Raw genomic sequence first — 72,089 nt, forward strand, 5'->3', positions numbered from 1 at the left:
ACACACGAGACTCTATTTTGTTTAATTTGTTATATACTAGTCACAAGATTAGAGGTCATACAGTATATGTATATATATATATATATATATATATATTTATATATATATATGTAACCCCCTGTCACTGTGTGTAGTGTGGGGAGCAAAGGGTACACAGTGCACCTCCTTCTCAAGCCCTGGCTAGCTGATGGGCATGGGTGTAAATGATCAGGGGGTCCCTGCACATGCAGGTGTTTCTTTGTAGTTAGTGGGACACAGGTAATGTCACTTTGGTGCAGTGTAATAAAAGTCACAATAATTTGGGCGCCAGACCATCTCTATAACAAACTCAACTCTTTATTTACACTCTTCCTCCAGCACGATAATCATAATGGTTGCAGCAATAAAGAAATATATGTACAGCTCCTTACTCTCTCCAGCACAGTTCTTAATGTTATCCAGATGTTATGTAACATAAATCATTGGTCTCTCTTACACTCCATACTCACTGCAGATACCCTTTCTGCAGGGGCACATGCATGGATGCTAATAGGCAGGCAGCCTCTCCTCCATGCAGCTCTGACACACTCTGTGTACCTCTCAACTGCAGCTCACCCCTCCTCTGCGGGGATGATGTCTCCTGTGCTCTGACACGTCACTCTGTGTACTCTCAGCCTCAGGATCTGACACTACAGCTACCAGGCCTCTTGTAGCAGCCCTCACTCCAGGGCCTCTTCCATGCAAAGCGTCCCCCTCTCTCTTGGGTTCTCTATAGTGGCATGGAGTTCTCCCCCTCATCCAGTGCACACATTCCTTGCCCTGGCTCAGTCACCATGCTCAGACTTCCAGGGAATGCTGGGGGAGCCTGGGAGCTTCCACCCCAGGTCCCCAGCTACAACTCTCCTCTTGTGTCTCCCTTCTCAGTTCCTATCCCCCCTTAATGACAGCCCCTCCTTCCTCTCACTTAGTCTCACAGGCTGGGCTGGGTTATCACCATGGTAACCAGTTTATGTAACTTTTCAGAAACTTCTATCTTACCCTCTAGGTGACCCCACCTCTATTCACTAAGGTAAAGGTTTAACTAAAACACCACTAGGGGGGTGTTACATATATATATATATATATATATATATATATAGTAGCCACCAGATGGGTGCTCCTGCCACATACTAGATACCAAATCTCAGGTATTACCATGTACTAGTCATGAGAATGGAGGTCCTACCATACACTAGTCACCAGAATGGAGATCCTACCATACATTAGCCACCAGAATGGAGGTCCTGCCATACACTAGTCACCAGAATGGAGGTCCTACTATACATTAGCCACCAGATGGGCGATCCTTCCATATACTAGATACCAAATCTCAGGTATTACCATGTACTAGTTACCAGAATGGAGGTCCTACCATACGCTAGTCACCAGAACGAAGGTCCTACCATACTCTAGTCACCAGAATGGAGGTCCTGCCATACACTAGTCACCAGAATGGAGGTCCTACCATACGCTAGACACTGGAATGGAGGTCCTGCTACATGCTAGCCACCAGAATGGAGGTCCTGCCATACCCTAGCCACCAGAATGGAGGTCCTACCATATGCTAGTCACCAGAATGGAGGTCCTACCATACCCTAGCCACCAGAATGGAGGTCCTACCATATGCCAGCCACCAGAATGGAGGTCCTACCATACGCTAGACACTGGAATGGAGGTCCTGCTACATGCTAGCCACCAGAATGGAGGTCCTGCCATACCCTAGCCACCAGAATGGAGGTCCTACCATATGCTAGTCACCAGAATGGAGGTCCTACCATACCCTAGCCACCAGAATGGAAGTCCTACCATATGCCAGCCACCAGAATGGAGGTCCTGCCATACCCTAGCCACCAGAATGGAGGTCCTACCATATGCTAGTCACCAGAATGGAGGTCCTACCATACCCTAGCCACCAGAATGGAAGTCCTACCATATGCCAGCCACCAGAATGGAGGTCCTGCCATACCCTAGCCACCAGAATGGAGGTCCTACCATAAGCTAGTCACCAGAATGGCGGTCCTACCATACACTAGCAACCAGAATGGAGGTCCTGCCATACTCAAGGCAACAGAACAGAGGTCCTGTCACACAATAGCCACCAAATTGTAAATATTGCCATACACTAGTTTGGGGATATGTTTTAAATACTAATGACCAGATGACAGTATTTGAAGCTGTGAGGTATAAACATGCTTTGAGCAGCTTCTGATTAATTTTTTGTGATTATTTGTACTAGACTTTATATATAATTGTACCGCCAGTTGGCAGGTATCTCCCAGCTAGAAGGTATGTCACTGCGCAAGATAAATGATAATTGCGGTCAGAATATGACCACTATTGGACTGTGTGTTGTCATCTTCTGACCCTCTTACATATCTCCCAATTTTTAGTTTTGTTAAATTAGGGACAAAGTGTGAACTCTGGTGCATGAGAAGTGAACGTGGTCAATTTGAGGTGTGTCCAGAGCCCCTGAAAGACAGGGCTGCCCTCAGCTCCATTCCCTAAAAAACACCCCTTTAATGCCGTGACATATCCAACATTTAGGGGTCGAATGGCAATGAGACACCTCGCACTGATTTTTTTTTAACAGAAATAACGCTAATTTTTGCTTGCGCCCCATAGAGGTGGGGCGCAAGCAAATGAAAATGAGCATTATTTTTTACCATAATGGTAAAAATGCGCGGCCGCAATGTTCTCAGGAACATCGTGGCCAATTGAATCTGCCCCTTAGACTTCCAAAATCAGGACACAATGTGCCCAGTCCTTATCCACCCGTACCGGCTCCGATTTGCCCACTTTCAACCAAAACTCCTTCCACTGTGATGTGCCAACACCGTGGTCCGTGAATCAGGGCAGTTAGGAGATATACCGCGGGCGCTTACTACTGGTACACGTAGCATTGATGGCGCTTATGTCAACGTCACACGTGTCCCAACTGTCCTGGCATCGGGACTAAGGTCTGACTCACAGGACAGTCCGTCACATCGGGACTGTCCCGCTTGGGAGGTATGGCTTTATGCCAGTAACAAGATGGCCGCAGATCTTGAGCGCCAAATGGCTGGGTCTCATCCACATCAGCCGCCATCTTGAGGCTCTGCCTGACAGTAGCTGTGTAACTGGTGCATGTGGCGGGCGGTAGGGAGGGATTCCTGGTCCCTCTGTGTTATTGGGGGCCAGTGAGATGGGAATATAGGGAAATGTTTGTACAATGATGCTCATCATGGAGGCTGCACTGGGACAACCTGTGGAACTACAATGCCCAGCATGCCCTGCCAGTCACAGGCTGGGAAGAGGCAGCAGGGCACGCTGGTATATGTAGTCCAGGGGTAAAAGAATGTGGGCGGAGCGGGTGACGTCACAGAGTACCCGCCCAAGGCCGGAAGAGGTGGGCGTGTCGCGTATGACGTCGGTGGCGTTGGGTGGTCACGTGGCCCGGCCCGCGGAGGCGGCGTCTGTGAGACCTGAGAGACGGTGAGTGAGACCCGGATGATCAACCCCCCGGACCGGGAGCCGGACGTCTGAGGTACCGGGTGTGAGAGGAGGAGGAGGGGAAGGGGGGCTGACATCTGAGTGAATGGGGAATCTGGAGATGGGGCTGACAACAGAATGAAGGGAGGGGCGCTGACAACTTGGTGAGGGAATTGTGGGCTGCTGACAACTGAGTGGGGACGGTGGGATGAGGCTGACATCTGAGTGGGGGATCTGGAGGTGGGGTTGACCGAGTGGGGGAGGGCTGACAACCGAGTGAGTGGGGGGAAGGGGCTGCTGACAACCGAGCGAGTGGGGGGAAGGGGCTGCTGACAACCAAGTGAGGGAGCTGGGGGGGGGGTGGCGGCTAACAATTGAGTGAGGGACAGCTGCTGTTGATGGGGGTCATGTTTTGAATGCTCTGCTATAGCTGCACTACCACCCAGGGAGGGAGCAGTGTTATCACCCTGTATCCTGAGCCGTTGCTCCCGGGGGCTCCTCACTTACTCTCGCAGTCTAAATTGGAAATCGGGGCCGTGTGATGTTTTGGGGGTTGAGAGCTGGGGGACTGGTTAGAAGCCACATTCACAGTGTAGAGGACAATTTGCATCTAAGGGGTAACATGAGTGAGAGAAGTGGTCTGATAATGGGGAAGTATGAAGCCCTGACAGACAGACAGCTGAGGAGAAGACAGACAGGTGGTGAGTTCCAGACATGAAACCATTGAGTGATGAAGACTAATTATTATTATTATTATCTTTGACTTATAAGGCGCCACGATGCAGCATCTCATAACTCTGGGTCTCTGGTACCACTGAAATGTTTAGAAAGAAAAAAATTGAACCAATCCGCTCCAAGGTCTGGACAAACCTCAATTAAATATGTTTAATTATAATACATGCTTTGAGGGGGTGCTCTCATAACTAGAGATATCTAGAGAGTATCAGATACAGGTGATAATAAATATCAACTGAACAAAGTAGTGTGTGAGGCACTCCTGTCCGAAAAGGAATTTTTTAATATAAAATCAACTTTATTGATGTATACTTAAGAATTTTTTGACATAGACAAATAACTAAATCCCACCTGGATCGGTGAATTAAAATATACAAGTGAATAGAATTGAAAAAATGTGTAAAGAGAATTAAAAAATGACCCGGAAAAAAGGGGGGATAGCCGATCAATATTTACAAATGACAAGCTAGTATTGCACTATAGTTGGTATTTATAGTTGAGGTCTGGTCCTATATTTATATGTTCCTATTTTGGCAATTCATAAGACCATCAAGACCTGATATAAAATGTCTCTCCAGAAAAAGCCTAGGCAATTATCACTATGGCTAACATGAGGTGGTATGAAATCCACATAAATTGAGATCCGAGCGTGTCTTTATGTATGAAACGCTTCCATTATTTTAGAGTCTCTCATAATGTATGGGTAAGAAGAAATACCAAGTGTGTTGTACTAATATTTTAATTCAATAGTAATGGTAGTGGGCGATTTCGTTGGATTGGTATATCATCAGAGGAACATAGCATACAATACGGTGCCTATATATAATTACTTCACATATAGTCCCACTCTAGATGTAAATAACCAAGCATTGAAATCTGTATCTCAAGTTGGTACACATGTCACAATGTATTTAAACCTTTATTATGTTAGTGGAATCGATCTAATTTATTGAACCATTGTTGCTAGATAGCTTAATAAGGCTGTGATCCACCAAGATAGTATCGGTATGTTTTCTCTCAAATGTATCTCTACGTGCATTGATAATGCACGTGACCAATATTACGAGTTCCAAGAGGTTCACATAAATTATATTGCAGGGATTCCTCTCGGATATATCCCTTCATGCAGCGGTATGGCTGTGTTATAATCCCCCATGGACTATCTAATATTGTGAGAGATTGTTATTTTATAAGCTAGCGACAACAGAACTGTGTGGTATAACAGGTTGTATTGTGCAGTGCACTAGCAGACACATATGCTTGTGCAGAGGTATATATGAGCTGTCTGTTGGAAATCACACTAATAGTATGTGACTCCCATAGAGAAAGCCTGCGCTACCATTAGGTAAAAATCGGCACTTTCCATAGGGACTAATGTTATCATTGATATCAGGCCTATGGTTGTGCCTGGATATATTGCCTACTATTTAGCTTTATAATATTCATCTGGATTAAGAGACACGATCGCGGAGAGTCCCGCTGATCGGCTCCCTATTTCCGGGTCTGTGACGTCATGCGTCACGTGCCCGACGTACGTTTCACCAATGAGGCTTAGTCATGGGAAATCTCCAATGACTAAGCCTCATTGGTGAAACGTACGGGCACGTGACGCATGACGTCACAGACCCGGAAATAGGGAGCCGATCAGCGGGACTCTCCGCGATCGTGTCTCTTAATCCAGATGAATATTATAAAGCTAAATAGTAGGCAATATATCCAGGCACAACCATAGGCCTGATATCAATGATAACATTAGTCCCTATGGAAAGTGCCGATTTTTACCTAATGGTAGCGCAGGCTTTCTCTATGGGAGTCACATACTATTAGTGTGATTTCCAACAGACAGCTCATATATACCTCTGCACAAGCATATGTGTCTGCTAGTGCACTGCACAATACAACCTGTTATACCACACAGTTCTGTTGTCGCTAGCTTATAAAATAACAATCTCTCACAATATTAGATAGTCCATGGGGGATTATAACACAGCCATACCGCTGCATGAAGGGATATATCCGAGAGGAATCCCTGCAATATAATTTATGTGAACCTCTTGGAACTCGTAATATTGGTCACGTGCATTATCAATGCACGTAGAGATACATTTGAGAGAAAACATACCGATACTATCTTGGTGGATCACAGCCTTATTAAGCTATCTAGCAACAATGGTTCAATAAATTAGATCGATTCCACTAACATAATAAAGGTTTAAATACGTTGTGACATGTGTACCAACTTGAGATACAGATTTCAATGCTTGGTTATTTACATCTAGAGTGGGACTATATGTGAAGTAATTATATATAGGCACCGTATTGTATGCTATGTTCCTCTGATGATATACCAATCCAACGAAATCGCCCACTACCATTACTATTGAATTAAAATATTAGTACAACACACTTGGTATTTCTTCTTACCCATACATTATGAGAGACTCTAAAATAATGGAAGCGTTTCATACATAAAGACACGCTCGGATCTCAATTTATGTGGATTTCATACCACCTCATGTTAGCCATAGTGATAATTGCCTAGGCTTTTTCTGGAGAGACATTTTATATCAGGTCTTGATGGTCTTATGAATTGCCAAAATGGGAACATATAAATATAGGACCAGACCTCAACTATAAATACCAACTATAGTGCAATACTAGCTTGTCATTTGTAAATATTGATCGGCTATCCCCCCTTTTTTCCGGGTCATTTTTTAATTCTCTTTACACATTTTTTCAATTCTATTCACTTGTATATTTTAATTCACCGATCCAGGTGGGATTTAGTTATTTGTCTATGTCAAAAAATTCTTAAGTATACATCAATAAAGTTGATTTTATATTAAAAAATTCCTTTTCGGACAGGAGTGCCTCACACACTACTTTGTTCAGTTGATATTTATTATCACCTGTATCTGATACTCACCACTGAAATGTTATCAGTGTATCAGTCCTGAGGACCAGGGCTTAGAAACACCGGACTGAATACATTTTGGGATGGGAGAGACTGAGGGATTTGTGGCAGTGTAAAAAAGAAAGAAAGGTGACCAGAGACTTTGCATTTTGGGAGATTGAGATACAGGACCTGATTTATCTTCAGACATAACCTATGTTTAAAACCCCCCAAAACAAACAAATGTAACTTGTCTGCATGTATTCAAATACAAGTGGATCTCAAGAAATGTTTTCATTTGAATCTTAGTATAACTACTCTCCGGCTAGACGTTACTTGCTGTATGTAGCACACAGACTGCAGGATACACACATGTGTGTGTACAATATAAAGCCCCATTCACCGGCATAAGTTCTGGCGCATGCGCAGAGCTATTTTGCACAAGATACTCCACACAAACTGGCTTATGTCCGAAGATGAATCGGGCCCACTGAGTGCAAGGTGAAGTGTGGGCTGTAACATTCACACCAGGGATATATTTTTAATGCCAATTCAGTAGCCATCTTCGGTCAGTAGCTGTGTATTTTCTGATCAGCTAACTTTAAACTTGATGGTATATTGTATTGTTAGATTTGCAGAATTACAGTCATGGTTTTGTCACCAACTGTGCTGAGCAGCATTGTCATCACAAGAATAGAGTGCTAGCTGTGTGCTCTGCAGTATTGCTGCATATGGCCCCAAAAACAATATTGATCCCATCAAACTCAGAAGGATCTATATCAGGTATACATGCGGTCAGAATATGAGGGTTATTGGACTGTGTATATGGGTGTTTTCTGACCACCTTGACAGGCCCCTCTTATGCCAGTAGTGGCCACTGATCTCACTAGTCCACCACCATCGTGAGGCTCCACTTGCAGGTGAAGTACCTGGCAAAGTGTTTTCCACCTTCAACCTCTGTAATAAATGTTTGGTCTTAGTCCCGTCTACTCTGCAATTTGACCCTCAAGGTTTATGTTTTGTCTGCAGTTCCAGCACACACGATGGGAATGCTGTGCACAGGGTCATCTCCGTGGCTTATTTATGTAATAGTGTTCCCTGTCCACCCACTTGTATGGGTCATCTGGACTGTGATCTGGTTACTGTGCATTAGAGCTTAGGCGAGGGAGAGTTCCAGAGGGATCCCCGGTTACGACTTCTCTCTGTGTAACGTATCTCCAGTTAGTAGACTGCATCTCTGCTTTTAAGGCAAATTGAAACATTGTGGTTTCCAATTTAGTAAACATTAAGATGAGTTGGTGACGCTGTTTCCCTGTCACACCAGGACAATCGTGCCGTCAAAGACTCTGGATAGACAGCAGATCGATGTGCCTCTGACCTGCTCCCGCTGTCGGTACATTTACTTCTGAGACAGGTCTGGTGCTGAGATTTAACTTTATGGGCGACAGCACACGCCCTGCACGTGGAGCCGACTCCATCTTGGGCACCAGTGTATTGTTCCAATACTGTGTGCGCCGCACTCGGTCAGTGTTGTATATATTCACTGGGGTGGTGTGGACTGCAGTAATGTCCAGGGACATCTCTATGGGTAGCGGATCTCCCCTGTCTGTAGCACATTCCGTCATTTGGCTGATTGGATTAAAATAATTATGGGAAAGGTACTTGTTTTTTTATTCTCTTTTAACCTGTGTAGTTGCGCTTATGATAATAATCCATAATACCGCCAATAGCAACCTCTGTCTGTCCCCAGGTACAAATAACTTGTCAGTTAAACAATCAGAAACTGAATTGTAGTCTGATCATGGACAGAGAACCAGGTCATTCCATTCACCCCATGTCTGACAGCGAGTGTATGTATACATTAATGCAGTGTCCCCCAGCTCCCCCCAAACCCTAACAATCTAGACTTTACAATATCCATGCTTGAGCACAGGTGGTTTATTTAGTCCAGCCACCTGTGCTCAAGCATAGATATCCTTGAAAGTTGGACTGTTAGGGGTGATTGAGGGCTGGAGTCGGGAAACCACTGCATTATAGATAGAATGGTTATACTGACTGACTTGGAATATGTCATTATTATATCCCACACTGATTATTAAACTCCGTTATTCTCCATCCCAACTCGTCATTAACTACCCCCACTTCATTCCATGTGGCTATTAAACTGACTGCTCTTACTAACTGTCTTACCTCTGACATGCGTTGCTCTGCTGCCTCATTCCTCTATGTATTAGAGTGGCTTGGGTAATGACAATGTCGCCGTTCAGAATGGTGACACCAGACTATCAACACAGTTAAAATGTCTTCATTGTGATTGTAGACAGGTTGTAATCTTGACACACATTGTTGACAGAAAGCATTACATTTAAAGCGGCAATGCCAGCACTACGTACGAAAAAAATAAGCAAGCTCATAAAGGGGTAATAATAAAAAGAAATAAATCTAATCATAATAATAACCCATTTTGACCCTGGTGCATTACAATTCCCAGCAAGCCCAGGCTGCCATTAACAGTGTGAGCATACTGGCACATGGGGAAGCACAAGGGGTTGCTTGCTTGTTTATTTTTTTTCCTATGTAGTGTAGGTATTGCCACTTTAAACTTAATGCTTTCTGTCAACATAACCCATAGACAGTCACAATGCTGACCTTTTAACTGCGTGGACTGTCTCGCTATTTCTACTACATCCCTTAAAGAGCAACTTCCATAGAGTATATTGCATATTGCTTACCTTGCATCTGGTGTCCCTCCCAATCTGGGGGTTCACCCGTTTTCTGCAGCGGGTGCTCTCCTGGTTCCTGCCGAGATGGCTCTGATCATACACCACCGTGCCTGCGGTAAGGAGAGCTTCGTTACACCGCAGCAGACATCACATGATCTACTGGTTTGGGCTTAATGCTGCACCCCGCGTAATCTGCATTGATGTTTAATTTACCAAACTTCACCCAAAATAGAAAATTCAGTTCGCCTTTAATGTCAAATTCTGCTTCTCACCTTAAAGCCTTAATCAGCGCTGTGTATCTGCAGGAGCCGTTCTTGTCTGTTGTGTGAGACAATCACTGAACTTTGCAGTTAGTGAACTTTGCAATTAACCCGTTAATATCTGGGGTACTTTGTAGCTTTCCAATCAGATACATTTTCCCTGTGTGCTGGTTAAATGACAATAACTTTATTTGTTAGGGTATCAGAGAATTTTATATTGTATTTCTTTGTTTTGCTTATTCAGCATTTTTTTAAATCTGTTTTGTTGGGGGGATGTTATAAAACTAGTGAAAATAAAATGCATATTTCTTTCATTATAGTCATAATTATTATTAAGCAGTTGGCGTACCCCTAGAAATTTGTCCTGAAACACATTCCCTCCTTTTATTTTGACACCTAATATATGTCTAGTTTAGTTTGTTTGATCTTTTACTCGGGAGAGTGAATGTTAAGGATCTGTAGCGTATGTACACTGACTGCACACGTGCTGGGTGACAGCTGCCTAGTATATCATAGTGCTATGATATAACAGACCGTAAAGGATATTCTGTTTGTTGTATGGAATGTTACAGCGATGGACCCTCTCTGTCTTATGATCTCTCCATGTTTGTACAGGTTTCCTACCACACTCCAGAGACGTACTGGTAGGTTATATAGATTGTAAGCTCCTCTGGGGCACTGTGAAAGATTATTCTCTGTAAAGCACTGTATGTAGTAGATAATGCTGCAGGATATTGCATGCAGCACACACATACTGGGCACCTTTACATTCACACTACGGGTATAATGGGCATGCCAGGTATAAATGCATTGAAACCAGTTGCTGTTTGTCAGCCTCAGCTTCAGAGGGTGGGGGGTAATCATTCTGGTAAGAGGGTACTTGCATCAGTCGCCAGGGCACATTTCTTAGTTACCTTTGGTGATTTTGTGACCAGGATTTGTCCAGCCCTGACCTGTACCTTTCATTATCGCCCCCGATTCCTGGTTGCCCACGTTTACAACGTTTTTACGTGCGCAATGTGCTACGCCAGTCTCACCATTTCTTTCAGCTATATTTTATCTAAAAGAATAATACACAATGATTAGAATTCCCTGTTAGGGGGAGGTTTCAGATCTACATGGTCGTTATACTAATGTAAATGCATTATATTTTCTTTGTTTCCATTGAAGTTCAATGATCTGAATCTGTTCAGTTTAGTATTATATCTTCGTCTCTGTGTGACTCATAAATCTCCACGTCGGTGGGAATGAGGAGGATTAGCCTCTCCCTGCGGCCTGCGATCCTTCAGGCTTTATACTACATCGCTCCTTTCTCTCAAGGTACAGAACAATGGCTGCGTGATTCCAGCTTACTATTTAGCAGGTCTTGTTCTGACCAAGTGGGCTGCAGAGTTGTTTGTTTTATTCCACCCACCTATGTGAGAAGATGTTCTCTGTAATGAAGCATATTACAGTCAACAGGTTGAAGGATGGAAACCTCTGCACAGGATTGGATTGTGCCTGCTCCAGACTGACACCCAACTTAAACGCTGGGGGGGATCTGTTCGCACAGAAGCAGCATAGAACGGTCACAGCTTGTAACACTCGTTTGTCTTATTAATATACCTGCTGAGGTGTTATTACAGATGGGTGTTTTTGTGTTTGATTAAATTATTTGTTTTAACTTCTTACTGAGTAGAAGGGTAGGGTGTGGCCCTTTTGAAGATTAAAGGGCCATACTTGTGGCCCCTGAAGTGTTGGCGGGTTTCCATAGCAACTCCAATGCATGCAGACCCTGTGCCCAAGGGCTGAATAAACACTGGAGGATGCCAGTAGTAGCTGTTTGTCTGGTGGGGACCAGGAAGTGTGTGCTGATGTTCAGGAAAGTAGACTTGTACCGTGATGAGCAAAGACCTAAGTACAATCTACTATTGGTTTGTTGGGAATAAGGCCTCTTACGATGTTTATTTTTATTGATAACATTTTTCTTATTGGCAGTTTGCTAATGAATGAGCAGTAACTATTTAGGAATTTCCTCTCGCATTCAAATACATTGAGCAAAGTTAATGTCCGATTGGCTGCTGGGTTACTCCAAGCTTGCAGGATTTCACTAAGGCATCTACTGATCCTACATTCTCATTTATACATTAAACTTAAGTAGAAGGGGCCTAAATGTTAAAATCCTATCTAATATCTTCAGCCCCTCGAGATAACTAAAATCTCAGAAATGAGGATTTTGCTCCAGTTGGTCATATCCTAATGTTTTGGCTGAACCTGGATTTCTCTGTGAAAGAAATAAATAGGAAGAAAAAAATCTTTGTCCTTTATTGCCTCATCTTATTCCTAGCACCTCGCTGGAGCCGTCTGCTCACTCACCATGTTGGAGCCACTGACATCATGCAGAAAGGTTTGATAAGAAACCTGAATAAATAGAGTAATTCAATTAATAATAAAAGCTTATCTGGTACAGGTGGGGGGTATCTGTTACATTGTGAAATGCTGATTCCTGGTGACAGGTGAACAGTGTAGGCTCCGTGTCCTGGAGCAGACTCATAGAAGACTGACCTGCTGACTACTGTAATGTGGAGACTGATATCAGCGCAGCTTTCGTTACATTCTAGAAAGTTTAGTATTTGTTTTTTTAAACCCGATACCGATAGTTATTTTGCTTATAATGTTTTATGTATCATAGAATTACAGAGACCTCTGGCAAAGTGCAGTCTATCAATAGGACCAGATGCGTGGCAGATAGGATGGTGTCAACCACCTTACCCAGTGACCCTCACAGGTAAAGATTCAGGAAGTGGACCACACTCCTGTACCATGTACCATGCATCTTACCGTCACTGTATTGTATGAGTATCGTTCGATATGATAGTAGGAGAACCTGACGCATTTTTTGCTTGTATAGTAATAGTTTTGGGAATTCTTTTATAACATTTCAGATAGTTTTATTTTTCCGCAGTAGAACCATTTCAGCATTAAAATGAAACCACATTGCATCTAGGTCTTAGGATGGCCATTTAACCCCCATTCCGCCCTGAGATCTTCACCATCTCTGAGCCGAGCAGGCACTGACACTGCTCACTGTACGTAGTACAACAATGAGCCTGTCTGAGAGACGGATGACATGACGGCCAGGTGCTTCATTATTATTTAAACACCTGGCAGTCGACTCGTTCAGCATGGTCGGTGAGAGACTGTGGTGCGTCCCTCCTGTCCGCTACGGACATGGATATTTTTTCTTTCCCTCCATCCTAAAGAGAGGGTCATGTTCAAGGACCCTCTCCGTGTGCCTGCCTGCCGGTCGCGCTCCCCTCTCCGTGTGCCTGCCTGCCGGTCGCGCTCCCCTCTCCGTGTGCCTGCCTGCCGGTCGCGCTCCCCTCTCCGTGTGCCTGCCTGCCGGTCGCGCTCCCCTCTCCGTGTGCCTGCCTGCCGGTCGCGCTCCCCTCTCCGTGTGCCTGCCTGCCGGTCGCGCTCCCCTCTCCGTGTGCCTGCCTGCCGGTCGCGCTCCCCTCTCCGTGTGCCTGCCTGCCGGTCGCGCTCCCCTCTCCGTGTGCCTGCCTGCCGGTCGCGCTCCCCTCTCCGTGTGCCTGCCTGCCGGTCGCGCTCCCCTCTCCGTGTGCCTGCCTGCCGGTCGCGCTCCCCTCTCCGTGTGCCTGCCTGCCGGTCGCGCTCCCCTCTCCGTGTGCCTGCCTGCCGGTCGCGCTCCCCTCTCCGTGTGCCTGCCTGCCGGTCGCGCTCCCCTCTCCGTGTGCCTGCCTGCCGGTCGCGCTCCCCTCTCCGTGTGCCTGCCTGCCGGTCGCGCTCCCCTCTCCGTGTGCCTGCCTGCCTGTCACAGTCCCTGATTGGATGTGGTGAGGGCTAAGTAGGTTTAATAGGGGTCTTTTTCGCCTAATCAAGTGCCCTGACTCCTGTGCGTGGTGCTTAACCCCGGTATTAGTCTGTGTCCCCAATTTGGCCTCTGAGAAAAAGATTTATGGGTACATAAAAAACACTGAAAGAAAATTCTGTTTTTACAGTGTAGCCACAAAAGTAGCTCAGATACAACTTACACCTATTCATATAAGCAGTCAGGGCTGGCCACACACCACCTTGACTTTCAGCCTGGAAAAGGTCCGCTAGCCCACGCAACACCGGCTCCTGTGGGTTTCTGAGAGATCACTGGTCAAACAGTTAGAATATACAGCGCTGCTCTTGGCTCAAACTCCATTGCTGAATTTTACTAGCTGTGTGTTGTTGCATCTTATAGCCTGTAGGGGGTGCTATCTCTCTTAATAACCAGCACCCCCTCCATAATTGTCAGCACTGAGATGATTTATATTGTGTGTTTAGGAGTAGAAAGTTTAATGGAGACAAAAGAGAAGAACATTTACAGAAAGATGTGAGCGCTGAAGACAAATCTCATCTCCAGCTACATAATGGTTGTACAGAGGTAAGTTCATATCTCATTTAGGAGCACTGTCACTTTAAATGTCCACAACATATTTCATATACCCTTTAAAGATCCATACCACCGTCATAGCTGCACATTAAACAGACTAGTAGCTATGAATGTTCACGAGTATTAATGAGCTGTAGAACAGCCCAAGTGCTGGTAGGAGCATGCTCAGTGTGATGTGCAGGACCTTAGTATTACAGAATCTTTAGTCCACAGGATAGCCCACAACAATCGCTAATATAATGACATTAAGCGTTGGCGAAGGCATTTTTACGGGAAGTTCACAACAGGCACAGATTTATATTTGTTAGCTTAGTTTGCTGGAATGATTTCTGACTTGCTCGTCTTCACTATTGGCCTTTCCAGCTGTACTTATGGCGTGGTCCTTGTGATCAGTAGATCTCTAGTTTACAGACTGTCCATGTGGGGACAGTTTGTACCCAAACTCATTAGTGTTGTCCATAAAACCTCCCAGTACTGTGGTCTGATCAGGTATGTTCATCCGCAGTGCAGAGGATGGTGACCTATTATATACCTGATGTCTTTTGTTAGTAGTTTTTGTTTTTTATTTAACTTTAATTTTTATTATTTTTTTTCATTTAAGATTAAAAGCTCCACAGAGAGGCTGCTACAAGAGGCTGTGGAGGCGACCTGGTATGTCCAATATTCCCTTTATTACTGAATTGTCCAGTGCTCTCTATAGTGCCCGGTCATGTGCACAGATACAATCCCTCGCCCCCACCTTGATGTCACTAATCATCCTACTGGTAACCGGTCATTGCACTGTGTGTGTGCCAAGCATCTTATGTGCTGCGTACCCCGTGTATCCTGCGTAATAAGCTGATAAATGTTATCGTGCTGCTGTTACCCGTGGCAGTGGGATGTGAGCTTCGGTAAGTCTAGTGGACTTTGGCCTTCTAGAAATGAATCTGATTGGTTGCTGTATGTTACAGCCCAACTAATATTTACGATGCCGAACGAGTGTCCTGATGGATGGACAGCAGTTACTATTCAGTTGAGCATTAGGACCATTCAGACAGGGGAAAGTAACAACCCATCTGAATAGCAGGCTGGGTTATCTCCATATCAGGGTGGGGCTGAATCTATTTAAACCCCACATGATTTACAGCCCCTATTTAACTCCTTTATGACCGTGGAGTCATTTGCAATTTGGCACCAGCTTTGTTGTTTGTCGGTTATTGTCTCTGTGATCACTGAGAAGCCCTCAGTCTGCGGCACAGCAGTGGTAACCGTTCCTGAGAGTATTGGTGACGGCTACAGAGCATGGCCAGTGTAATGCGCCAACAGCTGGGGGTAACGCCAGGCACTCGTCTACGTCCCTCTACAGATGGTGTTGGAAAGGGGTAGAAACAAAACATTGAGTAAATTTGGCTATTTTAGTGCCACACTAATTTGCACCCTTAAATGTCCTCATGTTGTATAATTTTGGTAAAAGTTCACTGTTGCAGCTTCTGAAGGGATATTATAATACTGGTATTTTTCTCTAAACCTTACATTCCTTCCTAGTGCTTCACAGGAGTTTGGAGAACCTATTCAAGACCCCAAAAATAGCATGGTGGTAAAAATCTCCAGTTGTAAAGACCCAGAAGACAGCACGTATGTACATGTGTGTTATGTGGTACATTGTGCTCTCCTAGCATATGTTGAGAACTTGAATATGATTATTATTTATTTATAAGACGCCACAGACTGTGTAGCGCTGGACAGTCGTACAAATACAGCTTAGACATCACTAATACAGTGAGCACAATCACACATCCATGAAACAGTTCAACCGAGGGAGCATAAATAAGTGTGAGTAAAGAACTGTAGAGACTCGCACAGAATGTAGCAAAAGTCACAGTAGACAGACGTGAGACAATAGGTAGAGAGCACCTTGCCTGCGAGACTTGGCTGATAATGAAAGTAGACTTCATAATGGATAAAGTTGTGTAAAACTTATAATAATTTGTCCTTTTGGTCTGTAAAATTAATAACTGCTAAATTGCCTTCTCATTCTGTTTCCCGATCTACAATGGAAGCGACAGTTCTTATTATACTAGATTTCTGTCTCCTCCAGTCCTTTAGTAAAAAGACCAAAAGGGAGGAGACTGATAAATAAAATATATAAGGGTAATAAGTATTATAGGGTCTTTGCATGTACTTCTGGATCACATAATTCTACACTGGAACGATCAGACTCCCAGAACCACGGACCTTTCATCTTCGAGGGAAAATCTGAGCGGTGAAACTCTGAAACCGTGTTTTATGTTGTGTTCAGGGATAGAAGTTTCCTGCACCAGAGTGGAATTAATGTGCAATAAATGAGAGGTTGTGGAGTCATTTTTTAAACCCTGCTATTCTAGGAGTTTTAAGAATATGTAGGACATAAAATCTTATACCCTAACAATACACAACTTGGCACAGCATGGTAATGCTTTGAGACAATTGATTTTAAAATACCTGGGACCAGAGATAGAGAACAGGGGAAGAGGACGACCCTAAGACTTAAGCTGCGCTAGCATTAGATGTAGACATGGAATGTCATGCTGTGTAATCGCCTCTGGGTGTCTACTGAGACCCTGTTTTCCAGGTGATAATTTGTTGATTTTATATCCAAAACCAGCACCTACTGCAAGTTGTCATAGCTCCATTCTGGAGCCACCATCACTCAGTGTGCAGTAGTATAGAGTAATATTTAGGCTATCGATCTGTTCCAGGCTACCAGCAGCCGCCTCCACGTTGGATGAGAACAGCAACGTGCTGTCAGATGAATCAGACGGCAGGAGGAAGAGTGTCAGCGAGGAGGACAGTGGTCGGTGTGTAAATTCTTTTCTGCTTGGTGATACTTAGTGATGTCCTGTGTATGTATGCTCTATAATACCTGAAATATATCACACACACTACCCAAAAGCCAATCAATGTATCCTTATAAATGTAAAGACTTACCTCTTGTAGGCCAGCAATGTACAGTGATCTCTTCTGCCACCACAAACTCACATTGAGGGATTAAAGTGATATCTCATTACTTCTAGATGTGTTGTAGGAAAGCCGTTGGTACCTCTCAGATTGTGGCTTAATGTCTGTTCAGATGTTACCTCTTTTCCAACCATGCTTGATTACTAATGCTTGTTCTTCAATGTCTAGGCCCGTGTCCTCATGTCCAATCAATAACACAACCAAGCCACCAGGGGTATGTAGAAATCAAATTGCTCTGTCTTTAGTTTCACGCTTAGACTAACCGTGTAGTCTGCATATCTAATATAATTTCTTTGTCTGCAGTAGAGGGCACACATGGTGGGTTATGTTTCTTCCCTGAGATGCTGAAATAAAAGAACTGACCACCTCTGTTCCTTCAGTGGTGGTGGACACATGGCCTTCTAATCCTTATATTGTTTTTTACTTTGTAGTCTGACTCGGCTGTTCTCTGAAGCCTCGCTGGGTAGGCCAACCTCTTGGAGCCCAGGACTCGCCGTGTGGGAGTTTTTCTTTTCGAGTGAACCAATCTGGTCCTTCACACGTTACACAAATAAACAAATGGCAGTATTGCTAGTCTCCCAACTTTGGTGGCCCACAGTTATGTCCTCAACAAATTACCTCCTGTGCAGTCAGGGACCACATTTCCTGTCTACCTATCCTAATGTGTGATGCAGTGGAGGGTCCAAGTATCTCTGGCACCCCTGTCCTGCAGCCTTCCTAATTCAGTCTGTCACAGACATTTCAAGGAAGGTTGAGGGGCCTGAAGGCTGCTCGCTCCCCGAAGCGCAAATATTTCCATTCCTTCATCATTTAGGTTCTTTGGAAATGTTTTGGATTAGCCAGTGGTTGGACTCTTTCTGAAGTGAAGAGTTGGGTGACACCAATGCACACGATGAGGGTGGAAGACAAGTCAATTTACAGCTCTCTCAATTTACAACTAATTTTGTCAACTGTCTCCTTAGAGAGCGGGGATTTTGGTCCTGAACATTTAGGACTTCAAGACCAAAGCCAACCACCACAGCCAATCCTTCGCCCAGTATTTTTTGACCAGAGTGTTAATGTTCGTGTTGGGGGAATTGGCATATCCTGATGGTGTTTTGATGGTGTTGTGGTTTTTAGGAGCGACACAATTCATTTCTCAGATGTGACGTCCTTCAAGGACTCTTCAGACAACATATTATATATTTTAACCTCTGGTGGTGCCTAGGCCAGCTTTTTTGTTGCAAAGGCAACTTCACTTGGGCTGAACAACTCCAGGGATTGCAACATGGCACAACCAGGGCAGAGCTGATGTCTCCAGTACCTTGGAAATATTGACAGAGTACTGGCCGGTACCTTCCACCAACTTAGTTGCCAGATCGTCTGCTAGTTTGGTAGTGATATGCAGAGTTCTTAGGGATGCATCCAGGTCAGTGGACAATTCTTCCAAAAGTTCCCTGTTTATGCTGCTCTTTTCTGGGAAAACCCTCTTTGGACTAGAAAAGATACTTTAGGACGCTTCCTTTCCTGAGTTAGCTTCTGCCACAAGTTCTCCTTTTGTGTACACGAGGCTTTGGGAAGCCTTTATGGACCTCGGAAAGTTTGGACACACAAACCTCTGACAGAGGGAAGTCCTCCTGATTACTAACCATGACCCTAAGGTGCCCAAGTGGAAGGGGTTTGACCCCCGCTGTCCAGAAAATCCTGGTCACACTTCGTGTCTGACCACCCTAGTCAGCAATTGGAAATGCTGCATATCTTTTTTGGAAGACGATCATTTGCCCTTTTGCAGTTCACCAGAGGGGTTGGGGTGTTTATTCCAACCTCCTCTTGGTGCCCAAGCGGGTTTGTTCCTTGTGCCCTGATTTGTAGCTGGCCCTAAAAATTCTCTCCTCGAGAGTGAGTACAGATGGGGATTGCTTTGGTCAGTGATTCATGATTGTAGGAGTGTTTCTGGGGTCTCTGGATACATAACTTTATAGACCCCATATGGGAGGACAACTGACAGGTCCTCTGCTTTGCTTTCGGGGATCTCCCTTCCAGTTTTAGTCCTGTCGTTGGCTCCAAACCTCATGACTTCACTGTCTGCATTCCTGCGGCAAGGGTTCATGATTGTCCCTAATGGAATTTAAAGGCTTGAACTGGGGAACTAGAGCCGCTTGCCTGGATAGTTAATGTGATCGCTGACACTGTTGATAGTCATGGTGTTGCTGCAGCTCCGTTTCTACACAGTGCTTTAGATTTTCGTTTGTGTTCTTGATCTCTCTCGTTCTAAGCAACCCACTCCCTTCCACCCATTACTGCATGGAGGTTGGTCTCAATTCTTTGCTCTTCATTTAAAACATACTCCTGCATTCATGGAATAGGTCTCATAGGCCTTCAACAGTTCCATTTGACCTATCATAGGGTGGTTACTTATCATAGATGGTAACCGGATCAGTCTCAACTGATGGTGGGTAGAGTCTTCCCTGTTCCGGGCTGCTGGGAAGTCGCTGCGGTCTCCTTGGATGGTGGGTGTTCTTCCTCCTTCGTCTCACCCACTGTTTTCTCCTCAAGAATCCACCCCACTGAAACGGCCAAAGGTGTCAGTTCATTCTTAGTGCTGCTCCTCACCAATTGAGTGGTTTTGGAACATCTCACCATTTATGTCCCCCGGTTGCAGACGGGGAAAAAGGGGATTTGTTTTTTGTACTTGTTAAATCCCTTTTTCGGAGGGTTTTGGAGCACCCAGGAATGCATTGTCTTGCAAGAATTGTACTATGCATGTCGGATCAAATTATGTTCCCATCCAGGCTTAAATTCGTTAACTGGCAGCATCTGTGGTCTGAGCAGAGATAACTGTCAATCACTTTAAAAAACAAAAATGTGCGTCTGAATGTCCGATAACTACAACGTTACTTCTGCTCCAACCACAGATGCTGCAGTCTAATAAAAATATAAAAACCATAAACGCCCCCCTCCCCAAATAATCAACCAGTACCAGTGCTTGACAAGCTGGACTGGTCTTCACTAGAACTGGAATTGTTCTAAATATGATAAAGCAGCTTTAGGATGAATTGGGGGAAAAGTGAATTTTTGTTGTGATTTTTCTTTTCTTATGTCTGTAAAAAATTATAATTTTTCAATATGTTACTAAACCCTGTGATAAAGTGAAGGAAAAAAAAGCAAGTTGAGATTTAATATCTTCCAAATTGTTTTTTTTCTGAATCAAAGTGTGAGGGCCAACGTGATAACATCTCCACAAGTAATGATCTACCGCTTGGGAGCTGTCAGGAAGAGGACCATGCAGACATCATTGAGCAAAGTATTGGTGGGAAAACTTCAACTGGTGAAAATATTGACAGCGATGTTTTGAAAGACGGAGAAAAGGATGTGGCCACCAAAGCTGCGAAAAAGGATGCCCAGCAAATGATGAAAACAAAAGAAAAGGGGTCCGTTGAACAAAAGTCTAGCAAGAAGTTAGGTGAACATGATGGTGAGATAAAGAAAACAGGGGTTCATGATGAGCGAGAGAAGGTAGACAAAGAGAAGACCGCCGACAAGCAGGGGAAGCTGCAAGGAAAAATAAATAGCTGTGAACACACAAAAAAAGGCAAAACTAAAAAAGAATCTGGCAACCATGTTGACAAGCAGTCCACCCAGGAGAAACCAGTTCTGATCTCAGTGCCCATTAAAAAAGAACCAGACACCAAGGAGAAGCCCACCACAAGCAGCAAACACAAAGACCACTCAAAGTCTAAGGACAGAAGCCCAGGAATTGAGAAGGACAAACACAAGAGCCATTCGGACAAAGGTAAAACAAAAGACAAAGACCACATAAAAGAAGAAAACGTTCACATGCTGGTTAAGGAGCAGGGAAATACAGCGAAGAGAACATTGGTGGATCTAGATCTGTTTCAGACAGCACCAGCTGATGACCGCAAGCAAAGGACTAGGGACAACGCCAAGGGAAAGTCCCATGAGAAGGACAAGCAGAAAAGGGGAGATGATAAAGGTAAAAAGAGGGACAAAGATGCTAGAAAACCTAAGGAAGAGAAGAAAAAGGATGACAAAGAAGTCAAAAGTGCAAAGAGAGAATTGGAAGATCAGGAGGAGGAATCGGAGTCTGGCCATAAGAAATCAAAGCATGACCCCGAGAGCAGGGATAAGTCTCTGAAGATCAAACAAGAAGCAAAGGATCACGCAGGACAGGACAAAGCCAGCACTTCAAGAAAGAGGAAGAGCAAGGATGACGAACAGACCAAAGCCAAGAAAGCAAAAGAAGCAAAGGAAAAAGAAGAGGAGTCGAAGTGGAAATGGTAAGAGCGTGAACTGACTGCTGCCGACGATGTAGATACAGGAGCTAGTGGGAGTTTTATATTCGTTATTGACCTTTATTTGACCAGCATCTTCATTCAAAATATATATTATAGGGGTGAAGTCTGGTTAGGGGAAGACTGGTAAAAAGGGGATTGCAAGAGTCCATGCAAAATAGTTTTGTAGTTTCTTGTTGGAAATATTTGAGAATTCTAGAAATATATCTTAGGTGTATGTAACAGGATTTGGATATGGAGAACAAAGGACAGGTTGGAGTCAGGGATGACCTCATAAGCAGCGAGCTTGGGGGGTAGGTTTATTTTCGTGTTAACGGATCTAGATATGTGAGGTAAGTAGCTTATATTCTAGTTAACAGAATAGAAGTCTTTTGAAACCTTTAGTTTGAGGTATCGTATAGATTGTAAGCTTGTGGGCCGAGCCCCCTTACCACTTAGACATTTCTCAGTATGTTACCCCATTTTGTACAATTTCTTTTCACTTATTATATTCAAGTGATTATCATCGTTTTCTATTCAAGAGCCCCCGACCTGGCCAAATTGTGCTACATTGTATTATATCTGTTCTTTCTCATTATGTTTAATAATTTTGAGAACATGAAAGAATTCTACCTGTACAGCGGCCTGCTAACCTGTGGCTCTCCACGCTTGCCATCAGCTGGCACGGCATGCTGGGGCTTGTAGTTTCACAACATCAGGAGAGCCACAGGTAATCCAGGCCTACTTTACAGAATGGTTGTCTGTCCTTAAGCACGTTACTGGCTGGTCTGTCTTGGCTCTGGAGCCACATCAGGCTTGTCATAACATATCCATCCCCTGACGGTTTAGGCTGGTGATTATCACACATGAAATATAACAGTATGGGCTCTAGACGTGATCCAGAAAAGAACAGCACTTACTAACCACATGGGTGACATCAGATAAACTCCAGCAGTCACAAGGGAAATGGCCGTGATTTCTCATTATCATTTATTTATATAGCACCAGCAGACTCTGTAGTACTTTACAATTGGGAACAAACAGTAATAAAACAATACTGGGTAATACATAGAGGTAAGAGGGCCCTGCTCGCAAGCTTACAGTCTATGGGACAATGGTTTGATACACAAGGGTAAGTGCTACATCATATTGAATATTTGTCAGCTGCAATGCAAAGATTACAAAGTATTTAGTGGCTGTGTGATCAGTCACACAACTATGTTGGTCAGAGGGTTGTTGTCTTGTGTTAGCTGTGTAGAGGGTGGTAATAGGGTAACCTAGGGAGATTAACAGGGTGGTAAACTCCTGTCTGAAGGTTATTTACCATTCATTATTTAATACATGTAGATTTCCAGTCTTTATTTAGAATCGTAAAGTCCACAGCCAGCATATAGGTGACCATACACGGGAGATATGACTGCTCGGATGTGTGCATTATAAGACCCCACAATTGAAGGTGCTCTGTTTTCTAACTAAAGTTCTCTCTTGTATTGTAGACAAGTTATAGATGAAGTTATCTGCAGACCGGTGTGGGTGTAATATATCTTGTAGGGTTTGGACATAGATAGAATCTAGTAAAGGTTGCCAAACTTTGTGTTGTCCATGAATAGTTCAGACCGTTTTTCGCAGATCACAGTGGCAGTATTTCCTTACATCACCTGGTGTTTCCCCAAACATGTTGTCTATCTGCAATCAGATGTGGACTGCCCAGCTTTATTCAGCTTATCGTTGTAACCCCCCTCCCCCATGTATTAGTTTTATATTATGCTGCTGTATAATGCGTACAACCATCATGCATTGCTGTGCACAGAATGTTTCACAAGCTGATTTGTAATCATATTCAGTGTGATGTTAATTTTTGAGGCAAGGAAATAAAGTGACTTCTCCACGTTCTGATGGAGCAGAGTCTGGGATTTGTACCAAGGTCTGCAGCTGATATAACGGCTGATACCTGTTCTGCTGGATGAGGATCAGGATTGTAACACTGATTCAATGCTTAGCAATCTGATTATCTTACAGAGATCCTGTAACCAGGTTCTGGAGTCCCATTAATGTATGCATTGCCGTTTCTTGTGCTGTATGCACGTATAAAACAAATGTTCTGTCCTGACCTCGTACATCTGTACATGGTGTTTCTATTCATATGCAGATGAGTCTACAGTGTAGCTTCTAACACCCTGTGTGTAAGCAGGCTGAGCTTATATCTGATATGTTACCTGTACACCGTCCTTTGTTACTGTATCACAACTAACAGGAGTCAGTGGTGGGATTTCTGCTGCTTTGCAGCACTAAGCTAACTGACCACATGTGTTTATTTTGTTCTCAATGTCATAGAACTACATCTCCCAGCATGCATCTGTACTGCTCTGAGCTGATTGGTAGGTTTTCAGGAAGTAGTATAGGGTAGAGGTCATTAGTTAATGGCATGTGTGCTGTTCCAGCAGACATGAATAAGTGTGTTGTCTTAGCTGTGTCATGTTTATGAATGGCTGCAGGCTGCTGCTGAGGACCTGCTCTGTTCGGCAGCTCGGATGGAGGGTCCTGACTGTTACTGTGCAAAGAGCCGGGGCCAGCGGGGTGTGTGTCAGACAGTGGTGAGCTGCTGAATGTTCTATACTGTGTATCTGTAATGTGTACAGTGAGAGAGCCTGTGACCTGCTGAATGTTCTATACTGTGTATCTGTAATGTGTACAGTGTGAGAGAGCCTGTGAGCTGCTCACTAGGGAACAAAAAGTGTTCTGTATGATTGTTGGGTCTGGTTGGTGGTGTAATTTTATGTTCTTATATCCAGGTTTATGTAACAAACATTGTTCCTAATGTACAGCTTTAAATGTAATTTAATAAGACATGCATTTGTAAATAAAACATTGCCTGCCCCACGTGATACACCATAGAATGGTCTATAATCCTAATGTGCATTGTACAGGAGTCCTGGAGAGAGATGGTCAGTAGGGGAACTGTTACTTTCTCCATGATGCAGGACTTCTATGGTCTATCTGGCAGTAATATCAGTGCAGGGCTTCCAGACTAGTCTGTATTGGAGCGGTCTATCTCAGTCAGTATAATGCTGCGTGCCGGTATTAAGTAAATCCCTGACGTGTGTTCATCAGTTGATTGTTATTACAGGTGGGAGGAAGACAACTACGAGAATGGGGTAAAGTGGAAATTCCTGGAACACCGAGGTCCATATTTCGCCCCTCCGTACGAGACGCTTCCGGAGAATGTGCGCTTCCTTTATGATGGTGAGGATAAATGGTGCCATTTACCGAGTGTAGCCGGGTAATATAACCGTGTACTAGATAGCAGTAACACACAGCTCACCTACATTGTCTGTGATTCCAACGCTGTTTTGGGACTAGAAGTCCCAGCATGCCCAGGCTTATTGTTTTATAACCGTCCAGTAAAGCAGGGGTGTAGATCACTTTGCACAGATTAATCTTCATACCATTGTGTTCCACCCGGAGAGCTGTAATGCGGTTTTGCTCAGCTATAATTTGTCATTCTTGCAGCCAAAACTGTGTACCCAGCGGTCAACTGGAAAGGAAAATTGTAACAACTGACTTATTAACCACTTGCCAATCGCACGCTGACCTTTTATCTCTGTTTTTTAAAGAGTAGAAATTTTTGTTCATACGCTTCCTAGAAGCATGGATAGCATTAGTCCCGATATTTTTATGAGGGCCAGTGGATCCTGGTATGGCGAAGAAATCCTGTAATGTCTCTAAGCCACCAGTAGAGGGCAGGAGGGGTCTATGTCTGTCCTGCATCCTTTGAGATCCATGTGCATTGGGTCTAACAGAAGCAGCTTTAGTAGATGTCTTTTCACTGACAATTCCTATATAACTAAATATGAAACAAAGTTCTCTTCCAAGAAAGACAACATAACATTGACTAACGCAAAATAGTTATCTCTGGCACAATGTACGCTCCCCAATGACTTGTGCACCCCCAGCCTCTTGTAATTACACAATAACTGTTGAAACCTGAGTCTCCAATGAGGGCGTCTGTTAAACGGTGAGAATAGTCCAATAATGATTTTCTAATACAGACTGGGCCAACCTGTATCACTCCACTTTTGTCGAACTAAAAGTATCGGCAGGCCAGCCATTAATGGTCTGCCACACCTGGAGGGCCACTGACTGCCTGTACTTTATATAGTAATTGTTACTATATACTTGTCTGACAGGGGCATGCTGGGTCTTATGGTTCTTCAGATCTCTGCATATTGGGTTTGTAGTGTGTCCTAATAACAGCCCCTAACTACAGTGATGGACTGTGCTATGTACTATGTGCAGGTGATGGGCTTGCTGGACAGTGAGGGACTGTTCTGTACAGATGACAAGCTGTTAAGACGGTGGGGACTGTGCTCTACTGGTAACTGGCTGTAAAGACAGTGAGGGATGAGCTCTGTGAGGGTGACTGGTTGAAAGGATGATAAGGGACTGTGCTCTGCATTTAGGGCAACCCATGAAACTCAGTCTGGCAGCTGAAGAAGTGGCCACGTTCTATGGCAAGATGTTAGATCATGAATACACCAGCAAGGAGGCTTTTCAGAAGAATTTCTTCACAGACTGGAAAACTGTAAGTGTGTTGTATAGAGTGTGTACGTATTTATAGTGTACTGTGTGTGTATGTAGTGTGGGTGGGTATATGTAGGTCGTGGGTGGACAGTATTCTCCCCAGAAAATTTTACCAGCAGGGTGGCATCAAAAAGTAGCCAGGTGGGGGCCTTTGCACAACTTAAATGTTGAAATCTTGACCTGATTTAACCTCTAGACATTTTATATATTCTTCTCTTCTTAGAGGCCCATTTGTCTGCAAATTCTATAGGATCTGGTCCCTCTAATGAAATCAGCATCAGATTATTCAGTGTGCTCTGCTTCATGCAATTCCTTACACAGGCTTTCATATTAGAGTAGAAAATTCTGTGCCCAGATGCTGTACAAATGCTGCTTAAAATGTGCCCAGATACAGCGTGACTTTGTCGCATCACAAGTGCCGGTCACTGCCTGTCGGTCGACTTGTCACAGTGAGTAGTGAGTTCCTGGTGCTGGGCGGCAGTGGTATTTTTGCCGAGTGGAGCATGGGGAGAACAGTGGTGGATATAGTAGTGTAGGGGGTGTTTGGGTATCCTGTACTCTGTCTTTAACACACAAGTGATTTTCTTTCTTTCATTTTTAATGCTAAATATCTAATTTTCACTTATTTTGCACAATTTGATTTACAGAGTGTCTAGTTATGTGTTGGCACTATGGGGCTCTTCACATTCATGAGGGTTTTTTTTGAGGATATAAATTAGCAAAGTAGACACTAAGGGTCGGTCTGGTAAATATAACCCTCCCCACCAGTACCCGATTCCTGTATACACTCTCTAGTACAGGGTATATAGCCGTTCCATGTTCTGAAGCTTCTGCCTATGGCTGCCTCCAGCCAATCCCAGGCTCATGTCACAGCTATGAGACGACTAATGTGGATATAGATCCAGGGACATCAGCAGGAAGCTGCTGACAATTTAATGTTATGTCTGTTCTAATATCTGTTTACCCCCCATGCAGGTCTATGATTTCACTTTCCAATGTTCCTTTCCAGCAAATGACCAAAGAAGAGAAGAAGATCATAAAGCATTTGTACATGTGCGACTTCTCCGAGATCCACAAATATTTTACTGAGAAGAATGAGGCTCGGAAAGCTTTACCTAAGGAAGAGAAGCAGGTGAGGGTCAAATACCAGCTGTAGTGTCCGAAGAGGGACTAACTGCGTAATACCGCATACATGTGGCTGTACAGGAATACTGTACAGTCTATCTCCATAACGTGCGGAGCGGAGAACTCACTGACTGTTGTGTGATTGGATAACCAGTCTCATCCTCTTGGATCAGCCCTAGGAGACACCGGGGGTGTCTGTCCCTTTACCTCTGGCCAGAAGTCCAATAGGAACTTCACCTCATAGTTCTAAGAACCTGAGCTACAGGAAATAGCTGTGGTCCTGTCAGGTTCTTCAGACTTTCCACTATGTGTAGTTTTTCTTGGGATAGGATTTTAATCTCTTTAGGGAATGTATTTGCGCCTTTCCCTTAGGGGGAAGCTCACAATCCCCACTTAGTTATGCCCAGAAGACTAAAAACTGTCCCTGTTTTTATACGTTTCTTTCTGCACGCCTCTGTGCCATGTACTGGCGGCAGGTGTGAGCGGTCATCTGAGGCTGCATCTGACGTGCTCCGGAGGTAACTTAATGCCAGCATCACTATATATCGGCAGTTTCTCCTCTGTCACGTCGCTTGGGTCCAGTTCAGCAGGATATTTGTACACATCTGGTCTCTCAAACTGCATTCAGCTGAGAGATTTCCACAGGATGTAGTCAGGGTAAGTATACAGGTCCGTGGGGGGCCTGTGCCGATGATGTCTGACTGCAGTAGCACGCGCCTCTTCTGTTATCTTCTGTCCACCTTAGAGACGTGAGTCACATAGTGTTCAGAGCCGTAGTCCTGGTAGTCTTATTTATTTTTATTTTTAAAAGCATTACCCGTTGCTGGTACTTTGGATGGAGGGTATGGTCCAGTCCTTAACCCCTAGTGCTCAGTCTCTGAGTGCACTGTTGTCACTTGGAGTCATTGTAATCTATGGAGGACGACATCTTTATGACTCCTATCTATCTGCACATTACTATTTACTCATCACTCCAGAATTTCCTCTGCTTCACTTTGGTACATCACCTCTTCATGACCCTCCCAGCTGTGGGATATATGTTATCGAAGGTCCACAGGCTGCATCTCTTTTGAGAGCACTAACTTACTCTAAAGTAGTGTTTTTAAATCCCCTCCTCATGGAAGGGTAACATTGTTTTCTAGGTCTCCTCACAGAATCACATGAAATAATTAGCACCACTGATGGATATTTTAAAATGTGTCAATGTATAATGAATACACCTGTGCTTTAGCGAATAGATATAGAAAACATGCGCTGTTAGCTATCCCTGTGTCAGTGAGTGACTAATATATCTATGCTCTAGCAAGGAGATATGGAAAACATGCGCTGTGAGCGGCTGCTGAGCACCCAGTTTGAGACACTGCTGTAAGGAAGGATACACTGTGGAACCTCCAAGACCTTCATCAGTTTGGTTCGTTATTTTCAAAAAGAGTTCACTTCATCCTTCTCATATGGTCACACTTCTGAGAGTCCTCTTCAGTGCCCCAAGTGGAAAGTTTATCTCCAGCGAGTGTACAAATTAGCATCCTCCTCTTCTTGCTACTACCCAAGGTTGGCGCTAATAACTGCTTCCACTTTCTGGGATTATGATTTTGGCCCTCAGGACCATGCCCCTATATCCCTACTCAACAAGACTTCTTCAATCCCAGTTTTTACAACAGTCTCAGAACATCCCTCTATCAGACATTCACAACGAAATGCTCTGGTGGACTCAAATCATCAGACCTATGAATAAGGTGATCCTGGTTTCCTTCTCTAGTGTATCTAAAGAACATTTTGTCACTTCCCCACTCAGATTCACAGAAACAATCTCATGTGACTACAGTCAGCCTTTCCAAAACCTTTATTTTTAGCGGTTTTGCTGACTATATGTTAAACCATACTGACCCTGTCCTGCACACTTATTTCCTACTACGCCTCCATTTATTAGAACCAAATCCAGGATTGTCTCCTTGCATGTTGGATCCCTGACTTTTTGCTTAGGACATGCCCAACACTACCAATGCAGGATGTCACCTATCCTGTCTGATGCAGCAATTTGTAGATCTCTGTCCACAACGGGCATATAGATATCTCCTATAATGACACCCTCACATTTTATTGACATGTAATTTCATCTATTCGTAAATTGTCCAGTTCCTCATCCTGTGCTGTGATCTAGAAAATTGTTCCTATTGGAAAAACCTCTCTCCAGTTTCTAGAGTCAACTAAATATTTTCACCTTGTATTAACATTACTTTTATCTAATTTCTTACATATAAAGCAGCTCCATCTCCTTCCTAATGTCCCTCAAGATACAGATGTGGTCAGTTACTGTAATCTGAGGTGGTCGCTGGGTAATTGTTAGGAGTGAAAGGTGAATTGAGAACTAGGAGGAAACCACTTACTACAGGACTTTAATGCATGATTCTTGGTTGTTGATGATGGTCCTGCTTGAAGTGAGGTTTGGCATTGAATCGGTCCTGTTGTCTGGTAGTAATAGCTCTATGAATACTTTTGTATTTGACTAGAAACTGAAGAAAGAGGCCGACAAGATTCAGGAGGAGTATGGTTACTGCATGCTGGACGGCCACCGGGAAAAGATTGGAAACTTCAAGACAGAGCCACCAGGCCTTTTTCGGGGTCGCGGGGATCACCCCAAAATGGGCATGCTAAAATTAAGAATTAAGCCGGAAGACGTCATCATAAACTGCAGCCAGTGAGTTTAGCTATATGCTCTGTCCTCAGATCACATCTCACTTCAGTCATTGTTCTAGAAAGTCGTTTTTTCATTCAGGAGCAAAAGTCTTAACATGACGTCTATTGAATGTGACATTGAATTGGAGAATGTGAATCTGGGTTATTGTTATGAGCTTGCCAAGGCCAGCGGTTGCCCTAGTGGAACGTGCTATAGTGTCTTTTCCCATTTGTAATGAAGCCGCTTTGTGCCAAAATGCATGAGTAGGACTGTGTCACATGCGACTGAACTGTAAATCTCTCTACTGTCCCAGAGACTCCAAGATTCCAGAGCCCCCTGCTGGTCACAAGTGGAAGGAAGTGCGATTTGACAACACAGTCACCTGGCTGGTTTCATGGACAGAAAATATTCAGAGCTCAATCAAGTACATTATGTTGAACCCAAGCTCCAAACTCAAGGTGAGAAATTCAGACTTGTGTGTTAAGCTTTTGTTTTTTTGTGGTAGTTTATGCTTTTTCGCTATTTTTCACCATATATGTTCTGTAAACTCATTCTGAAGCCATTAAATTTATTTGCGAAGTGGAGTTTGGTGGTTTTTAAGACCACCAAAAAAATAATCTTGGATATCCCAGATCCAGGGGTCAGGCAGAATCTTTGCACCAAAGTATAACTGGATTTGTGGTGTACTGACTGACATCTGTCCCTGGTTAAGTACTTATATATATATATACAATTCATCACTTCCCTATTTATTACGAGTGTCCGTTCCGTGATCATTTAATATTGTTGACAATATTTTTTTCCGTAGTAAATATTGTATTCATCATTTAATGCAGCTAGTTTAATGTTTTCCTGTGTGCTGTTCAGGGGGAGAAGGACTGGCAGAAGTACGAGACGGCGCGGCGTCTGAAGGCCGTGGTAGATCAGATCCGATCTCAGTATCGAATAGACTGGAAATCCCGGGAAATGAAGAAAAGACAGAGAGCCGTGGCCCTGTATTTCATTGATAAGGTACAGAGCCGGTAACACATAAGATCTCTAATCAGTATTTGGAGATGATATTGCTGCATATATTCATTTTATACATATGAGAATAGAATGTTCATGACAGATAAATGGCTTCTGACTGTTGGTCCTTCTTGACAGTTGGCGCTGCGAGCAGGGAATGAGAAGGAGGAAGGGGAGACTGCGGACACAGTTGGCTGTTGCTCTCTGAGAGTGGAACACATTAAACTGTTTCCAGAGCTGGATGGACAACATTACGTAGTGGAGTTTGACTTCCTGGGAAAAGACTCGATCAGATACTATAACAAGGTCCCAGTAGAGAAGGAGGTGATTATGAATCTTTATCATGAGTACTTGTAGAGCTGAAGATTTTCCCTTCTGCTTGGGCCACTCCAGGCAGACCAATTGGACTAATATGGACATTTGACACTTTGGCCAAGTAGCTCTATGTGCCTCCATGAGTTCAACAGTTGACTGTACCAGATCTGTCTAACACATTAACAGCCTAGAAATGATCCCATCAGTGTCCGAGTTCTTCATATACTGTGACCCACCCAGGAACATAACCACATCTCTATCTGTTTGTAGGCATTAATCCTTTGGTATATGAAAGCAGTTGGCAAATTGATGCTATTATTCCATGAACGCATTTTATAATCTGTGTCCGAATTCAGATAATTCCTATTTTTGTTTCAGGTTTTCAAGAACCTGAAGCGATTTATGGAAAACAAAGACCCCGAAGATGATCTGTTTGACAGGCTGAATGTGAGTATATAAGAAATATCTGGAGGACGCCGGTACCTGGTGTCGGCAACATCACGTTGTGAACATGGTTCAACATCTGCAGTAGAACATAATAATCTGTTCATTAAACATCTATGAATATTTTAACATTCTGACAGCTGTATACACAGTCTGTCTACGGAGGGTAATTAAATGACTTGGTATTGTTGATGAAGCCCTTAAGGGCTGTGTGCCGACGTGTGTGTGTGTCTCTTGATTGCGGTGCCGACGTGTGTGTGTGTGTCGATTTCGGTGCTGACGTGTCTGTGTGCGCTACGCGAGCGTTCTGTCTCTATTAAATAGGTCATCAGTTGTCTGATACTTTCACTTTCTTCTCTCAATCAGACAACAATTGTCAACAAACACCTCCAGGACTTGATGGACGGGCTGACCGCCAAGGTGTTCCGAACATACAACGCCTCCATTACCCTGCAAATGCAGCTGAAAGAGCTGACCAATGGTGAGTGTGTCCTCCGGGCAAAGTACAGGATTGTCCTACAGATTGTGCCTCTCTTTCCACTGCCGACCTCCATAGATTGTTCTAGAACACGATGATGATTTTACCCAGGATCCAGAGGCCTGAAGTATGTTTGTAACATAAGCAGCAATATCCATCATGTCACTGCTCTAATACATACTGAGACAAGCTCTCGTAAGTCTCCCCAATATAATGTGAGGAGATGGAGGACTCCGGCTTCCTCCTCTGCGATTGGTGCTGCCGCTTCCAATGAGTGGTCTCCCTACACAAATAACTTTTTTATTTAATATTCTTCAGTCTTCCCACTTGGTCATTTTTCTCTGTGTAAAACAGAATCTGACTTATGGGTAATGTGCCCCAGGGATATAGAAGACACAGCGTTATGGTGTAACCCGGCTAGAGAACTGGCCGGACTTCTGTTGTGCCTGGTAGATGTGGAGGGTGCTGTCTATATCTGATCCCTCTACCCCAACTGTAGAACCATCTTTCAGTCACCGCAGGCTGGACTGTTAGATGAAGTAGACGCCATCACAATCTGTCTCTCCCGCTTTGTATCGCACCAATTGCCTTGGACTTATTCACTGCATCAGCAGCCGCTCAAAACATTAGGATGATCGGGGCTAAGACTCATCAGTCCTCTGATACAGATTAATTATTAGACTAGAGGTGGAGGTGGTCACTGACAACTAATCCAAAAGGGTCATTGTCATGTAAAATTCCAGGCACCAGTGATACATAATTTGGGCACATCTTCAACGCCAGTGGGCATCTGTTGAGGCAGCCGGTCTCTGGTGGGGGTTCTCCGCTCACCCCATATAAATGCTGTAAACCAGAGGGCTGGCATCTCGTGTAGTGCTACTCCCAGCGTGTGCCGCTACTGGACATATGTTGCCTAAAGTGAAACCCAATCACGGGAAAAAGTACATGAAATAGAAGAGGTTACTTTTTGAAACAATACATTTGTCTGTTTTGGGGGTGTTCCCTCTGTGTTCCCCATAACTGATGCCTTATTGCTGACAAACTAGCAGACGTCCAAGATACAAGTTGTCCCCTATTAATGAGGTTCTTCTATTGTATGTATGCCTGGACCTCTCTGCTCCACGGTGTTGTACTCACAGGCGTCCGGGTCTGATGGCGATTCCAGGAATTGTTAAGCTCGCTTTCTGATCCTTATCAGTATTTATAATCAATATATTGTATCTTTGCAACGCATCATTGTCAGGGATAGCCACCTTTGCCAGCTCCCGGATTTAATATCTTATCATATATTCAAACAGTTAAATAATATATCGCCTCTATTTTGTCAGGAAACCTCTCCTAACTACTTTTACCAGACACAATCCGCACTTGGAAGTATTTACTGTAAAGGGTTACACACGATTCCAGCACTCAATCTTCCGCTCACCTATCGCACAGGTTAGAGATTTGACGAATCGCCCCAAACAGCGCTCACACAACCACACCCACTTCGTTTCCGCCAACACCTATTGAATAAGGGCAATAGGACACCGATGTACTGTCACACACCCGCACACAATGAGCACTTCTTGTTACAGGTTAGCAAGGCACACACCAGCAATCAAAAGGTTAACACTTAACACCTCCAGACTCTATTACACAAATGTACACACAGGTACACACCAGCGTTCAAAGGGTTAGCCTGGTTAAGCTATACTCTTCATAAAAGGCTAATGGATTCATTTTGAGCAACAAGAACAGCACTTAATAGATGTTAGTATGTGACAAAACAGATTTAAAAATAAAAAGGACAAAGTTTCAGAATATAAACTTACATAGGAGTTGTATAATCTGCGCCAAGGGAAATTGGCTTAGAACATGGGCAGCTTATCAATGTTGATGGATTTCCCAAAAGTCTGACAATATCTTATCCCTACTGGGATGTGGTCTCCGGGGGGAGGGAGAAGGGGGCTGTGACACAGTTTTACAATTTACTTATTCTCTATTTAATACCCAATGCTAAAATGTAACATCACTTTCTTGTGGAGTGTCACACAGATGCAATTTTATTATTAATAAATCCAATACAAATTTGCCAGTTTTTAGATACCAAATATGCATAGGTCCAGTGGATTAGTTGAGCTGATACTGATTTCCTCTCATTCCTGGGGTGACAGACAGCTTTATTTGACATATGGGTTGCTCTTCATAATACTATTTATGAATAAGTGGTTAATCACTAATTATATTGATTGTAAATTGTACTTTGGAAATGGAATTATATTTGCCTTTATAAAATATAGCAAGTGGTCTCCTTCTGTAAGGACCATATGCTGAGCGGTTCCTAAAGGTTTCAAGGTGTCAAAAAAACACTCCTATGCCAGGGTATAGCTCACCTCAGGGCGCCTTTAAAGCTGAACATTATCTTGTAACACAGAATAGTTTTTCTGGCCTCATATTTTACACATGGAATTAGATCATTAACCCTTAGAGAGCAGGGCTCCACTTTGAGGTCATCTGCATTTAACTTACAGAGAAACAAAGTATAAATAGATTCATTTGATACACAGTATTTACAATGCAGTCCAATAGGATTGTTTTATTCACCACATTTGTTATTTGTTAATCCTTACAACTGTCATTCCTCACTGTTCACTACAATCTTATATACTGTGTTGTCACCATTTCCACACAGAGGAAGACAACGTAGCAGCAAAAATTCTGTCTTACAACCGAGCAAACAGAGCTGTTGCACTTCTCTGTAACCACCAGAGGGCGCTTCCAAAGACATTTGAAAAATCGATGCAGAATCTACAGGCAAAGGTAAAGTCTGCCGTAAACACTGTCTGTGATTGGATGGGAAACTTGTGGCTCAATACTTTATCATAAATGTGTTTCTTGCGTGCTGCTATTAATGTATAGTATGTGTGTCTATTACATGCACACAATCGGTCAGGGATCGGGACCTTCTCTGTGTCTTGGGAGAAGTGTGTGAGCACACGGACTGATAACTGGGTTTCCTCGGGAAATGTGCAGATTGTGAACCTCATGTGTTATTCTGCAGATTGATGCGAAGGAACAGCAGCTGAAGGAAGCTAAGAAAGAACTAAAGAAAGCCAAAGCCGACCATAAAGCAAAGCAGAACGACAGGACTAAGAAGTAGGGATCAGTTATATTTGTACCTTGTTCCTCTGGGAGTAAATGCCATATCCTGAGTAGTAATTCTTGTTTTATATCTTCATTAGTGGGAAAGCTTCCCCCCCATTATACATCTTATTACTATGCTGCTTACTGCTGGTGGGACTTCTCATGTTCAGACCGGGAGACAGTTATTAGTTGTAGGCACTGGGCCGTCTTTTTAAAAAAACAAAAAACAAACAAACAGAACAGATTAGTAACTTGTTATATAAAGGTTTTGACAAAATGGCAAACTGGTCCCACCTTCTACACACTGGCATCAAAATACATACTGTTACTAAATGTTAGTAAATAGACGTGGGAGCTGAACCAATTTATATCAGTGACCCCATAACCACAGGCAGGGGGGAGAGCGTTTGCCTTACAGCACAGTTTTTTCAACACTGCTGCCTTTTTTTTGTATTCGCTGCAAGTGATCGCAATGGGGTCAAACTATTACATTTAACACGTGATGGCACTGGCATTAATTGCAATACTAGTGGGTAATGGTCCGTATGCACCTAGACAGTGGTAATGACTATGCTACTTGCATATTAAATGGTTTGAATTGTGAAAAATGACATAGGAAAACTAGTGCCAGACAGCTGAGGGGCTGCACAGTGCCAGGCAGTGGCTGATAAGACCAATATAATCCTGGGATATGGGGTTTTGAGCATCTCACAGTAAGAAGAACATAGGAGAACTCGAGGGTTCAGAGGCAGAAACCTTGTTACTGAAGGGAATGGAAGGTTTATGAAGAGAGGTTACTGTAAGTCAGTGATGGCAAGTTTACCAACAATCTAAAAATGGATTAAATGTTTTTCTAAAGAAATTCTCTGTAGTTGTTAGTGGAGGACATTATCGGGGTGATTGATCAAGGTATGACCTTGTATTGTTCATGGAGCGTAAGAAAAAAACTAGGTGAAATAAGTAGGTTTGATTGGGCAGGAATGAATGAAACATGCAGTGAAGATGACCAGTCGTAGACTAGAGCGCCTCCTGCTGGATACATGGTGAAAAGTAAAAAGCTTGCAACAGCCGGTACCCCCAGCCAGTGACCTTTCTCACGTATAGAGAGATCTTGTGCTGTGTGGTGTTGTCATAGCTGATCACAATCCACGTTGAAACGAACGATTGATCCGGCAGGGTAGAGCGCAGGCTGAATGATGACCCCCCCCCCCCCCACATTCTCTGTGTGATCATCAGATCCATCATGTTTTCTGTACATGATCTGGTTATTTATGGAGCCTGAACAGCCAAATTGGTCGCTAATGTGACTGGGCAGCTTTGGAGATTGTGCATTGTGATATTTAAGTTTCATTTTTCTACTAGTTTAATGTCAATTCAAATCCATTTGGCTTAACTGACCCAGCATGTCTCCAGGATGTCTTTGTCTCTTCCAGTTTGTTGTGATTTTGTGGCAGTAATCTCTTCCTGTCCTGTTACTGAGCGAAGTCTTTTGTGTACAGAGAGCTGGAGAAGAAGAAGAAGCAATGTGAGCGGCTGGAGGAACAACTGATGAAACTGAAGCTACAAGCAACTGATAAAGAGGAGAACAAGCAGGTCGCTCTGGGCACGTCCAAACTAAACTACCTGGACCCCAGGATCACTGTAGCCTGGTAAATAATCACCGTTACTGCTCTGCCGATGTGTTGTCAGCATTATTGAACAACTAAAGTTGCGCTGTCGGGATATTAAGGTCCAGGGCCCATAATGGCTCCAAACCTAAAAATGTCACGCAGTGTAATCCTGACTGTTTACATATTTAACCCAGAAGTCCCACAGCCTCCGTGCCTTGGACATTTACTGTACGGGGTTAGAGTTTCACCACTCAATCTTGTACTCCTCTTTCATTCAGGCTACAGATCTCTCAATCACCCACAGTACAGTTCTCTTGCATCCATACACACTTATAAGCTCCCACCCTCTATCGAATCAGGACCCCAAGACTTAAATGTACACACTGTGAAGGCAGGTGTATGAACTGTTTATTAACAAGCCGCAAAGGGTTAACCTATCAAATCTCTGTTACACAAATGTAACAGAGATTTGTTGCACACTATGCTCCTTGGCAGCCAGTAGGGATAACAATGCACACATCAACATTCACAGGATATCCATGGACAAGCAGTAGTTCTCTTATGCATTTGTTAAGAGTATCAAGCACAAAACGTATTACATTTTAGATCTAATATACAAAGGTATAGGGCATGTGGACACATTTAAAACAAACACGTAATCCATGACATACTATGTAAATGGAATGCAGTTACAAAATAAAGGGGAAAAATTACAGAAATATAACCTTTACGGCTTCTACTGTCTATAGTCGGCAGGGGTAGGATAGTTCTCAATTTGATTTATCGCCAAGAAGACAAACTATTTGCAGTGACATTCAATAGGTTTTTAAGATCCCGTTCTTCCCCTTCTGTTATGTTGCTGAGAGAAAACTGACCTATAACACTATTGTGGAACACGTGTCCTTATCTCAGAAAAAGTCACTCACAAGTCAGTGGTTTGTAGTACAGAAGAAGCTCTGATTTATTTCATTTTACCTCCATGTGACATCTTTTTAGGTATTTATAGATATTTTAATCTCAGCTGAGTAACATTATGATGACACAAACACAAGTGAATTGTGAATAAATCCCATATGTATATAGGAGAGCCTTTCCCTTGCGATGGGACATCGGTTTTTAGACTTCAGATCAGCTGTCTGGAATATTTTGAATAAAACGTGTGTGTCCACTTATTGTGTGTTACAGGTGTAAGAAATATGGAGTGCCCATTGAGAAGATTTACAACAAGACCCAGAGAGAAAAGTTTGCCTGGGCTATTGATATGACCAATCAAGACTTTGAATTCTAAACATGTTTGTGGCCAAAACTATATGATCTTTGTGCTCATAAACTTGTCTCTACCTCAAACTTTTTCTCTGAGGTCTGAAAATAGGTCCAAAAACAGTTCATAAATGGATGGTCCCAGAGCTGGGGATGTCCATCAATTAGCAGATTGTGTTCAGTCTCTAGTCAATGAATGTGATACACTAATTGCACCTTTGCTGGTCGATCATATGATATGAAAATCCTCAATATAAGGAAAGTGGAAGCACATTGTCTCTGCTAAACCTCACATCTGTTAGGCAGCTAGAAACCAAAGAATGACAGATAATTTATATTTTTTGTACTAAAACTAATAGAATTACAGCACCGTTCAGTCATAGAGGTGTGTTACATGGATGATAGGCCATGAGGCGTTACTTGATTTTCTTTCAGCAATAACGACAATTGTTGTGTGATAAAACAGGTATACTCAGGTGAAGTTACATTTGTTTATGAAGAGCTTAGAGGGTTTCGTTCCTATATGGACAATGTCGTTGTCATGGTGATGTCTGTACTTTAATTTATTATACACTGTTAATTTATTTTGTTTCCTTTTCATACAACGGAATCTGAATTGAAATAAAAAGTATTTATTTGTGTATTCTTGCTTGTAATATCGCCTGTGTTCTCCATTGATATAATGGTGATGCTTGGTGGGGGTTCATTAAACACAATGCTCATTTTGAGTGAACCAAGTGTTGCTGCATGAGTGGAACAGAACAAAATAATAATTTGTAATACTCAGTGTCTCCATTAACTGGACCACATCCTTCTAGAAATATCCACCAGGGAGTGTCAGAGGCACCATTCATGTATGCATGGCAGATTGGGCTCTCTGCGTTCCATTAAGCCCCATAGACCTTGTTGGATAATATCACTTATCAAATAGTATTTGGTCCACATATTGTAGTTTTTACATAAATGCAGCCTGTTCATAGAAATAATTGGGCAGGACTGAAGGAACACTGGTCATTTCTTGTCCCAGCTCCAGTTTGTTACTAAATGTCATTTGGTGGGGGGGCTTTGAAAATTGGAGACACATAACATTGTTTTATCTTCTGCGATACAGAGGGTGACGGTCATTTCTTATCTGGACGATCTCTTGATCAAAGTGAGGTACAGAGCCTTAATGCAGGTCATGTGCGAGAGACCACCCACACATAAGAGTCCCATGGGTGAATAATTAACAGAAATCTAAGGCAAGATGGTCTCTGGTGTACACTGTACACATCCCCCTCCTAGCAGTCTCCAATATCAGATTTCCCAGCCCTCGTTACATTCTTTCCTCACAGGTCAGACTTACTACACTCTGCACTGATCGTTTATATTGACTCTCGCAGTCGGCGTATCTCGGACTTCTCACAGAATTCATTGGATCCCGGAGTGACCGTCTTGGATGCAGACTCTTTATACTCCATTGTCAGCTCCCTCAGCATTCACAGCAGTCAGATGGCAGTACATCTATACGACAATCCTGCATGTACCAAGTGTATAAGTGAATATTCTTTCTGGTACACACATTCATATAGAAAACCACATCATATGGTTTAAATACATATTGCATCAAATTGCTTTTATTTTTGTTAAATTGCGGCCACTTCAGTGTTTGGAAGATGAAATCTCCTATATGGATGTATTCCTGAAAGGTTGAAGAAGATGCCACATTCTGGTTTTGATATATTGAGCTCTTTTTCATTCTTCTTTGGCATGTGGCCATCTATTACACTACGCGGATTAGCCTTGTGTAGTCATACTACACTATGTTTGAAGCCTATGATTTTAGTTTTTTATTCGGAGTACCAATATATAGTCCAAATGTTAGACCAAAAACAAATGAATCATCGTGTACTGTCCTGTAGAGCCAGGTTTTTGAAGTTGATGTGTTGGAATCGCAGCTTGCTGCGTAGTCGCAGACCAGTCACAGTGCTCATACTGATCCCAGGCCATCGCGGAAACCACCTACAATGGGCACATGAGTGTCAGAACTGGAGCAATGGAAGAAGGTGGCCTGGTCTGACGAAACGCGTTTTCTTTTACATCATGTGGATGGCCGGGTGCGTGTGTCATTTACTTGGGGAAGAAGCCGGCGGGGGCAGTGTGATGCTCTGAGCAATGTTCTGCTGGAATACATTGGGTCCTGGCATTCATGTGGATGTTACTTTGACACGTACCACCTACCTAAAGATTGTTGCAGACCAAGTACATCTCTTCATAGCAACCTTATTTCCTGATGGCAGTGGCCTCTTCCAGCAGGATAATGTGCCCTGCCACACTGCAAATTGTTCAGGAATGGTTTGAGGAACATGACAAAGAGTTCAAGGACTTGACCTCCAAATTCCCAAGATCTCAATCCGATCGAGCATCTCTGGGATGTGCTGAAAAACAAGTCTGAGCCACGGAGGCCCCACCTCACAACTTACAGGACTTAAAGGTTCTGCTGCTAATGACTTGGTGCAGGTACCACAGGACACCTTCAGAGGTCTTGTGTAGTCCATGCCTCAACGGGTCAGAGCTGTTTTGGCGGCATGAGTGGCACCTACACAATATTAGGCAGGTGGTTTTAATGTTGTGGCTGTTTAGAGTATATTTTTATGTACTAATTATCTTTATATATCACAATTTATTTATATAGTGCCACTGATTCTGCAGCGCTGTACAGAGAACTCACTCACATCAGTCCCTGCCCAATTGAAGCTTGTAAAGTTTATTCCCTGGCCTTTCAGTTACATTTTCTTTACCACCACTTTTATATATCCACTATGAACACTTTATCTATGTATTTACACTATATGGACAAAAGGATTTGACCACGCGTTAATTATTGAATTGAGGTGTTTCAATCAGACCTGTTGCCAGAGGTGTATAAAATCCAGCACCTAGCTATGCAGTCTCCATTTGCAAACATTTGTGATACAAAATGGATTGTTCTGAAGAGCTCCGTGACTTCCAGCGTGGTACTGTGATAGGATGACACCTTTGCAATAAGATGGTTCGTGAAATTTCATCCCTGCTGGATATTCTACGGCCAACTGTAAGTGGTGATATCAGAAAGTGGAAGCGTTTAGGAGCAACAGCAACTCAGCCACAAAACAGAAGACCACGTAAAATCACAGAGCGGGGTCAACGACTGCTAAGGCGCATGGTGTGTAAAAGTCACCACCACTCTGCTGATTCCATAGCTGAATTTCCACTGGCATTAATATAAGCACAAAAACTGGCGGGAGCTTAATGGAATGGGTTTCCAGGGCCGACCAGCCGCAAGCAAGCCACACATCACCAAGACCACTGCCAAGCGTTGGGTGAAGTAAAGCACACTGACGCTGGACTGTGGAGCAGTGGAGTTCTGTGGAGTGACGAATAGCGCTTCTCTGTTTGGCAGTCAGATGGACGAGTCTGGGCTTGGCCAAGAGAACCTTACCTGCCTGACTGCATTATGCCAACTTTGAGGTTTGATGGAGGAGGGATAACGGTATGGGACTGTTTTTCAGGGTTGGTTAGGCCCCTTATCTTCAGTGAAGGACAATCTTAATGCTTCATCATACCAAGTCGTTTTGGACAATGCTATGCTTCCAACTTTGTCAGAACAATTTGGGGAAGGCCCTTTTCTAGTCCAACATGACTGTGCCCCAGTACACAAAGCAAGGACTACAGAGACATGGCTTGATGATTTCGGTGTGGAAGAACTTGACTGGGCCGCACAGAGCCCTGACCTCAACCCCATCCAACACCTTTGGGATGAACTGGAACGGAGATTGTGAGCCAGGTCTTCTCCAACATCAGTGTCTGACCTCATAAATGCTCTACAGAATGAATTGGCACAAATTCCCACAGAAACACTCCAACATCTTGTGGAAAGTCTTCCAAGAAGAGTGGAAGCTGTTATCACCGCAAAAGGGGGACCAGCTCCATATTAAAGTAAATGTATTAGAATACAATGTCATTACAGTCCCTGTTGGTGTAACGGTCAAGCGTCTGAATACTTTTGTCCATATATTGTATGTATATATTGTGTGTTTATGATGTATGGAATGTAAGCTGGTTTGGGCAGTGACGTGGTTTCCCATTCATGTCCTTACATGTAGCTGGTAATACGATCCCCTGAATCTTCAGCGCTGCGCGGAATTGTGGCAAAGGGCAACTATAACAATATTGGGCTTTTGCTACATCTAGAACAAATATTTGTACCATGGGTGGAAACTCCTCTCAGCTGTGATTATATTGAATTTCCTTCAAAGCCAACACAGAAAAGCATATTTGGATAATTTTAGCATTATCCATATTTCTGACATTATACATAACCATCTTTACTTCTCAGTGTCCAACAAAAACCCAATTGTTTGCTCTGTGATTTGTAATGAGGAAACCTACACGTTTATTAAGGTTTCCCAGACCTCCAATTAGCACTGTATTGATATCTGCAGTTTTATTACAGCATATTCGCACGATAACACAGATGCGCATTTCAGCGTTTCTATCGTTGAAGAAAAGTAAAGAAGATTCAATATTATAATGTACATGAATTACGCACTTGTTAACCCTTTATAATTCATATCAAAAGAAAAAACAGTTTTTACTAATGTGGTAGAAAGACACAAATCCTGAATCTGTTTCCTCTGCTTTCTACGCCAAATAAAACCCATAAAACATTGCTAATTATAATCTCTCAGGTAAAAGTTAAAGTAGAGTTGGCTCAGTGTTTAGCACCCCTGCCTCACAGCACTGGGGTCATGAGTTAAATACCTGACCATGGCCTTATCTGTGTGGAGTTTGGATATTCTCTCTGTGTTTGCATGGGTTTCCTCCCACACTCCAAAAACATACTTGTAGGTTAATTGGCTGCTAACAAACTGACCCTAGTCTGTGTGTGTGTGTATTAGGGAATTTAGACTGTAAGCTGCAGTGGGGCAGGGAGTGATGTGAATGAGTTCTCTGTACAGCGCTGCAGAATCAGTGGCGCTATATAAATAAATGGTGATGATGGTGATAGATAGTAAATCAATCAATAACTGACTATTGTTGCATCTGAGTCAGTTTTATGCTATAACAATGCCACAAATCTGTAATGAGTATCCTTCAGAATTTCATAATGAAGGACACAGTAAATATACCATTATATCACATTGTATATTGTACAAGGCGTTTTGTGGAATCTTACAAATAAAGATGTCATGTTATACATATATTATAAATATGTTTTGCACCTGGAGTTTAGTTTTTGCTCTAGTTTAAAGAATCAGGGGGTAAATGTATGAAAGTTGATCTTTTTCAAGTTTAAAAAATAATGTTAAAATTCATCCTAATGCCTTTTAAATGCACCCAAAAAAATAAAATAAAAATAAATAAATAAATATTTAATTGTAAATATGTCATCAATATGTGGAGAAAAACTAGTCAATATGTATTTTTATTGTTTCTCTAGTTGTCTTTAGTACAAGTAATGTGAATGTGGAAAAATATAATATTGTGACAAATATATAAATATGATTAGAGGACTCAATTTATAAAAAAAAAAAAAAACATGTTAAACATTACAAGTGAGAGATGAGATAGGTTTGCAAAGTCGCGATATCCGGTGACTTGCATAAACCGCTACTCAATACATTTACCCCCCGAAGTCCATAAATTGGTTTACTGTTCTTCAAAAATAAAGATTATGGGCCTGAGTCATTAAGGAGAGTAAAGCATAAAAAAGGAGTAACATTTGCACCTGGGCAAAACCATGTTGTATTGGAGGGGGAGGTAAATTTAAAATGTGAGGCAGATTTATAGTTTGGGTAGGGCATGTCCTAGATCAACTTTATATTTCAATGTAATAATAAAGCTAGCAAGTATTTGTGTGCTAGATGAAAAAACAGCCAGTATTTAACTTATGTACAAAATAATAAAATGATTTGCACCCCTTACATTGTAACATGGTTTGTCCCAGAGAACATTTACTCCTTTGCTTGCCTTAATGACTCAGGCCCTATGTCTGCAGTGTCATGAAGGGCTCTGGGGGGGGGGGGGGGGTATTCTAGAGTCACCTGATTGCCTGTAGATGGTGATTTGCAGTAATTATGAAATACGCCATCAGGGTCCTGTTAAACAGGTTGAGGCTACCATGGACACCCCCTGTATTGATCAACGCGTGCCTCAACCCCCTCACCCTATTGTGTCCTATTCCCTGGCTACGGATGTTACAAGACAACAAGGTGCGAGGCAACGAGTGTGACTTCAGTGCAAACAAAGAACTCGTCCAACTTCTTTTCTAGTGACATTGTTATCTCCTAGCTATGACACAAAGGGATCTAAGTACTGTACACACCTTCTAGATAGCCCTCCTTACTGCTAAAACCCCCTGTCCACCTTTACTGAGAAACGCTTCCATTGGCCCTTAAACATTTTTGCTGATATCTAATTGTGTAATACCAGCCGAAATAAAGGGTTACTACTGATAGCCTACTACACAGGGTGTGGGGTGTTGTGCAAGATCAGACAATTTAGTAAAACTACATTTATTTGAGAAGTGTTCTACTAGTGTATTTTGATGAGTGTTGGAGCGGGCGCTATAACTGGTCCCTACGTCTCTGCAACAGAAGGAAAGACCTAGAACTATAGAGAGTATGTGGAGGCAGCCATTGGAAGAATTAACCAATATTTTCATCCAATATTCCTGAGACATAATGTTAAATTTGCCACTGCAGTAACTAGCACTTGAAGCAGTTAACTGCTGATGTAATGTATAAGGACACTGCTGGTGTAATGTATAAGGAGACTGCAGGTGTAATGTATAAGGAGACTGCAGGTGTAATGTATAAGGAGACTGCCGTTGTAATGTATAAGAACACTAGCTGGTGTAATGTATAAGGGCACTGCCGGTGTAATGTATAAGGACACTGCTGGTGTAATATATAAGGACACTGCCGGTGTAATGTATAAGGAGACTGCAGGTGTAATGTATAAGGGCACTGCCGGTGTAATGTATAAGGAGACTGCCGTTGTAATGTATAAGGAGACTGCCGTTGTAATGTATAAGGAGACTGCCGTTGTAATGTATAAGGAGACTGCAGGTGTAATGTATAAGAACACTAGCTGGTGTAATGTATAAGAACACTGCTGGTGTGATGTATAAGGGCACTGCCGCTGTGATGTATAAGGGTACTGCTGGTGTAATGTATAAGGAGACTGCCGTTGTAATGTATAAGGAGACTGCTGTTGTAATGTATAAGGGCACTGCCGTTGTAATGTATAAGGGCACTGCCGGTGTAATGTATAAGGAGACTGCCGTTGTAATGTATAAGAACACTGCCGTTGTAATGTATAAGAACACTGTAAGTGTAATGTATAAGAACACTGCAGGTGTAATGTATAAGAACACTGTAGGTGTAATGTATAAGAACACTGTAGGTGTAATGTATAAGAACACTGCTGGTGTAATGTATAAGAACACTGCAGGTGTAATGTATAAGAACACTGTAGGTGTAATGTATAAGAACACTGCTGGTGTAATGTATAAGAACACTGCAGGTGTAATGTATAAGAACACTAGGTGTAATGTATAAGAACACTGCTGGTGTAATGTATAAGGGCACTGCTAATGTAATGTATACATAGTTACTACACAATAAGAAATACATGTGCCATCTTGTTCTCATTGCCTGAGCACTTACTGCACTTTGTGAGGCCAATAAAATTCACGGCTTTTTTACATGTTTCAAGCCCCCCTATAAAATGAGTTTGAACTTTTGTAAACTTCTCCTAATGTATTGCTGATTCATTCCTCATTAACAGGGCTGATCAGGCTGCAGCATACGGCTGTGGATCTTGGGGGGTGTGGCGCCACCAGAATTTTAAATCATTTTTCTTTCTCCATGTCTCTTTTTATTTTTTATTTTTTTTGGGCTGCTGGAGAGTAATGATTTGGACAGGGGAGGGGTGACGAAATGGCTGGGGGGTAATGAAATGGCTGGGGGAGTGATGATTTTGTGGCTGGTGGGGCATGCTCTCTGTATTGTGTAGTGGTCACAAGGATGCTCTCTGTATTGTGTAGTGGTCACAAGGATGTCTCTGTGGTCTCAGCGGTGACTAGAATGCTATATACTAGTCAGGTATTGCTGGTAGATGTTAGTATGTGATTATAGCTCTTTGACAACAAATTTTCATATATTTTGCTATATATTGCCTATATATGCCTGTGCTAGGGGGTAGTCTCTCTGGCCATAATGGAGTGTTGTGTTTGAACTAAAGAGCCTGATCATTCAGGGTATGTTAACATTTTGCATTATAATACAATTTTTCCAGACTATTAAAACAGGACCCCAACTTTCCAGAAGCAACAAAGCTGCAAGAACAAGCAAGAGAGAACAGCACAATCTGCTTAAATTTGAATGCAGGAGAATACTCATGAATATGGTATTCAGGTGTATTCCTATATAGTGGGAGGGGGGCGTTAAAGGTTTATTAGCCCAGCATGGTTGGAACCCTTAATCATCTCTTGTACAATAAGATTATAAATCAGATCTCTCGATAAGGAATAACCTCCATTCAGCATGAATAATACCAATTAATTTACTCCTTCTGAGTGCAGAAACCAATCTTGTTTTGCAACCCAGGCTTGGTAACAGCATAAAGTGTCTGGGATCCTGATTCTCCCCAACCTGCCGATCATTCACAGCCCAGCAACACAACGTTACACAGCGCAGAGTGTGCAGAAGCAGTTACAGTACAACACCCCTCCTGGGCCAATCACCCCCCTCTGACCTATTCCTCTAACAGATAGGGGCTTCTGCAATAATACATAGCCCTGATCTGCTGTCCATCCCAGCAGCCTCTAATTACAGGTTTAGTGTCTTTCCAATGTCCAGTGGTGTCAGTAAGTGATGGTATTCATGGAAACAGCTCCCAGGCACAAAGTAATGTGTATATATATATAAGGAGAAGTCTGAGCCAGGATGTTACTGACCTCCTACATCTCACCATGGCCTCTTACACAAGCATCATCCTGGTGATCGCTCTCTGCATAGCGGCAGGTAAGAAGACTCTTCTAGTCAACAAATCAAAAATAATATGTGAATGGTACAAACACAATAGTAAGAAGTCTATTCAAAAGAATTCTCACTTTCCTTGTGAAAAAACACCAAGTTCCGAAACAAAGTAACAGGTGAATCTCAATTCCTTGTCTGCTCCTTAGATTCACCTGGTACTTTGTTTTGAAATTTGGTGTTTTTTCACAAGGAAAGTGAGAATTCTTTTGAATAGACCTTATTACTCTTGTGCTTGGACCACTCACATATTATATTTGTTTTGTTAAATATTATTTTGTGGTGAGTGACACTGTACATGTGACTCAGAATTCATTAGAATTCATTCTCCCGTGCTGCCCCCCTTCACTGGAACCACCTCCCTCGCTCCATCCATCTCTCTCCTAATCTGTGCTCCTTCGAACGAGCACTCAAAACTCACCTGTTCCTCAAAGCCTACCAACCTTCTACTTAACCCCACATCTTCTCCTACGTTCTACCCTCTCTCCTCCCGGTCCTTCTCCCCCATACTTCAACTTCCTCCCCTTGTGTCTGTTTTGTTTCACCCACCCTTAGGATGTAAGCTCGTATGAGCAGGGTCCTCTTCCCTCTTGTCTCCACACCTGTTCTTTTACTCCGTCTCTACTGCATTAACCTGCCTGGAGTTTCTGAAGTATTGGTATTTTTGTTTATTGCTCTGTACTGTTTCACCCTGTATAGTCTACTGTTTGCTTTGTGTACGGCGCTGCGGAAATCTTGTGGCGCCTAACATATAAATGATAATAATATTAATAATTAGTGCGCTTGGAAGTGTCTTCTACTCCGTCAGTTCATCCTTCAGTCTTACATTGACCTGTGTAATGGAGATATCAGCATATATTACAATGCAGGGTTACAGTATAGAACATAACATGAGACAGGAGAGGTTGAGGGTCTATAAGAGATTATACATGAATAAGATATAGAGGTACTAGGTCATGTGAGCACTGGACAGTATATAAATGTATTGTTACTAGACTTGTGTAATGAAGATAAACCATATACATGAGCTGACTCAGTGATGTTCACCTGGATATATAAAGAATTTGTTAGATTGATTAATGTGAAGCTACAGGGGGAACACTAAGCTGTGTTGAGTCAACCATCCACACAGATGCTTTGGGATAACATTGTAGAATATAATTAGATCAGGCAGGTGAAACTGAAAACCCCAAGTGCTAGATTTACTAAGCTGCGGGTTTGAAAAAGTGGGGATGTTGCCTATAGCAACCAATCAGATTCTAGCTGTCATTTTGTAGAAAGTACTAAATAAATGAAAGCTAGAATTTGATTGGTTGCTATAGGCAACATCCCCACTTTTTCAAACCCGCAGCTTAGTAAATCTAGCCCCAAGTCTAAGTTTGTGTTGGCCGCAGGAAAAATAACAATGTTTCACGCTGCGCCCTCCATGCTGCTTTTGCTCCCCTTCATCTTCATTCAGCAGCTTTGGAACCTGGGGGTAAATGTATCAATCTGCGGGTTCTTCAACACCCGCGTGTTCAGCCTCTTCCGCGATTAAATTTCAAGCGGCGCTGCATTGTAAAGGGTTAAAGCGGCGCTGCATTGTAAAGGGAAGTTAACCCTTTACAATGCAGCGCCGCTTGAAATTTAATCGCGGAAGAGGCTGAACACGCGGGTGTTGAAGAACCCGCAGATTGATACATTTACCCCCTGGTGTATGTCAGGAGCAGAGGCAGCCGAGCTTTATACAGTAGACTTACTAGTTCTTGGCATAACATTGCTCATTGCTATACAACAGGCTTAGGCAACTCTCCTGCATAGTGGGACTACAAGTCTCAGCATGTCCAGGCAGCCAGAGGTGAAGACATGTTATAATCCAGAGATAGGCAACCTGCAACTCTCCAGCTGCTGTGGAACGATAAGTGGCGACTGAGAATGCTGAAACTTGTAGTTCCACAGCAACCGGAGAATGACCTACGTCTCCTTTTACTGAATATTTTTATAGAGTGAATATGCAGCTTTATGTATAATAAACACATTTAACCACTGACACTGAGGTGTCTGGGGGATAATCACTCTGATAATATACATTTTATGTGCTTTTGTTTTTCAGCCTATTCCTTATCGTGCTATACCTGCACCTCCCAGGGCAGCAACTCTGCCTGTATGACGGCGACCAACTGCACAGCCACTGATACCACGTGTATGACCTCCGTCGTTAGCGCTGGAATCGGTAAGAAACGTAATCTAGATCCAAGTTTCCAGCATTTAATTGAGAATTACATTTAGTATTTTTATTTAAATTCATATCCTTCAATTGATAATAGGATCGTAAATTGCTTTTCTTTTTTTCTAGTATCCACACTGACACATACTGTGTACAAAGTGTCCTTACTGACACATACTGTATACATAGTGTCCTTACTGACACATACTCTATACATAGTGTCCTTACTGACACATACTGTATACATAGTGTCCTTACTGACACATACTGTATACATAGTGTCCTTACTGACACATACTCTATACATAGTGTCCTTACTGACACATACTCTATACATAGTGTCCTTACTGACACATACTCTATACATAGTGTCCTTACTGACACATACTGTATACATAGTGTCCTTACTGACACATACTCTATACATAGTGTCCTTACTGACACATACTCTATACATAGTGTCCTTACTGACACATACTGTATACATAGTGTCCTTACTGACACATACTGTATACATAGTGTCCTTACTGACACATACTCTATACATAGTGTCCTTACTGACACATACTCTATACATAGTGTCCTTACTGACACATACTGTATACATAGTGTCCTTACTGACACATACTCTATACATAGTGTCCTTACTGACACATACTGTATACATAGTGTCCTTACTGACACATACTCTATACATAGTGTCCTTACTGACACATACTGTATACATAGTGTCCATACTGACACATACTGTATACATAGTGTCCTTACTGACACATACTGTATACATAGTGTCCTTACTGACACATACTCTATACATAGTGTCCTTACTGACACATACTCTATACATAGTGTCCTTACTGACACATACTCTATACATAGTGTCCTTACTGACACATACTGTATACATAGTGTCCTTACTGACACATACTGTATACATAGTGTCCTTACTGACACATACTCTATACATAGTGTCCTTGCTGACACATACTCTATACATAGTGTCCTTGCTGACACATACTGTATACATAGTGTCCTTGCTGACACATACTCTATACATAGTGTCCACACTGACACATACTCTATACATAGTGTCCTTACTGACACATACTGTATACATAGTGTCCTTACTGACACATACTGTATACATAGTGTCCTTACTGACACATACTCTATACATAGTGTCCTTACTGACACATACTGTATACATAGTGTCCTTACTGACACATACTCTATACATAGTGTCCTTACTGACACATACTCTATACATAGTGTCCTTACTGACACATACTGTATACATAGTGTCCTTACTGACACATACTCTATACATAGTGTCCTTACTGACACATACTCTATACATAGTGTCCTTACTGACACATACTGTATACATAGTGTCCTTACTGACACATACTCTATACATAGTGTCCTTACTGACACATACTGTATACATAGTGTCCTTACTGACACATACTCTATACATAGTGTCCTTACTGACACATACTGTATACATAGTGTCCATACTGACACATACTGTATACATAGTGTCCTTACTGACACATACTGTATACATAGTGTCCTTACTGACACATACTCTATACATAGTGTCCTTACTGACACATACTCTATACATAGTGTCCTTACTGACACATACTGTATACATAGTGTCCTTACTGACACATACTGTATACATAGTGTCCTTGCTGACACATACTCTATACATAGTGTCCTTGCTGACACATACTGTATACATAGTGTCCTTACTGACACATACTCTATACATAGTGTCCTTACTGACACATACTCTATACATAGTGTCCACACTGACACATACTCTATACATAGTGTCCACACTGACACATACTGTATACATAGTGTCCTTACTGACACATACTGTATACATAGTGTCCTTACTGACACATACTCTATACATAGTGTCCTTACTGACACATACTGTATACATAGTGTCCTTACTGACACATACTCTATACATAGTGTCCTTACTGACACATACTCTATACATAGTGTCCTTACTGACACATACTGTATACATAGTGTCCTTACTGACACATACTCTATACATAGTGTCCTTACTGACACATACTGTATACATAGTGTCCATACTGCCACATACTCTATACATAGTGTCCTTACTGACACATACTGTATACATAGTGTCCTTACTGACACATACTGTATACATAGTGTCCATACTGACACATACTGTATACAAAGTGTCCTTACTGACACATACTCTATACAAAGTGTCCTTACTGACACATACTCTATACATAGTGTCCTTACTGACACATACTGTATACATAGTGTCCTTACTGACACATACTCTATACATAGTGTCCTTACTGACACATACTGTATACATAGTGTCCTTACTGACACATACTCTATACATAGTGTCCACACTGCCACATACTGTATACATAGTGTCCTTACTGACACATACTGTATACATAGTGTCCTTACTGACACATACTCTATACATAGTGTCCTTACTGACACATACTGTATACATAGTGTCCATACTGACACATACTGTATACATAGTGTCCTTACTGACACATACTCTATACATAGTGTCCTTACTGACACATACTCTATACATAGTGTCCTTACTGACACATACTCTATACATAGTGTCCTTACTGACACATACTCTATACATAGTGTCCTTACTGACACATACTGTATACATAGTGTCCACACTGACACATACTCTATACATAGTGTCCTTACTGACACATACTGTATACATAGTGTCCTTACTGACACATACTGTATACATAGTGTCCTTACTGACACATACTCTATACATAGTGTCCTTACTGACACATACTCTATTCATAGTGTCCTTACTGACACATACTCTATACATAGTGTCCTTACTGACACATACTCTATACATAGTGTCCTTACTGACACATACTGTATACATAGTGTCCTTACTGACACATACTCTATACATAGTGTCCTTACTGACACATACTCTATACATAGTGTCCTTACTGACACATACTGTATACATAGTGTCCTTACTGACACATACTCTATACATAGTGTCCTTACTGACACATACTGTATACATAGTGTCCTTATTGACACATACTCTATACAACGTGTCCTTACTGACACATACTGTATACATAGTGTACACACTGACACATACTGTATACATAGTGTACACACTGACACATACTCTATACAAAGTGTCCATAGTAATCCACATTCTTTCAGAAGTTTCCATATTGTCTCTCTCTGTCTCTTGCCCCCTGTAGGTTCTCTGTCTGCGTCCACCATCACTAAGACATGTACATCGGTCTGTTCAGCAACTGCACTTAATGTCTTGGTGATGTCAACATCAGTGTCCTGCTGCACCACCGACTTGTGTAACACCAGTGGGGCCAATAGTGTCAAATCCACCTACACCGTCCTTGCTGTGGCCCTGGGATTCATCCTGACTCTCCTGAGAAATGTCTGAATGAATAATCAGTCCTGATATCCAGACTACAATAAAATGGCTGATCCTCTTTATATTGTTGTGACCTGATCTTAATGAGGGGGGTGCACTGAAGGTGGAGTGGGGAATGGGGGAACATCAGCCACATTTTACCTTACAAGAAAAAAAAAAAAATAATGTCCACCAAGTAGTTATTTTGATTTGTAATAAATATATGCACTTTATAAGTATTCATTATAATCAGCCTCTAACTTAAGTACCACATGCAGCAAAATATTAAAAAAGCAACTGTGGAAAATATATATGAATTAAAACCATAACTACCACCCGGTCCTTGTGTGTTATTTTTCAGGTTGTTTGTATATATTTATTTTGCTTTTAGCTGAACAATTATAATGTTGGACAATCAATGATCCACTTGTCTATTACTCCAATTATATAGATCACACTTAGGTAATCACTAACATTATTCACTCTCTCACATATAGATCATCAATACTACAATGTTCCATCATTCATGCAATGTATTTACATCTAGAAATATCATTATAATTGCTGAAATAACCCAGATACCACTAATCCAGGACAATAGTGTTATTTCTATATGTTCAGTCCTAATTCCTTCCGCCTATTATATTCAATTATTTACATAATATGTTGACTGAATTCTTTCATTTTCCCAAAATGTGGAAGTTCTGTAAAGTACGTATCATCCTCGCATAGCAGTGTTGTCTCTCACAGCCATTATTGTAAGATTGTGGCAATAAGTGATTGTTCCTCCGCTAATATCACCACCTTATATCAATAGTTCTCACTAAGTTCTGACAGTGATCACCCACATAAAGCATCAAGTCATTCAATCATTCATATGCATTGGCTGTAGCGATACTACAATGATTCATGGGACAGATCATTCCGTTTCCTTCACATACTTGAATCATTGTTTATATCAGTGGTTCCCAAACTTTTGCAGTTTGCGGCACCCTTGGAGTCTCCATAATTTTTTCAAGGCTCCCCTCCAAAATAATTACCGAGCAGTAGTTGGGTCAAAAAAACGCAATAAGTATTTAGGTCAGGACAGAAATACTTATTTAGTTGTATGCAAAAATAATACACATTAATCCAAGGGAAAAGAATATTTTTATATAATTTTTTCAATTATATTTTTGTCAAATAATAATTTACAGCTAATTCACATTGTGCCTCTTTCATCCACACACTCTGTGCCCTCCTTCATCTCCACACACTCTGTGCCCTTCTTCATCCACACACTCTGTGCCCTTCTTCATCTCCACACACACTGTGCCCTCCTTCATCTCCACACACTCTGTGCCCTTCTTCATCTCCACACACTCTGTGCCCTTCTTCATCTCCACACACACTGTGCCCTCCTTCATCTCCACACACTCTGTGCCCTTCTTCATCTCCACACACACTGTGCCCTCCTTCATCTCCACACACTGTGCCCTCCTTCATCTCCACACACTGTGCCCCTGCATCATCTGCATCCACACTCTGTGCCCTCTTCATTCTCACTCTGTGCCCCTCTTCATCCTCACTCTGTCCCCTCCTTCATTCTTCTGCTCCTCCATTGCTGTTTCCTATCACCATTTCCCCTCCCCTTTCTTTACTTACCGTACTTGGCCTTCTTTCTTCTATCTTTTTTTCTGTTTTCTTACCAATCTGGCGGCGCCCAGGACCCAGTATCCCCCTCTCCCCTGTAGCAGTTCTCACTGAATATGACATCATCACGCCCGACATTCAGTGAGGAGGGAGGAGGATGCTGGGTCCCAGGCGCTGCCAGATTGGCATTTTATTTTTTAATTTCCTGGTCTTGGCGGCACCCTTGTGACAGCATCACGGCACCCCCTGGGAGCCACGGCGCACACTTTGGGAACCGTCGGTTTATATATTTGGGTTTATATGCTCATATACATACAGTAGCATAGACAAACCGAGGGGGGGGGGTTCCTAGTACCTGGAAACCCCCATCCAAGCCCGGGGCACTGTATAATTGAGGTGGCTGGACCCTGCTACCACTTCACATGGCTCTGCTTGAAAAGGGAGAGCTGGGTGCACCTAACAGTAGTGCACGCAGTATTGCCCATGTATATTATAGGGATAGGAAGAGTTGGACCCCTCTACAAATCCTGCATTTGCCTCTGAGTAGGTGTTACTATTACAGGATCACCACTGTGTATTCAATATAAAGATCTTCCTATTTTATTCAGCTGTTCACATTGTATTTTGAATATTGTATTTTATATCCACAGAGTTTAAAATTTGTAAAGAAAAATGGGGGATCTGCGCCTCCCAAAAAGTTAGGAAATGTGGCCAGGGGAGGAGTGGAAGGGGAATGGTCCCAAACCCCCCTAAGGAAACACAATAATATAAAATTCCCTGGTGCGGGGGGTGGGGAGAAGAGAAAAACGATCATACAAAAGATATAGAGAGAGAGTGTATTATGCAGGAACAATTGTGAAGTAAACAGGAGATCACTCTGTATTGACAAATATAACAAACAAACATAGATAAACGGGTTAAAATGTGAATGTTCGTTATGCACAGCACAGGCAAAAAAGTAAAGTCAATCAATGTAAGGGGTACTTCAATGCTGATATTTGAGCTCCAGCCCTTGTGTAGCAAATTAAGTAAATAAAAAGTAAAACAGACAAATGAAAACAAAATACGGCCACGGACTTTTATCACTGTAACCTTTGTGCGATGTGCAAACGTTGTAAGATCAAGGACACCAAACCAGTCACAACATACACCTCCAAGATTACTGGAGAAGTTTTTCCAATAAAAGAAAGACTAACGTGTGATACACCGGGCATCATATACCAACTAACTGCCCGTGCGGGAAGCAATATGTAGGACGCACAATTAGGAAGTTATCTGTTAGAATAGCGGAACATCAATGGAACATTCTTAATGAGATTAAAACACACAGCGACATAGCGTTCCAGAGCATCTCTCCCTCTGTCACAATCATGACCTTTCACTGCTGAACTTTATAGGCATCTATAAGGTTAAATAACCATGGAGGGGAGGAAACTATATCAGACTAATCTCGCAACAAGAAACCAGATTTATTTATACCCTCAGAACCTTATCCCCACAGGGTCTCAATTTTGATTTTGATTTGAATTATTCCTTCTGCATTTATATATTTACAAATTCATTATTTAGTGGTCTATTATTATTACACTCACAATCTCTCTGAATGTGAACTTTCCTTGAACAGATATTCAAGGATTACACTGTTTTTTCAAGCTTTACTTGTTCATTATGCATCTAGTCTATATATATGGTGCAAGAGCAAAACCTTTTGGGTGTTTTACTATCTATTCATTCATGGATTTAAAGAGAGGCTCAAGGAGGGGCCCAGGACATGCCACTTTAATAATTCCACCAATCAGAGGCAGCAGGACCAATGAACTATCACTATTTAAAGGCATATTTGGCTGCAACTAATTTATTGAAGTTATACTTTCCCTGAGGAAGCCCCTTTTGCGTGTCAATACAGAGTGATCACTCCTGTTTACTTCACAATTGTTCCTGTATAGTACACTCTCTCTCTATATCTTTTGTATGATCGTTTTTCTCTTCTCTCCACCCCCCGCGCCGGGGAATTTTATATTGTAAAAATTGTAAAAACTATGTTACATTCACTGATAATAATGTTATCCTTCATGACCATTATCGTAACATTGTATCACATTCCTCACTCCAGGCTGAGAGATGATCTCACCTGAGCTGAGACCACTGATCCACACAATAAGTTCTGATATAACTTACACATAAGAAGTATGTCCTTCATATGTAGTTGTTTCATATGTCGGTTAATTCCGATTCACTTCACATTAACCCCATGATAGATGATTTTAGAGAGAGAGAGAGAAGAAGAAAAGAACAATCAAACAGCACAAAACGTTACAGTGTGGGGGGTGCAAAAGCCAAAGGGCTTCTACAAGAATACATAGCCCTGATCTGCTGTCTATCCCAGCAGCCTCTAATTACAGGTTTAATGTGTCCAGAGTGTTTGACGAGCAGTAAGTGATGGTATTCATGGAAACAGAGCTCCCAGGCACAAAGTAATGTATATATATAAGGAGAAGTCTGAGCCAGGATGTTACTGACCTCCTGCATCTGACCATGGCCTCTTCCACAAGCATCATCCTGGTGATGGCTCTCTGCATAGCGGCAGGTAAGAAGAGTCTTCAAGTCAACAGATCAAATATAATATGTGAGTGGTATAAACACAATAGTAATAAGTCTATGAAAAATAATTCTCACTTTCCTTGTGAAAAACACCAAGTTTCAAAACAAAATATTCTTAGATTCACCTGGTACTTTGTTCCGGAATTTGGTGTTTTTTCACAAGGAAAGTGAGAATTGTTTTGAATAGACTTATTACTCTTGTGTCACTCACATATTGTAGTTGTTTTGTTGAATATTATTTTGCGGTGGGTAACACTGTACATGTGACGCAGGATTCCATAGTGTGCTTGGAAGTGTCTTCTGCTCCTTCAGTTCATCCGTCAGTGTTATGCAGATCTGTATAATGGGGAGATAAGCGTATGCTACAATCAGAGCCATAACTAGGCAGGTGCGGGCGGTGCCGTCGCCCCGGGCGCAAGCCCAAGAGGGCGCAGCAGCCGCCCGCTACCTGTCTCTGTGCTCTGGCTCAATACTGCACACAGCGCCCTACTTGAGCTTTCAGCTTCCCCCACATCGGCATCAGAAGCATTGGAACGCAAATGCCAAACTTCCTGCCCGTGGAACGCATATGCGTTCCAATGGGACAATACCTGATTCACCTACGGTAATGGTAAAGAGAAATGGCTACCACAATTGAAAAAAATGTCCGGGAGGTCAGCAGTCCAAGGGTGGTTCCAATTCGCTACTGGTGTAACTTCACTGGAGAGGCGCCAGCCGGCTCTGTGCTCTCCTGCACGCTCCTTCACTTACAGCTGCTTCCAGACTGTTGCGCATGCGCACCCCTCCGTCAAAGGTCCTAATGAATATTGGTGAAAAAGTTTCCAGTCTCCATGTCAGCATGAATAAATCATTCCCGGACATATTATTCCATTGAGGTATTATTTTCTGGATTGTGTTTTTTCATCATTTTTACATTTTTTCAAATGTTATTTTGTATATTTGTCTGCAGACATATTTTATATATTTTTTTATCATAGGGTATGTGTTTATATATTATATTGGAATTTAGTCCTTTGTAATATTTTGTTTCATCGATCTCTCATTCACTCGTTAGATATAAATCTGTTTACCCTTATCCCTCTTTACTTAGCATTCTTTCTTTTGAGCGCCGGGGAGTGTATATCGTTATAATTTATATTCACTTAGAGAGGATTAGGTCTTTCCATCTCCGCACAGTTTTGGCAGCCTTCTTAGATACATAAGGAGAGCGCTGGTATTCTCCATTTTCTTTTATAAATAATATAATAGTCATAAAGTCATAATATATATATATATATAATGAGCGAGAGAGATGGCTATATGTATATAGATATATATATCATGCATTTGCAAATATGTGTAACAGAATTCTTTCAGTAAAGTGCTAGCCACCCCCCACATTAGGTTAGCCACGCCCACTTGTCAAATGTCACTCCCACTTCGATGGGGGGCGCCGGTGCCCTGTCTCGCCCAGGGCACTAAAACGTCTACTTACGGCACTGGTAACAATACAGGGTTACAGTATAAAACGTAACGCTGGACAGGGCAGGTTGAGGGTCTATTAGAGATTATAACCAAATAAGAAACAAGACGGAATAATATAGAGGTACAAGGTAAATGTTGTGAACACTGGGCAGTATATACATGTGTTGTTACTAGACTTATATAACCAAGGTAAACCTTATACATCAGCTGACTCAGTGACGTTCATCTGGATATTTAAAGAATTAGATTGATTGATTAATATGAACCTACAGGGGGTAACTCTGTAAGCTGTGTTGACTCAATCAGCCATAATAAGATCTGTTGGTTTTCTCTGCTGAAAGTCAATGTAATCATCCATTGAATCTAGGGAAAAGCGCCCCCTAGTGGCAACATTTTATTGAAAACGTTTAAATATTTGTTTGTCAGATTCAGTAGCTTTGGAACACAGAGTCAACAGACTTACTAGTTCTCTGCATAATATAGCTGTTCAACAGGCTTGGGCAACTCTAATGCATAGTGGGACTACAAGTCTCAGCATGTCCAGACATCCAGAGGTGAACAAATTCTGTAATCCAGAGATAGGCAACTCTCCAGCTTTTGTGCAGCTAAAAGTGGAGTCTGTGTAAATAGTGAAGATGCAGCTTTATGTACAATAAACATATTAAACGCTGACACTGAGGTGTCTGGGGGATAATTACTCTGATAATATACATTTTATGTGCTTTTGCTTTTTCAGCCTATTCCTTATCGTGCTATACCTGCACCTCCCAGGGCAGCAACTCTGCCTGTATGACGGCGACCAACTGCACAGCCACCGATACCACGTGTATGACCTCCGTGTTTGCTGGTGGAATCGGTAAGATCATTGTCAGAAAATATTGATGTTCTGTAATTGATTATAAAATTGTCTTTAACCAGTAAAATGGATTTCATTAATTTAAATGCCTGACATTGTTCATTCTGTGTCTATGTAACATTTTACAAACATTTCCAGCATTTAATTGAAAATTACACTTAATTAAATTCATATTCTCCGATTGATAATAAGATCATTCGCCTAAATTGCTACTCTTGTTTTTTTCACTACTGTTGTGTAGTTAAAAAGCTGCATTTATACTTATCATCTTCTAATCAGCACTAAAGATTAACTGATTTACTGAATGTCACAACATTATCTCATCAAAGCAGAAAAGTATCAGAAGTTCCACTCAAGAGTGGAATAGGGGAGGTGAGCTCAGACTATTATGTTTTCATATTCACTTCATACCAGTCATCTGAAATACCCAGCTCACAAGTAGAAAGCATATTGTTCCACACTCTATACAAAGAGTCCATATTGGTCTACGCTCTATACAAAGAGTCCATATTGGTCTACGCTCTATACAAAGAGTCCATATTGGTCTACGCTCTATACAAAGAGTCCATATTGGTCTACGCTCTATACAAAGAGTCCATATTGGTCTACGCTCTATACAAAGAGTCCATATTGCTCTACGCTCTATACAAATAATATATATTGTTCCACATTCTTTTGTCTCTTGTCCCCTATAGGTAGTCTGTCTGGGGCATCGATCACTAAGACATGTACATCGGTCTGCACAGCAACTGGATTTAGTGCCGTTGTGGTCTCAACATCGGTGTCCTGCTGTACCACCGATTTGTGTAATACCAGTGGGGCCAGTAGTGTCAAGTCCACCTACACCATCCTCGCTGTGGCCCTGGGATTCATCGTGACTTTCCTGAGAAATGTCTGAATGAAAAATCAGTCCTGATATCCAGACTATAATAAAATTTCTGATCCTGTTTATATTATTGAGACTTGTTTTTAATGAGGGGGGTGCACTGAATGTGGAGGGGGGAATGGAGGAACATCAGTCACATTTTACCTTACGCAGGACATTATTATTTTTATTGAAGTATAACGAGATAATATGTACAATTATAAATGTACAAGATGCAATGCTGTAAAGACCTCTCAGAACAATGATGAACAAATATATCATTAAAGAAATATGATTTATGTTAATTGTTGGCTATATCCAAAGTTACAGAAGTTCCCAGTTTCTTTTTACAATAGTGGAATACGTAAGGGTTGATGTGGAGGACTGCACGCAATGGACGTCCGTTCAAGCCCACAGTGTTACATGTTATAGTTAAAATTGGATGGGTGGTGTAGACATCTCAGTATTTTGAGAGGACAATGTTAATGTATCTTTCCCACATGTCAAACTTTTCAATCCTTTTCTCCTTATCCATCTTTTTTTTCTACCCAATCCATTGTGAAAACATAAGCCAATCTCTCCTTAAACGGTGATAAGGGTATTAGACTATTTCCAGAGATGTAAGACTGTTTTATGTGAAGCTACAGCAATAGTCTGCATTGGCCAAATTAAACCGAAGACAATTGTGTGAGGATAGGAGCACTATCTGAAATCTTCTATGGTGGGAAAGTTAAGTGTTAGGGAAGATATTTAAGGACATTTTGGAATATGTGCTAGCTGATAATAACCGGCATGAATTCACGAGTGTTAGCAGTAGTATAGTAGTCGAGAACGTGGTGAGTCAGATAATCCATTGAGTTAAGCCCGTTTGAATGGAGGGGAGATCTGTAAGGTTATAGTGAATGTTGATGACCTTGTATTTGGGAGACAGAGAAGTCAGTAGTTGGTTGAAATGGTTTTGCCAGTGAGAATTAGAAAACGTTCTGATAACCCCACCTAGAGATCTGTGATGTAGAAAGGCTACGGGATATGCCCCAATAGTTTCACATTTCTCTAAGACCACTTGAAACGTCAATGATTTTTAGCAAACTTATTTATTAATTGATGGATCAAGATTACACCAGCTGCTCTCCATACCGTGAAGGGATAGGTTACCATGCCTTCCTGGGACTCAGTATTACGTAGTAGAGGTATGTGATTGGATTTGTGCACATCTAGGTCGTGTTTGTATTGGAGTATGTGCCAGAGGTTATGTGTCTTCCATAATAATGGCTTTCCGGTGAGATTTCCTGGTTATGTTGGTGTAGAGATGCTGTAAGATCAATGTTGGGCAGAATTTCCACAGAAGAATTTACATATAGATCTCGGTCATGTAGTCAAACAATAAGATATTTTAGGATTGAAGCATGGTCATAGTGAGTGATATTTGGGGAAATTTAATTACTTTGTATGTTTGGTTGCTGTAAGTAATGGTAAAAACTGTGTTAGGTACCACAGCCTAGACAAAGAGACCATTTTATTAGTTTAGCCTTACCAGTATAGGATAGTAGGTGACTCCAACTGATTGCTTAGATATGTTTATCTGTTTCTTGGCCAAATTTAGTTGAGCTGCCCTACCCCAGAAAGGACACACCACATCCTCCCTTAAATACCTAGGGGTTGATTTTTTCCATAGTCATTGTAAAGTCAGAGCTAAGCCCAAATCTGCACTTGGATTGGCGGATGTACCATTCGAAAATCTCTGGTGATGATCCAGATAAATTACTTACTCTACTTTAATTCTCCCAGAGTGCTGAAAATCAGAATTGGCTGTTTTGGGACACCGTAGATAACCAGTAGGCAGCTTCCTGACACTCTGATTGGTGAATGGCAGCACCAACCACCAATTATCTGCTAGGTACTGAATATGACAGCATACACAGCAACCGTGTGGTGGTGGCAAATGGCTGAGAGACAGACAGAGGAGGCTTACTGGCCATTCCAATGGTGTTTTATTACAATTATTATTCATTTGGATTGTGTCTTGTTATCATTATTATTACAAACACATTTGGAATGGTCAGACAGTTTCCTCTACCGATCTGGACCAGTGTGTCCTTTTCAAGCAAAAGAGTAGACTTTCTTAACAACCCTTAATGTAGGATCACCCAAAAAACTTTCAGAAGGATGTGATTTATCAAATTTAGATTCCAACATCACATTCAAGTCACCTCCTAGAAAAGGGTGGCCTTGCGTATGTTTATCTAAGGTGGCCTTGCACATGTTTATCTAAGGTGGCCTTAGATAGAACAGAGTGGAATGGAAGCTTCCAGTGTGTTAAGAAATATGGTGATCACCGCTGCACGCCGGATTAGTTGCTGGCTTCCGATTCCCATAAGGAGGGAGCCCTGGTGTCATATATTGCTGCAAGATGTACGCTGCTACCTGCAAGACTGGTTGTCTAGTAACAGCATCAGTGTCCTCTCCTTCTATTGCAGCCAACACAGTCAGTCAGTGTCTTCTCAGCTACTTACTAGGCAGTGTCAGCTGTCTACTTGCTCCTAATCACTTGCTGCACTTGCACAGCTAATCACCTTGAAACCCCTCAAGGGTTCCTCTGGCTTTCTAAACCCATTCCTGTTGTTCACCAATGCTGGTGATAACTCCTGTTTGACCTAGTGAGCCTTTGTTTCCTCACCTGATTCTGTCTCTCAGTGTTTGACCCAGATTGCGGTCTTCTCCTGCTCCACACCTTGGCTTGTTAAATGGATCTACATCTATCTCTACCTTCCCTTACATCTGGATTGTTAAACAGAATTGCTGTCTTCACTTGCCCCTGACCTTGACTTGTTAAATGTATCTGCATTTGTCTCTACCTGCACTGACCCCTGGCTTGCTAAACTAAATTGATATCTTCTCCTGCTCCTGACCTTGGCTTGTTTTATGATCTACATTAACCCTTGCCAGTCCGGTTCTCTGTTATTGACTCTTCTGTTACCATCTAGGCTGCTCACTACCTCCTTCCGTGTTCTGCCCACTCCATTGGCAGTAGTGTTATCAACTGAGGGAAACTGAATACTGTGGAGCGCAACTAGTTCCTTGGAAAGGGGACTGCTCTAGGTGAATACCTTGTGAAGCAGTTCTTGTAGTTGAGGATCACATGGCATATTTCCATGAACACTGTGTTTGTGTCGGGTGACACAGATTTCCTACTTCAATGATAAACTTCCCCACTGGGCACTGAACGGAACTTTGTTGTGGATTAAAACGGCAACCCATTGACACTTAAGAGTCAGCCGAAGAGAAAAAGGTTTGTTAAAAGAGTTTACCTTTGAGGGTTGAGTGTTGGTGGACAAGATAGATTCTGGGAAGAACGCCATATAATGATGACCTTGTTTGATATTGGAAAGGCAAATACAATGCTTTCTGAAATTAGTCTATTCACATGCAAAGGAATCAACTTAATTGGCATAGTTGTGAAAGGGATTCTATGCTCCTGAGGAAGTCTTGTGATGATCAAGACGAAACGCGTTGAGCCTTATTGTTGATCAGCTGTACCCGGTGAACTATATGTGAGTTCAGTGTTTACTCTTTTTATTAAATTTGTATCGCTTTTTACATTGTATCCTCTTCCATTTTATTATACCGCCGTTGGAGGAGTGTCTCTGTACTAGGATACAGCTGCCTACAAGGAAACATCTTCTGGCTATTATGCTCAAATCTCTGGTACGCATATGATTTATTGCTCACACATAAAAGTGGTGTGTGGTTTCTCTGGGCTAGATATAATACATATACCCTGGTGAATATTGAATATTACACCCTTCTAATATTCTGTGGTGTTTCCAGTTTCACGTGGTGCATTACTCTTTGCATTACAATATTATGCTATGTTTGCCTTTTTCCACATTCCTCAATTGTTCCTGAGTTGAGATCCAGAGTTACAGTTCTCAAAGAGGATCCACTCGATTCAAGATCATACATCTTTACCTGACGGTACGCATATATATACACATTCTGTCCTTTATTATCCTGGTATTACACTATGAGGCGCCCTGCCTGTGCTTTGTTCTAGTGACTATTTTCTTCTGGATTGACCATCTGGATACAGGCTTACACGTGGCTGCCACTCACACATGAGTGAAGTGACTGTGGACTATTGATTATTACACCTGATATTATACAGTGTTGTGCATTTTTATTTTTGATACTTACCGATGTGGTAGATAGCGCCAGAGTATATCAATTGTCATGTTTATATATATATACATATATATCACTCCTTTTTTCAAATCTCCCTTAACTTACTTTTCAATCGCCCTGTTCTTCGAGACGAATCCACTTCTGTTCTTCGTCGCTGTTCCGCGCTCCTCCGTGCTGTGCTCGCAGTGAATGTCGGGCTTGATGACATCATTACGCCCGACATTCACTGCGAGCGTAGCACGGAAGAGGGGACCAGGGAGGGAGCCGGATGGAACGGTCAGGTGACCGCAAAAGATAAGGTTTTTTTAAATTTATTTTTGTGTGTTTTTTATAGGAGTCCTGCCTCAGGCCCCCTTGTCCGCTGGGCCCCCGGGTACCTGCCCAGGATGCGCTGAGCTCTCTACCTTACATCATACTTACTTACTTTGGGCAAGTTATTTCTGGGAGAGGGGCGTTACTGGAAGGCAGGAGGGTGCGAGGCGCGGCCAAACACATCATTTTGGCCCCGCCTTCGCGATGGAAATGTTGTTTTGTTGCGGGGGACGGGGCCAAAATGACGTGATGCACCGCAGTAGCAAGACGGCAGTAGCGGGATGCGGGAAATTTGCCTGCTCTCCGGGGAGTCTGTGAGATGGACCCGAATTTCGGGAGTCTCCCGGACATTCCGGGAGAGTTGGCAAGTATGCCTTACAGCATATGTGCCAGGCTTACGTCAGGCAAACATACACCCACATCTACACAACTAGGTGACAAGTACAAGACAAGTTTGTTAGCATTTGTTTTGATAGTAAAAAACACCTTGGCTACTAGGCTTGATATATTACAGCAGATATAATGCTCCCTCAGGCATATGAATGAATATATGAATTTTCCTGTAACAGATACACGATCAATGCAGAAAGCACCTATCAGCTTCAGAGGTGAATTCACAATCACCCAATCAGAAGCTGCCACCTAGAGCTGGCGACCCCAATCATCATCATCAGGTAAAGCTCTGCGGTGTCCCCCTTCCTCCTCCCGCATGTGGGGGCATCAGACACGAACCAATAGTGGTTGGAACGGGTTAATTACCCCCTTTTGAAGCACGGTTTATAGTAAGAGGTGTTATTTTGCATCAGTGCCGTACCAAAGATTGTTGGGGCCCCAGCACAGCTCATTGTAATGGGGCCCTTGTCAAATATACTAGGCTGGTTTTAATAATGCAAAGACAACAACAAATGCAATTTTTTTTTATTAGGAAAACACATAAAAGCATCTATATAGATCATACAAACAAGTCTATGCATAGTAACAACAAGCAACACATAGACTATATGTAAACTATATGTGTATTGGAATATTAAGGGATAAGGATATTAGAAATCACTGTATAATATACATTATAAAGATATTAGAGTATTAGGGTTCTCTTATGGTACAAATTTGAGGATGCTGGATGTTAGACGTCGCCATTTTGGGATATAAAGGAAAACTGGTCCAGTTCCTGTAATATCTGAAAGCATCAGAAGTGTATTTTCTACTTTATATTCACAGGATACAGTTCAGCTACATTCTGTACATGTCTGTATGAAATATGATACATACAAGTTGTCAGGTTGCAAAGCAAAGAGAATGAATCTCAGCGACGGATAATGTTTGTTACAGGCAACAGACCAAGATAACAGGCAGCTATTATATAGCGTGTGTCTATATTAGTTTGCTTGTAAGCTAAGCGCAGTTTCCTTTTCTGACACTCCTACTGAACAATGGTGCAGTACATCATCCATACATCAATGTCTGTGTTTGGGACATGATGAAGTGGTTGGGCATGGAAACACAGCTGCCCAAACACTCAGAGATGTATATATAATGAGCTGTGAGCCTAGGAGGTCACAACACCTCTCCTGCACCTGAAAATGACAGCTTCCATCACAAGCGTCCTTCTGCTGATAGCCCTCTGCGTAGGGACAGGTAAGAGCACACCTGGTCTGCAGATCCATGGCTGGTCATCGCCAATATTTCCTCCTCTAAAGCTCATTCTGCCCGCTCAGCTAATCTTACACTCTAAAGGGCTAGATTTACTAAACTGCGGGTTTGAAAAAGTGGAGATGTTGCCTATAGCAACCAATCAGATTGTAGCTGTCATTTATTTAGTACATTCTACAAAATGACAGCTAGAATCTGTTTGGTTGCTATAGGCAACATCCCCACTTTTTCTTTTTAGAAGGTGTGATAAATCTTACCCTTGGTGTCTAAGTGCCTCTTTCTCCCAGTAAGAAAATTGATGAATGGATGTTTGTATAGAGAGGCAATGAGCATATGCCATGTAGAATTACTAAATCATTGTATATTCCAGTGTACCTCTGTATACAACAATAACTACAATACATGTCTGCACCAAAATATTAATATTGCATTAGTTATATCATTTTTCGTTCTTGGTGCACAGTAATAGTTCTTGTGTAGTTAGATAGAAGCTTAATGGAATTTGCCCATTAGCTAATAATAAAGACACAGTTTGAATGGAATTTTGCATATATCCTAAATAATGTCACTGGCACTCGCTGCCTGAACGGAACTATTTTATCTTTATTAAATGTGGCGCTGCAGGTCTTGCTGATACCCGCTTAAAGGGGCAGATTGTACAGACATTAACATTTAAGGTGTTTTTATAAATGGCCCCTAAGAATTTTTACAACCCCAACTATCCCAATTTCAGGGGGGAGGGGGGGGGAGAGTTACGATTTGCGGTCCTTGAAAGGGGCAGAACTTGCAATGAAGTGTTCAGAGCTCTGTCAAAAGTGGGCATTGTTGGTTGGAATGTGGGAGTGTTTAGGTCAGTGATGGCTAACCTCTGACACTCCAGGTGTTGTGAAACTACAAGCCCCAGCATGCTTTGCCAGTAGATAACCAGCTGATAGCTGGCAAAGCATGCTGGGGCTTGTAGTTTCACAACACCTGGAGTGTCACAGGATTTGTCCCGATTTTGCATTTATAAAAGTAGGAAGGTATAAGGAATTGTATATGTTGGTTACTGGCCACACTGATCTATTGAACACAGAGTCTGCATCACATAATAATTATCATCTCATAATTACCAGCAGGACCCATTAACCGCACACGTTTATATTCTGTTTTATCCTGGGCAGATATGTGAAAAAGAATTGATATAAAACAACATTACTGAATTCAGATCAGCTTATTACACTTCTATAAAAAGGTGATAAATACATTTGTGTAACCAGATACAATGTGTGTAGTACGATCACACTAGATGTGAGTGTAGTTTCACCAGTGATACAATCTTACAGGTTCACTTTTGTGTCCCTGTTCCATGCTGTGTTTATACACATTACACAGAGCTTATAGTCTATGAATAGACCTGGGACAAGGGCTGGCATTAAGTCTGCTGTGCGGTGCAGTTGGTTTAGGATTGTGTCCTCAAGAAAGGGAATTTCACATCCTAATATGTAACAAGATGAATATTTTGCAATACTTTTCCTTTTAGGCCACACTTGTGAGCCTGAGGGCATTTTGAGCAGTTACAGACCGGCTAATGTTGGGTGGGGATCTGTGTGTACATTAACATACAGCCTTCCTTGTGTGTACACAATCACAGGGACACAAAGACACTCAAACAATCGGGCTGTTGAGTGTGTCTGTAATGTCCCTGGTGATTCTGCACTGAATGACACACAACCCGATCTGTTTAACCCATACTTGCCAACTCTCCCGGATTGTCCGGGAGACTCCCGCATTTTGCGAGAGTCTCCCGGACGAGTGTGGCAATCTCCCTGATAGGAAGGGGGAAAATTTCAGTTTAAACGCCGCGATTCACCCGGAATCGCGGCGTTTAGCCCCGCCCCCGCTGTAAAATGATGCGATTTGCGTCATTCCGTCACTGGGGCGGGGCCAAAATGACGCGATTTCGCAGCCCCGCCCACGTCCCAGCCGGCATCTCCCGGAAAAAGAAAAAAAAATGTTGGCAAGTATGGTTTAACCACTGATTGGTGAGGAATAGATTACACCAAGAATAATTCACTGGTCATACTGCTAGTTCCCCTGATTTGAGAGTCTGGAACCAACCACCAGACAAGAGCACAGTCTGGGAAAAGAGTTTCCATAGTGACAAGATAAAATACGTTCTCCTTATACTTATGTCCGTCTGGAACCAGTGGCTGACTTGCTGCAAATTGTGTCATTACAATTGATTTCATATGTAGAAAAAAACAATATCAGACTATTCTCACTAGGCAATAGCTGACAAGGGAAAAGACAGGGAAGAATAATAAAACAAGGACGAGAAAAGACCAAGGGCTAGATTTACTAAGCTGCGGGTTTGAAAAAGTGGTGATGTTGCCTATAGCAACCAATCAGATTCTAGCTGTCATTTTGTAGAAAGTACTAAATAAATGAAAACTAGAATCTGATTGGTTGCTATAGGCAACATCTCCACTTTTTCAAACCCGCAGCTTAGTAAATCTAGCCCCAAGAGTCAGGACAGGCAGCACAGTATAGGAGGGAGAGATCCCAGCTGTGGTCAGAGTCACTTGTGTAGTCCAAAGGAGGAGACAAGTCATTAATGAGTAATCAGACAATAGCGACACAACAAGGATTTATGTGTTATTACACTCAGAAAGCCTGTAGGTCAGGTGCCTAGAATTAGAACAAGCAAGTTTAAATAAGACACACTTGTGGCGTCATCAGGCATGCGCCATAACGCATGCATGCTCTCCCAGGAAACAAGCACAGATTGGTGCATCCCTTGAAGAAGCGACGCGGGTGCTTAGGTGGGTGTAGGAAGGATGAGTGCAGAGCAACACAATTGTAGATTACAATATGCGCATTGCACAGATTCATTTATCATACAGAGATTGTAAAATGTTCCCTTTCACCCACAGCCGTCTCCCTGCAATGTTACACATGCGCGGGTCAGTCCAGCAATGCCAACTGTCAAACAGCGTCAACCTGCACAGGCGGTGAGACATACTGCGAGACGACCGTGGGATCAGCTGGAATCAGTAAGAGATTCACATAAACTTTATACTGCAGAAAAGCAATGTGTTCAGGAGTTACTGCTTCATAATGTCAAGTGTCTTATTTTTATAATTGATATACAAAAGTGTCAACTTCACATCACAGTGCAACCCCCTGGCACATTATATCCACCCTCCTACAACTTTATATCCATCCTCCAACCACGTAATATTGAACCTCGGCAACTTGATAACGACCAATTTCATTAAACTTTTCAGCTTTAAAATATAGCTCGATTTAGCTATAGCTGTATGGTTGTATGATTTAGGAGTGAGGGATATCAGACCTATTTAATGTAATTTAGTGATATAATAACCACCCTTGTGTTCAAGGAAAACTAACATCTATGAGGCATAATTAGAAGTACTGTTGATATAAGAACATTAAAACCTCAGTTCCTGGAGGGTGATGGTTTAGTCCTCGTGATGTCTTGTCTAACTGTTGGTTAATTCAATGTTTTCTCTGCTGCAGGTGGATATTCTGTTACCTCCATCAGCAAATCTTGTTCATTATCCTGCACTCCGGTCAACTCCGGCATCAGCGTTGTTTCAGCTTCCGTGTCCTGCTGCACCACAGACCTGTGCAACACCAGCGGTGGTACCAACATAAAATACAGCTTTACAGCCATCATCCTGGCTCTGGGATTCATCTTACTTAAAAACTCACTCATGTGAGAAATGACCTAAGAAAGCGGAAGATTGTTTAATCAAATTAATTGTTATATGATTCTTTTATTGCACTATGTCAACCTATTAAATCGTACAAATGGTATAATAGATCTTATGTTATGTATATGTTCTTCAAACTCATGTCATCTGGACGAACACACTGCTCATCCCTTGTCTTCACTGAGGTTTTAGTTCAGTTCCCAGCAATGGACATTAGAGCACAGTGTCACAATTTCAATATATTTCCAGGTACACATTACTGATGGGCAAGTGCATGTATAATATATATACCACAGATTAAACCAAGATTACATAGGGTGTTGTACCTCCTCACCATGACCTGACCACTGGACATGATCATAATACAATTCTATTACACAGCTGCCTTTCCCGTAGAGACTAGAAGCGCTCACAGGTACTCGGATACCCCCAGGACTTACACTCGGTGTAGAACAAGTTCATGTCCACACGGCGGCGCACAGGTACCGGAGGTAATACACGGAGTAGGGTCCAGTCAGAGCTCTGCGGAGTGGCAAAGCACAGGTGGAGATGACAGGTGCTAGCTGGATAAGGGTCACAGGCAAATGTCAAGAATCCGAGTACAGACAAAAAATCAGGGTCACAGGCAAATATTCAAAATCCAGGTGCAGGCAAAAGATCAAGGTCAAAGGCAAATATTCAGAATCCAGGAACAGGCAGAGGTCATACACGAGGGAAAAATCAGAGGTTAAACACCAACAGGGCTCAGAAGCAGGCAGCAGTACTGTGAACAGAACACTATAACCTGCAGTGAGGCTCCGACCTCACTGCCTTAAATAGTACTACGAGCTAATCAGGACACAGAAGGGCAGGGCTGACAATCAGCCTCAGGAGGCTGCTAATTGATTACTAGCTAGGTAATAACATAAACCAGGAAGCATGTATAAAAATATAAATATGAGAGCTCCCCCTGGAGTTGGAGGATGTCCCTTCACCCTCCTACATCTATGCCACAAGGATAATCCCAAAGAATAATAAGAGAGCATAGAAACTAGAGCACACGCCCGGCTGCTAGATCACGCCAGGATACAGCGTACTGCCGCGGCTCGTGACAGTACCCCCGACACCCTGGTTTCGTGGGAAATTTCTTAAAGAATTCCTTTACGAGTCTCTCAGCATGGAGACGCTTCTGTTGTATCCAACATTGCTCTTCTGGGCTGCAACCCTTCCAATGAACTAAGAACTGGACCTGACCTTGAACTTTCCTTGAGTCCAGAATTTTTTCAACGGTAAACTCACGATCTCCATTCACAAGAAGAGGCCGAGGCCTATTTGTAGAAGGCCGATTGAACGTGCTAGGAGAGACAGCTTTTTTCAGAAGAGAGCAATGGAATGTGCAGGGTATTTTTAAAGAAGGTGGTGGTTTAAGCCTCAACGCCACTGGGTTTATCCTTGTCGAAGTCAGCAAATTGGATAAAGTCATTTCAATTAAAGTCTAGCAAACTTGGTTGTCTTTGTCTGAAAAGATGCGTACAAGGTGCTACGACGTACAAGGGCACGCTACGGCGTGAAAGGGCGTACGCATCCACTACACGTGGCAGCAACAGTAATCGGTCTTTTACCATACATTCGCACAAACACGCATACTTATAAAATAGTACACATTAATGGTAGTTGCAACATATAGTCAGTTATGTCGAAATATAG

The 72,089-nt window shown here is 42.3% G+C and overlaps 4 protein-coding genes across 8 annotated transcripts; all 4 read left to right on the top strand.

The window, feature by feature from the left end:
- The first annotated feature begins 3,390 nt into the window (after positions 1–3,390).
- TOP1MT (DNA topoisomerase I mitochondrial) lies at positions 3,391–39,034 on the top strand. Of its 5 annotated transcripts, none has more exons than XM_075211619.1 (21): positions 3,391–3,489; positions 12,769–12,864; positions 14,412–14,511; positions 15,122–15,171; positions 16,045–16,134; positions 17,238–17,336; positions 17,665–17,710; positions 20,689–21,773; positions 24,895–25,010; positions 26,228–26,349; positions 27,358–27,480; positions 29,984–30,171; positions 30,464–30,608; positions 31,018–31,161; positions 31,297–31,482; positions 31,852–31,920; positions 32,284–32,398; positions 35,070–35,197; positions 35,439–35,533; positions 37,021–37,170; positions 38,317–39,034. In XM_075211619.1, exons 1-21 carry the CDS (start codon positions 3,419–3,421, stop codon positions 38,417–38,419), a joined length of 3,321 nt encoding a protein of 1,106 aa, XP_075067720.1. In that variant the 5' UTR covers positions 3,391–3,418; the 3' UTR covers positions 38,420–39,034. The 5 variants fall into 5 exon arrangements, with proteins under 5 accessions (XP_075067720.1, XP_075067722.1, XP_075067723.1 ...); XM_075211620.1 differs by lacking the exon at positions 3,391–3,489 and adding an exon at positions 4,130–4,187; XM_075211621.1 differs by lacking the exon at positions 38,317–39,034 and having other exon boundaries at positions 36,955–37,036.
- Positions 39,035–47,389: 8,355 nt separating this feature from the next.
- On the top strand, positions 47,390–53,392 carry LOC142157600 (lymphocyte antigen 6E-like). Its single transcript, XM_075211203.1, has 3 exons — positions 47,390–47,441; positions 49,546–49,665; positions 52,947–53,392. The coding sequence occupies exons 1-3, from the start codon at positions 47,390–47,392 to the stop codon at positions 53,147–53,149; spliced, it is 375 nt and encodes a 124-aa protein (XP_075067304.1). The 3' UTR covers positions 53,150–53,392.
- A 3,727-nt stretch (positions 53,393–57,119) lies between these two features.
- LOC142157601 (lymphocyte antigen 6E-like) lies at positions 57,120–60,785 on the top strand. Its single transcript, XM_075211204.1, has 3 exons — positions 57,120–57,338; positions 59,553–59,672; positions 60,368–60,785. Exons 1-3 carry the CDS (start codon positions 57,287–57,289, stop codon positions 60,568–60,570), a joined length of 375 nt encoding a protein of 124 aa, XP_075067305.1. The 5' UTR covers positions 57,120–57,286; the 3' UTR covers positions 60,571–60,785.
- A 5,829-nt stretch (positions 60,786–66,614) lies between these two features.
- LOC142157963 (lymphocyte antigen 6E-like) lies at positions 66,615–70,409 on the top strand. Its single transcript, XM_075211464.1, has 3 exons — positions 66,615–66,669; positions 69,600–69,719; positions 70,207–70,409. Exons 1-3 carry the CDS (start codon positions 66,615–66,617, stop codon positions 70,407–70,409), a joined length of 378 nt encoding a protein of 125 aa, XP_075067565.1.
- Positions 70,410–72,089: the final 1,680 nt, after the last annotated feature.

The sequence above is a fragment of the Mixophyes fleayi genome, chromosome 5, assembly GCF_038048845.1.
Source record: "Mixophyes fleayi isolate aMixFle1 chromosome 5, aMixFle1.hap1, whole genome shotgun sequence".
NCBI lineage: Eukaryota > Metazoa > Chordata > Amphibia > Anura > Limnodynastidae > Mixophyes > Mixophyes fleayi.

Coding starts and splice junctions, on each gene's coding strand:
- LOC142157963 (XM_075211464.1), top strand. CDS start 66,615: ATGACAGCTTCCATCACAAGCGTCCTTCTGCTGATAGCCCTCTGCGTA. Junction 66,670..69,599: donor AGCCCTCTGCGTAGGGACAG/GTAAGAGCACAC, acceptor TTTCACCCACAG/CCGTCTCCCTGCAATGTTAC. Junction 69,720..70,206: donor CGTGGGATCAGCTGGAATCA/GTAAGAGATTCA, acceptor TCTCTGCTGCAG/GTGGATATTCTGTTACCTCC.
- LOC142157601 (XM_075211204.1), top strand. CDS start 57,287: ATGGCCTCTTCCACAAGCATCATCCTGGTGATGGCTCTCTGCATAGCG. Junction 57,339..59,552: donor GGCTCTCTGCATAGCGGCAG/GTAAGAAGAGTC, acceptor TTGCTTTTTCAG/CCTATTCCTTATCGTGCTAT. Junction 59,673..60,367: donor CGTGTTTGCTGGTGGAATCG/GTAAGATCATTG, acceptor TGTCCCCTATAG/GTAGTCTGTCTGGGGCATCG.
- TOP1MT (XM_075211619.1), top strand. CDS start 3,419: ATGACGTCGGTGGCGTTGGGTGGTCACGTGGCCCGGCCCGCGGAGGCG. Junction 26,350..27,357: donor TCTTCACAGACTGGAAAACT/GTAAGTGTGTTG, acceptor GTTCCTTTCCAG/CAAATGACCAAAGAAGAGAA. Junction 31,483..31,851: donor AGGTCCCAGTAGAGAAGGAG/GTGATTATGAAT, acceptor TTTTTGTTTCAG/GTTTTCAAGAACCTGAAGCG.
- LOC142157600 (XM_075211203.1), top strand. CDS start 47,390: ATGGCCTCTTACACAAGCATCATCCTGGTGATCGCTCTCTGCATAGCG. Junction 47,442..49,545: donor CGCTCTCTGCATAGCGGCAG/GTAAGAAGACTC, acceptor TTTGTTTTTCAG/CCTATTCCTTATCGTGCTAT. Junction 49,666..52,946: donor CGTCGTTAGCGCTGGAATCG/GTAAGAAACGTA, acceptor TGCCCCCTGTAG/GTTCTCTGTCTGCGTCCACC.